Consider the following 70,283-nt stretch of genomic DNA (forward strand, 5'->3'; position numbering starts at 1 on the left):
TGTCGGAGCAAGCAGAGAGTTCCTTTTACATCCCCTCCTTCAGAAAAGACGGCACACCACCCAACTCTAGCATCGTACAGCAACCAACCATAATCTGAGAACTAAAAATCAAGACTACAAAGTTATGTATGAACAGGCGTCGTATTTAACTGTCCATTCCTTTCTAATGCGATGCAAACCAAGGGGCATTCCCATCTCAGCCTCTGTACAGATGACCCTCAGCAATAATCTGAAAGCCTTCTGCCTGAGCAAGCGTGCAGCTACCGTACAGCGGCGTGGCGTCTCACCTGACGGGGCTGGGGCTTCAGTGGCGAGCTCTGTGTGGAGACAGTGGGGGAAATCCTTCCTGGACACTCTCTGTGTGAGCGCAGGTGCAGAGCACATGGGAGCTTTTATACAACCGGCCTGCTCCTCCCACTCCCAGCCTATCCTGAGCCGGAATCCGGGAGTCCTCCGCCCACCTTCCAAGGTGTGACAGGTGACGTCACCAACTGGAGGCCAGCCAGAGCAGAGGCAGGGAAGGGGGTAGCTGATTCACTGCGGGAAGGGAAAACCGGGCTGGAAAAGACCGACTAACCAGTTAATTCCTTGCCTTGATTTTGCACTTTTTTCGAAGGATCCCAGGGTGCTCTACGTCCAGAAGGGGGCAGCTCTGGGACTGAACGTTCGAGGAGCAGGAGAGAGGGCTGACTGGCAGCCCAGCACACAGCGGTGATCACAGACCTGCAGCAGGACACTACATCCAGCACGTGCAGAGCGCTGAGAGCATCGCGCAGAGCGTAGAGTAGAAACAGCCCAACAGGTAAACTGGGGACACTGTAAAAGTGCATTGATCCAGGGACATAACAGTCCCGGGGGGAAAGCATGTTCTGACATCAGCGAACAGGAATTGCGCAATCCCAATTCTGCAACAGCGGAGCGCCTGTGGCTGGAATGTTTTGGTTGGGCTGTTGCTGGGCAACACGCTCACGGAACAGGAGGGATCAGGACTGTGCGCTGGGTCTGAGCGGCAGGCACGAGGAAACATGCTGACTGGAGGAATGCGGACCAGCCTGGGTGCCACCAGGAACCGCCGGGATCAATCCTGCTCTTCCCAGAGCCCGGAGTGGCCCGAAGCCCACTTCTCTGCGCCGCTGGTCTCAGTACAAGAGCGATGCGGCGATGTGTTTACTTAAGACCACTGACGCAGCACGAAATGAAATGGGAACACAACACTTCACAATCATAATAATGTGTAATTACACAGCAATCAGTGGGAAGCAGCAGCATCGCCTCATAATAATCTGCCTTCCCAAGGTGCTCAGTACGAGCCTGGCAAAGGCAGAATCGCGTAACGAAACAAGGTGCTCAGCCCTGAAAAAAAAGTCTTTACTGATTTCATTTTCGGCTCATCCCAGGCGCCCTGACCTGGTGAGAGGCCTAGAACTGTGCTCACCTCCTGGACGCCTGTGTGCAGTCTCACTGCTCCGTGGGGTCCCAGACACCCAGCAGGAAGTAGTGTATATCAGAGTCAGCTCTGTGCTGTAACTGTAACCCCTGTACACCCTGCTGTAAATCCTGATAGTGAGGGAGTCGCTGTACAGGGACTAAAGAGAAAATCCCTGCTCCCTGAGCTCCTGCGGAGGACTGGACAAGCGTAGTTTCAGCACCGGGACAGGGACACGGCACGGACAACAGCATGTGGAAGGGCTTGGAGGGACTCTTCCAGCGTGCAAGTCCAGCCCCAGCATCCACTTGCTCTGATTGATAATGGACAGTCGCCCGATTAGGACAGTTCTTGATGTAGGTCTGATAACTTGTTAGAGTGCGTACTTATTGTAAGGCGATTTATGTGAAAAAAATATCCCTTTATCCTATAATTTAAAGACGGTATATCTAGTATTAAGATGAATAGCAAGGCAAACCCAACTGTACAACTGGATCAATAACCTGACAGAAATCTCTCAACACGATATCAACGCTAGTCAATCATGTTCTGCATGAGAAATACCTTCAGACAGGATGTTTTAGACTCCCTCACTGCAGACATAATGAGGAATTCTCTTATCTCATTCTCAATCAAACTGGTGAAACATTGAATGAGTTCGCTGTAAAGGATTAGTGGTTTATGGGCGAGAGCTAACAAAGGTTCCCAAGTGCCTCCTGTTTGGTCTATTATTCAGTCAGGTCTGAGAGGTGTATGGTGAGCTCTGTTTCAGGACTTTACTTAGACAGGCGGGGTTCCTTCTTTTAAACTCAGCTCAATAACAACAATAACAATAACAATAATGATTCCTTACACCCATATAGCTCTTTCCTGGACACTCCACTCAAAGCGCTTTACAAGTAATGGGCATCCCCTCCACCCCTACTAGTGTGCAGCCTCCACCTGGATGATGCTCCAGCTCTCAGTGGGGAGGAGAGCAGAGTGATGAAGCCAGTTCAGAGATGGGGATTATTAGGAGGCCATGTTTGGGAAAGGCCAGGGGGTAATTTGGCCAGGACACTGGGGTAACATGACCACAGAGAGTCACAGAGCTGCCAGGACACAAGCTGCCTCCTCTGCCTGCCCCCCCTGGACTGGGCAGTGACCTCACCTGCAAACCCAGCCCAGAGCTGTGGACTTCAGCACAGGCGCTGTCCCTGCCTTGGGGGCGTCCAGATGGGTCAGGGAGAAGTGTTTCAGCCCTGAAAAATAAAAACGGGGCTTTCTCCTAACAAACCACAAACAGAGGGAATCTTCCGGGGGTCTGTTTGAAGAGCACGCACAGGCCTCACACCCAGAAACCAGTGTCCAGCACGCCTGGTCATCTAACACCCATAACAACACCAGAAGAGCTACAAACACCAGCAGCTCATTCAGGCTCGTTTGGCTGCTATTAATTGACCTGAGGATCTCCTCCAGCTGTTTAATGAAGGAACGGAGAAAGCCAGGGTTTGGGCTTCTTGATGGCTGGCCAGCTTGAAGTCTATGTACAGGACACAATACTGAGCACAAAAGGAGCAGCCTCTGCTCAACCAAATGGTTATCTTGGCTTATGCTTACTGTAGAGCTTAATGCCAAAATATGAATGTTATTAGAATAAATATGATCATTGTTTCAGCTCTTGCATGTGGTCTCCGTATTGGCAAAGTTCTTTTGTGAACAAAGCCAGTCTGTGAGAAATATCTAGACATGAAAACCACAAATAACAAAAGTTTTTCCATTTTTTTCCCCCTCAAACTCACCGCCCATGCATTCCGGGCAGGGAGGAGCCCCAGACGGTGCTCCGGCGGGTCTTCGGGAACGGGGGGGGGCGAACGAGAGGGATTCCCAGATCAGCCAGCTCCCACAGCCTCGGCTCTTCCCAGAAACGGCCGCGCTGGACTGGAGATCCGGGCGCTGGAATCCGGGATCTTCCGCTGTGAGTCAGGCCGCACTGAACTGGAGCAGAGGGGCTAGAGGCATGCATAAGACCAAAGATATCTCCAATAAAAGGGATACAATTTACAGGATGATTCATTTTCCTATTGGGAAGGGCGAATGACTTGCTCCTTTGTAAGGATGCAGCTTCCCGAATTTTCCTGACACATGTTGTTACTTGAGCCGCTGTTTCCTTTAGACTCAGAGACACAATCGAAGGCAGCAAACAATAAATCACGAACTTGAGCCCCTCGTTAAATGACATCACTGTGTCAAACAGCACGCAGAGCCTCTTAATCCCCCCCAAACCCCCACACTCCTCCTCCTCCTCCTCCTCCAGCCCGTCTCTCACATTTCAGACTGGGAGGCCAGACGTGAGGACAGGCTCTTCAGCCTTTAACAGAGAGAAGCAAACACAAACAGGGGTGGGACAGCTGCAGGGTAAGTTACAAAAACACCTCTGTACAAAATGAGGACGTCAAAAACAAAACGTCCATCCTTTTTCAATAACCTCCCAGTCCAGTAAGACAGGGCTGCCTCAGCTGGGCAGCACGAAGGAGGATGCATCTCGGGACACACTTAAGGGGTTGGAGTCACCTCCGTTTTGTGCACAGCAATGTGTGTCAACGAGCCTCACGACACTAAAAGAGTCAGCCCTCCCCCAAAAGAAACAAAAAGTAAAACCTTGCGCTTGAGGTGCTGATGAAGAAACAGGCCCGCACAGGAAGGGCAGACGCCTGATCACACTTGAGAGAGCCTGCAGCTCTGACAGGCGATAATTACAAATATGCAGAAAATCCCGTGCTATGACTTGGGAGTGTGCTGGCCCTGTCCGTCAGGCAGGGAGTTAGCACCAAGAGGCAGCGAAGACGTGCTCCTGGCCTGGAGAGGGGCTTCGGGTTCAAACGGGTGCTTTCTGGTTTTAAAAGTGGGGAGACCAGTTAGAAAGATAGGGAAAAATTGAGAACAGCCGTGAGATTGTGAGGCCGACAGTCAGGAAATAAACAAGTTCACTGAGCGAGACACGAGCAACAGGATTCCTCACACTGGGGAGTTTTTTTCAATCCATAACAAGGCAAACCCATCCGTACCACTGGAAGAATAACCTGACTAGCAGTACACAGAAAACGCGCTACACAACCTCAACCCCAGGCAAACACGTTCTACTCGAAAAATACCCACTGATGCCTTCAGGCAGACATTTTACAGAGCCTCAGTGCAGACTAAACAAAATGAGGAATTATTTTAGCCCACGCTCAAACTACTCAAGCATTACATGACTTCACAATACAGGAGTATAGGGTCGTGGACAAGTGCAATCAGTGGATTGTGTGCAAAAGTCAAGTACAGGGGTTTATTTAGGAGTGATTGTGAGGGGAGTACATTTACAGGTTCTGGTGCAGCTGTGAGGATTCCTGTTAGGAGTGGGGTGTAATGACTCAAGGGGTTGTTATCTTTTATCTGTGTTACATTTGTACACAGATTTGTTACATATGTCTTGGTATTCCTCTGTGTGTAAATAACAGGTGCTTGGGGGGCAAAACAGATTTCTGAGAAATCAGACAATAAAGTATAATCGTATCCTGAAGTGCCTCCGGACAACCCAAGCCGGAAAACCAATGGAAAAAAAATGGAACGTTCACGGATAAAGCAATCTATAATCATCCAGGTGGGGCTGCACACTGGGGGTGGTGGAGGGGATCCCCATTACCTGTAAAGCGCTTTGAGTGGAATGTCCAGAAAAGCGCTATATAAGTGTGAGCAATTATTATTATTATGATGATGATGTCCGGGTCAAGGTGCGCGTGTCGCCTCCCCTCGGCCAGGACGGCGGAGTGTGTGCCGTTACTGGAGGAATCAGCGCAATACTGGAAGGAGACAGCGGGCTGCTGCACGTCACGTCACGGGCAGCAGAGAGAAGCGGGAAGCAGGAAGGGTCGGGCTATTATTGCCTTTTATTAGACTATTATTATGGGAGGGGACTGACGTCTGGAGACTGCTCTGTGAAACGTCCGGTCTCGGCTGCTCTGACTTTCCCTGGCCGGTTCTCGATGAGTCGTCAAGCCTCTCCGACCTCTCACTGAAACCGTGACAGATCCCAGAGGCAACACCAAGCACGAAAAGGAGCACGGACAAGCCTGCCGTCGCCCGCTCGCTCTGCCACCCCTGGCTAGTCTGCAGCGGCGCTCGTTCAGCTACTGAGTGATGAAGAGGCGCAGCAGCCGTCACAAGAACAAGAGTTCAGGAGATCAGATTCCTGAGGCACCTCTGTGGAGTTGGTGCCCCAGCGTCCAGCAGCGGGTCTTTAAAAAAGGACAGCGCTCAATAAACCCTCGGCAGGAGCTGGAAATCGTCTCCGCGGAGCCACCTGGTGGCCGGGGGAATAGTTACACGCTGTGCCCGTTGCCCTGAATCTGAACTTCACAGCATCGACCTGGGCCGCAGTGTTTCTAGGGATCAGAGAGAGAGTGAGGCATTTAATGCACCAAGAAAGTTGTTGTGGCGCGCTCCTTGGCCGAAGGCATTGCACTGACATAACCGCTTTTAAAAACTGCTGGCGCCGGTTTGCGCGTATCAGGAACTGGCTCTTGGAATCGCTTCATGACAACTCGACAGAAAAGAACAGCCGTCGAGCTGCCGCGTACGCTCCTGTTGTGAGCTCACTGTTATCAGCGTTACACCTCTGACGCCAAGGGCCGAGTACATGAATAAAAATACGAAATATCTGTTTTCAGAGAGGGACACCAACTCTACCGGAACAGAACGACACCTCCTGCGCCCGCGCGCAGCGGGCATGCGAGCGGGGCAAGGTCACGTGACAAGGGCGGACTGGTCCATCCGAGCGCTGCGGGGGCCATCCTGAATATTTCTGTGATAAATAAAGGCTTACTTGACACGAAAGTCTTAAATGTTAATTCTTTGTACATTTTTAAATTAAATATAGTACTGATATTAAGATCAGATTTTACATGGACAAGATGAAATAAAATGTGTACCCCACGCTGCCTGTGCACATGGTATCGTTTGGATCGTGTCCAGCAGGGAGCGCTGGGAGAGCTGGATTGTTTGTGTTGATGTTTTTTCACCCTTCCTTTTAAAAAAAACAAACCCCGCCGTTAGGGCTTTCCTTTCCTGTTGTCTGTTTGGAAACACTCTATTAAAAGCAAAAGGATTATTGTTTTTTCTTGTTTGTAAATATTTTATCTGCCCTGGAGTGACGGAAGGTTTTGGAAAATGTCTTCGCCACCGCGAGAGAAACCTCCGACCAAAGGCGGACACCCACCTGCAGGTTTCCTGCTGCTCCTTATTGTTGTAGAGGGGAGAGAGGGATGGGGAGGAGGGAGGAGGGAGTAGAAGATGGAGAGAGAGAGTTGGGGGAGAGGAGGGAGAGGAACAGCAAAAAGAAACAGACCCTGACGAAGTACAGGCTCAGTGACCACAGCCTGGCCATAGAGACTGGACACAGGCAGACCTGGCTGCCCAGAGAGGACAGGCTGTGCTCCCACTGCCAGCGGGGAGAAATAGACACAGAGGTGCACTTCCTACTGCACTGTGACAGATACTCTGGGATTAGAGAAACATTCTTCCCCAAATTTACACATCTTATTCCAGAATTCCCACGCCTGCCAGAATCACAACGGGTCCCAATCCTACTGGGAGAGGGAGGAGGGAACTCCGTTGAACTGGCAGCCCAGTACGTGATCTCTTGTCACAGCCTGTCTCTCAGTAATGCTCTATGTGCTGTATGCAATTATACTATGATGTTTGTATTATAAGTGCATGCAGATATTGTATTGTATGATACAGTCATATTGTAGAGATATGATTGTGGTAACACTAACTTACCGGTCATGCCAGTAAAGCTGTTTGAATTGGAATTTGAGAGAGTTAGGAGAGAGGGATCGAGATGAGAATTTGAAATGGCAGGTGAGGAGTGTACATTATAGACAGAGTGACAGCTTTTTATGATCTATTTCACAGGGCCATTTGGTCTGATTGGTATTAAGGTCTCACTGTCTTATTAGTTCAGTAATGTGGTTCTTAAGATGTTATTATTCTTAGTACCTGTACAGGTAATAAGTAAGTAGGTGTCTCCTTTTGATAAAATAAAGTAATCTGATTATGATGTATAAACTAATTATTTGGGGGATTTTGGGAAATTAGTGTGCAGATGATACCCACTAGGCTGGTGGGTGACTTAAAGAAATTTTGAGCGATCTGAAGACAGAGTCTGGAAATGAGACAGTATTGAATACATAAGGCCATCTGTTGCATTCAGCATTGTGTTAAAATTAAAGATATTAATGGTCACATCTCTTCAGCAGGACTGACAAACTGTTGATATAAAACAGTAACAAGGGAAATGTAAATTGTGATTACATCTGTAGTGTATATGGGTCCAACATATATAGACTATAAAGGTACAAGTAATAGGTTTATTCCCTGCTAAAAAGAGAAGAAAGAAAACAACGTTTCGGCCGTGTAGCCTTCTTCAGGTGTATAGACTGTATTTTATTTTGCTACCCATTATTTATTTAAGTGACCTAAAAAGTAGTAAATCAATTTAAATAACTGTCTTTATAGAGCAGAACTTTGTGGGGATTTCAGAATTTCAGTAGGAGCCTTTGATCAGTGAGGCTCCGTCTCCTAGCAACAGCGCTTTGCGGTCTGTCAGAGACCATTGTGGTGACGCTGATGTGTTGGACTGAGGGCACACACGGGAAGCTTTTTAGAGTGTGACGTGCTGGTAATAAATAAACAAAACAAGCAGAACTGAAAATCATTGATTTCAAAGTGCTACGTAAGAGAACAGGAAAAAAAAAGTGACAGTAAAAAGGCAGTCATTCTTGCGTGCAGAATACACTTTTAAAATGGAAACGAGTCCCTTCTGCACCTGTTTACATACGTGTGCTGAGGCCTCCTGAGATTGGGTGATGTCAGCTGGGCCCGCATTCATGCTTTTGACTGAAGAGCCGCTGTAGGGGTCCTGTCTGTTTCACAGCTGTTCAAAGAAGGAAAACAAACTTGCACACCTTTCCACCAGAACAGAATTAAAGAATTATTCGGGCACGCTTCACGTCCTGAGCCTTGGTCCATAAAGAGAGTTTCCCTTTCGCTCAGACGGTGTGACCTGACATCAGGAATCTGAATTGTGTCACAAACTCGGGGGTCAGTGGTGTTAGTGTCCAGGACTCTGGACAGGCACTAGGAGATTGAGGGTTTAGCCCCCAGCTAAGCTATACAAGCTGAAATGTCACGATGGTTCACAAGGTTAGTATGGATACTAATATATATAGAGCGCTGTGATGGGCTGGCGTCCCGTCCAGGGTGTATCCAACCTGGCACTCGTTGCTCACCAGGATAGGCTCCGGCTTCCCCGCAGGAAATCTTGAATTGGATAAAGAGGTTGGGAAATGGATGGATGGATATATAAAGCAATACACTCCTAAAAACTGACGTCCAACCAACTTGCTGAAGGATCCTCTACCAGCGAGAGCAAAGCCTGTTGCGCTGAGCGAGGGCCTGCCGGGGTGGAGACCTGGGGCTGCTGTCCTGTCTAACACCCATCTGCCTTCTCTCTTCCTCTCCGGGCTCCAGTGAAGGCCGGGGGGATGCGCATCGTGCAGAAGCACCACGCGGCGGGAGACCACCAGGGCCAGGACAGGGACAAGGACAGTAAGGACTGGGAGAGCGGCGCCAGGTGAGAGCAGGCCGGAGCTCGGGGCTTCCTCCAGAGGCCTGGGGTCGCGGCTGGGCCTGTCGCAGGGACGGGATGTCCCACCTCCCCCGTCACACTGTTCGTTCTTCTGACTTGATCATTAATAATAATTAGGCGGTAGTAGTTCAGGTGGGCAGCTGCGTCAGCATGCGTAGGCTGCAAAGGAACAAGTAATAGGTTTATTCCATGCTGAAGAAAAGAAGAAAGAACACAACGTTTCGGCCGTGGAGCCTTCTTCAGGTGTGAGAGAGACAGGGCAGTAGGCAAAGGTAAAGTAGCGGGAGAACAAAGGCTGGGAGGGAGGAGGAGTGAGAGGCGGGAGCAGGGGACAGAAAGAGAGGCCAATCAAGAGGTGTGAAGTCAGGACAGGTGTAGAGAGGTGTGAGATGAAACTTCCAATGAATGGAGAAAATTTAAAAGAACAGTAGTCTGTCATTAGGAGAAGGGAGAATGTGTGATCCTAGCTGCAGAATAATTTTAGTTTCGGTGGTCTTTCTGATGTATGAGTTCGGAAAGCCGTCTTTGAGAACACAGACGGAGAGATTAGAGTGGTCGTGGCCGTCAGAGGTGAAATGAGAAACAGTGGGCTTGGAGAGATCTTTAATCTTCACAGCCCTGACGTGTTCTCTGAAGCGGTCTCCGAGTCTCCTTCCTGTTTCTCCAATGTAGATGGCTGGGCATTTACTGCAAGAGATCCAGTAAATAAGGTTGCTGGAGGTACAAGATGCTGTCCGGGTGATCCGGAATTGTCCTGAGGGGCCTTGAATGAGTGTGGTGGTGGATGTGTACTTGCAGGTGATACAGCGAGCTCTGTTGCAAGGGAAAGTGCCTGGTGTTGATGGTTGTTGAGGGCGGTCAAGGGAGCTGTGAACAAGGAGGTTACGCAGATTAGGTGGTCGGCGATATGAGATGATAGGACGATCAGAAAAGAGGGCTCCAATGGAGGGATCATCCTGTAGGATGGAAAAGTTGTGGTTAATGGTCCTGGGGATAGGAAGTGTGTTAGGGTGGTAAGGAAGCACCAAAGGAATGCGGTTGTTACGGCGGGAGTTCCTGATTGGGTTGATGGTCCGGGGGGTGTTTTTGGCTCGGGCAAGGGCCCCGTCAATCACACTGCTGGGGTATCCTCTGTTGATGAAAAAGGAGTACATTTCGAGGGCTTGGTTCTCGAAGTCGATGTTGTCGCTGCATAATCGTCGTAGCCTAAGGAACTGTGAAAAAGGAAGAGAGTTTTTAGTGTGGTTGGGGTGGAATGAGCTGTACAGGAGGTAGCTGTGTGAATCCGTGGGTTTGTAATAAACCGAAGTGGACAGTCGGGGGTAGTTGATAGAGAAGTTGATGTCTAGAAACGGAAGAGTAGTGGGAGATATGTTAACCGTATATTTGAGGGACGGGTGGAAGTTGGTGAAATGGTGCAGGAAGAACTCAAGCTGATCGTTGGAGCATGTGGCAGCACCGACACAGTCATCAATATATCGTTTGTAGAGGTCAGGGACATAGCCAGTGTAGGAAGCGAAGAAGCGTTCTTCTACCCAGCCGACAGAAATATTGGCATAGCTGGGTCCCATTCTGGTGCCCATGGCAACTCCACTGACCTGTTGGTAAAAAAGATTATTGGAAGAGAATGCGTTCAGTGTGAGGACCAATTCTGCAAGGCATACCAGGGTGTGGGTGGGTGGATCAAGAACTGTGCGTTTGTCCAGCGTGTGCTTGAGGGCTGTAAGGCTGTCATTATGGGGAATGACGGTGTACAGAGATGTGATGTCCATGGTAAAAATGTAGCATTCGGTACCCTGAAATTGGAAATCATTAAAAAGTTGGAGTGCGTGGTTGGTGTCTTTGATGTATGAGGGAAGATCTTCAACCAGCGGTCTCATGAGGCTCTAGAGAAAGGCTGAGATGTAAGTAGTTGGACAGTTACATGCTGATACGATGGGGCGTCCAGGGGTGTCGGGTTTGTGGATTTTGGGGAGGAGGTAAAATTGAGATACCTGCAGATGTTCCATGATGAGCCGGTTTGCCTCCTGGGGGAGCTCATTACTGCTGATAAGAAGAGAAATGGTGGATACCACTCGCTGTATCACCTGCAAGTACACATCCACCACCACACTCATTCAAGGCCCCTCAGGACAATTCCAGATCACCCGGACAGCATCTTGTACCTCCAGCAACCTTATTTACTGTATCTCTTGCAGTAAATGCCCAGCCATCTACATTGGAGAAACAGGAAGGAGACTCGGAGACCGCTTCAGAGAACACGTCAGGGCTGTGAAGATTAAAGATCTCTCCAAGCCCATTGTTTCTCATTTCACCTCTAACGGCCACGACCACTCTAATCTCTCCGTCTGTGTTCTCAAAAACGGCTTTCCGAACTCATACATCAGAAAGACCACCGAAACTAAAATTATTCTGCAGCTAGGATCACACATTCTCCCTTCTCTTAACGACAGACTACTGTTCTTTTAAATTTTCTCCATTCATTGGAAGTTTCATTTCACACCTCTCTGCACCCATTCTGACTTCACACCTCTTGATTGGCCTCTCTTTCTGTCCCCTGCTCCCACCTCTCACTCCTCCTCCCTCCCAGCCTTTGTTCTCCCGCTACTTTACCTTTGCCTACTGCCCTGTCTCTCTCACACCTGAAGAAGGCTCCACGGCCGAAACCTTGTGTTCTCTTTCTTCTTTTTCAGCATGGAATAAACCTATTACTTGTTCATTAATAATAATAATTGCTTACGCTTATATAGCGCTTTCCTGGACGCTCCACTCAAAGTGCTGTACAGGTCATGGGGATCCCCCCCACCACCCAAGTGTGCAGTCCCACCTGGATGATGCGCCAGTACTCTCCCCACACAGCAGCTCTCAGTGGGGAGGAGAGCACAGTGATGAAGCCAATTCATAGATGGGGATTAGGAGGCCATGATGGGAAAGGCCAGGGGGAAATTTGGCCGGGACACAGGGGTAACAACCCTACTTTTTTCGAGAAACGCCCTGGGATTCTTTATGACCACAGAGAGTCAGGACCTTGGTTTTACGTCTCATCTGAAGGATGTCACCTGTTTACAGTATAGTGTCCCTGTCACTATACTGGGGCATTAGGACCCACATAGACCGCAGGGTGAGCGCCCCCTGCTGGCCCCACTAACACCTCTTCCAGCAGCAGCCTTAATTTTTCCCATCCAGGTACTGACCAGGCTCACACCTGCTGAGCTCCAGTGGGCTGCCAGCTATGAGCTGCAGGGTGACATGGCTGCTGGCTATATGGAAGTTGACTTCCAGTAAGGTCTTCCATCCTCTCACTTGCTGTCCACCTTCAAGATTTCTTTCCTGTAAGGTCTCCTTGACATGTAGCCACAGTGGCAAAGGAGAGGCCAGCCAGAGGGACAGAGAACTGGGAGTGGCTCCTGACTGGGTGCTGACAGTGAAACCCAATGCATTCATCTAGTTTGTGCTGTTGAAAGTAGCATCTGAGGGGCTTTCGATCCTGAAAAATGGCACCTTTCTTTTTTCAGTGTGAAGTCACTCAGCCCCCCCTACAACAGCGACAAGGGTCACGTGACTCCCTGAAAAAAGCAGGCACTGGCTCTCGGGAACAAAAGCATCTCAGATGCTGCTTTCAACTGCACAAACCAGCACAGGCTGAGCACAAATGAAAGAGGACGAGAGACTTCACATCCCCAAAAATATAAGGCGCTATATCTCAGAATAAAAGCAGCACCAACACTGCTTTCAAAGGCACAAGCAGCGCTGACGAATGCTATGGGTTTCATTGTGATGTTTGCAGGGGTGTCAGCTTCACGGAGCTTGATCTGTCGGCTGTGGCAGAGCTTGTGAGCAGACTTGCGTTTTTCAGTCGAACGTGTGTGAGCAGGCGGCTCAGTGGCAGCGTCCTGTGGGTTAGAAGTGTGTCAGAGAGCATGCTGTGCTCTTTTGGTTCCTTGCCGCAAGTTTGCGCACACACACAAGGTGTCAGGTCCACCGTGAAATACACAGCCCAGAACACCTTCTGGTCTGAGCCAGCTCCTGAAATCTAGACACAGGAAGAGATGATTTGCAGTTTCTTTTGTGCATTGTGTGTGCGTGCACGCCTAGGGTGTAGCCTTTTCAGTACTAGATTCTTTGTACTTTTTAATCTTTTCTTACCTTATCTAAGGATGCGATCAAAGCTGCTGAGAAAAAAAGAGGTTATTGGTACCACAGGTTACCATTTTAGGGAGCATGCAGCAGACAGGATGCTGCTCTTTCGCAGTGTGCAGAGAACGGGTGGTGTCAAAATGGAAAGTGAACAGGAAGGGGTCATCCCTGGGTCAATCAAAAAAATAAGAGCAATATCCACAACTGTTTTACTGCAGCGAAGTCAAGATAACCTTCGTGATTACTGAAATTAAAAAAAAAAGCATTGCTGTACTTGGCACTTACAGAATGATTTTTAAATGAAGACAGTTAAAGACAAAACATCCCTTTCCACTGAACTTCTGCTGTGGCCTGCTGTGTGGTCTTTTTGACAAAGCCCAGCTGAAGGTCAGAAAGGAGCTCAGAGCCAGACAGATGTCTCTCTGTGGCGTGGTAGCTGCTCGAAATCCATCACCGGGGACAGGAGAGTTTCTGTGTGCCTGACGAGCATAAGAATCATTTGAAACTGTGCTTTTGGAAACTCTCTAAAAACCAACACAAACCCGAATCCTTAATAATGATGTTTAAATATTTTGTTGTTGAATGGCTGTAAATTCCTATGCTGCATTTCCTATGTGTAATTATTAATCACTGTTGTAATAGAGCTGTTATGTAACTCCCTGCCTGTGAGTGAGCCTCAGGGAACCCAGGGGGCGTTGCTCCTGTGCTTGTCACTGCTAATGCGCTCTCTCTGTCTCTCTGTCTCTTGCAGCCCCCCTAAGCCAACGTTATTCATCTCTGGAGCAATAGCCCGGGTAAGAGCTGCTTGTCACATCGCCTCAGCTGGAGTATTAAGGCAGGTTTGTGGGTGTCTGTCCTGCCCCATGTCGCATGGGCGGCTGCTTGCAAGGGGAGAGAGTGTTGTGAAATGTGAACGGGATGCAGATTATAAAGTGCTTTGCTGTCTGCAGGCCCTCTGAAGCCCCCTCCCCCTCTGATCTCCCACACAGGGCGATAAGGACTTCCCCCCTGCTGCTGCCCAGGTGGCCCACCAGAAACCCCAGGCCTGCCTGGAGAAGCTGCCCCCCCCTCACCACCTCAATCAGCACATCCACCAGCCCCGCAAGTGAGCCGGCCCGGCGCCCGCGCTGCCTTGTCCCCACACCAGGGGGCGCCGCCGTGGCCCGGAGGATCTCCTACACTACAGTGGATGGAGGACGGTCCTCTGGAGCCGCGGTTCCCCAGGAACATCTCTGTCTGTCTGTCTCTGTTCTCTAAAGAAGTTCCGCTCGACGCCTTGTGTACAGTGCTAAGGGGTGGAGGGGTGTGTGCATGGGGGGTGTCAAGTAAGCTGCTATCTTTGTGAGGTCTCTCGGTGGCAACAGGGCGGGGGGGGACACTGTTTGACGGCAGAGGTGTCTCTGTGCTCTGACTGTACAGGGCGATGCCCATTTCACCCCAGGGAATACCTTCTTCCTGCGCCATGCGTCATCGGCAGGCATTCCTGTCCCATCTCGTATCCCCAGTGAGCGCGCCGTCTGCCAGGGCTAGCCAGCCCAGTACCAGACCGCTGGGAGGAGTGAACTGAACCAGACAGATCAAGAAGTGATGTGCAAGCCCTGCAAAATGATTTCCCCCAATCCAAATACCACTCAGAGAGCTGTGTCATGCAATCTGGAGCAACACAGCCAACATATACAGTACCAAGAGCTATTCCAAGTTGGCAGGAGTAACAAAGCATTGTTTTTAAGGCACTGACAAAGACGTGATTGCCTTCCCAGCTTTCGTAGCCAATATAAAACTCCAGATTATCTAGGATAAATTTAAACTAAAACAAGCTTAGCTCTAAGGAAAATGAGAGCCGAAGGAAAAAAAAACTCAGGACAGACATTTTGTGTTTCTCAGAAAGCTACAGCGTTTTGCAGGCAGCGCTGTGGGTTTTAAAACCCATTTTCTGCACGATGCCTTCAAAAGCCTTTGCGCAGAGATTTCATTTGTTTCGGAGATGGCTATGAAGTTACATTGTATTTTAAAATATTACTTTTATCTAGTATTTCTTGTACAAATCAGGAGATTGGGAAATTCAGGAAAGTATAAGACCCTTTACCAGTGATATTGACTGCTGTTGTTATTGAAAGATGTCTGATATTAGTGATGTTAGTAACGTTAATAGCTGTATTTCAGACAGGAGGCAAGGAATCCACATTCGCTCCGCTTGAACCACAGGACACAGCAGGGTTCCTGTTCACCAGGTAGAGCTGTTCAGTCCTTTTATATCCCTGTTAGGGAAATTGAAACACAAACATCTGTACAGCCAAAGAAGTAAGTCTTTAGAGTATGACGCGATTCTTCATTACAGATTTTGGCCTTTAACTTGGTTGGTCTTGGTATCTTTTCAGAAGAGATCAAAGCATCAACATTCTTTTCCTTTTTCCTGACTTGAATGTCCGATTGATTTTGCTTTATTGATCCAAGGATTGAGCTCACATCATGTAGCCGCACGCTTCTGTTCCTGAATAACACTGAAGTTTTTTAGATCTTTTTTAATATTTTCTGACCAAAAGGAAACCAGTATTTGCACTTTGGGCGAGTGTATATTTAATCATTCTTTTAACCTGAGAGAATGGTCCAAGCCATAACTTTTATCTGCTTCAAAATAAAAATGAATAACTTAATTGCTTTTGAACACAAAGGGGAATCACGTTGTCAAAGGGCATAACTGTAACAAGCACTATTAACCCAAGGAAAAAGAGTCTCTTCGGTACTCCTGGAGCTGGCTGTGTCTCACCTGCAAATTGAGCGATTAAATAAAAAGATTGTTTCCACCCATCTGAAACACACACTGCATGGGTTTGTCCTCATGTGGACAGGGAGCAGACAGGGTTTGCTAACAGAAGAAACTTGCAAAAGCCACACTTGTCCTCGGATGTTCTTGCAACGTTTTGGCAACAAAGGATCAAAGGCAAAACGAACACAATTCTGCAACCCTGACTCTCCCCTTCATTCTCAGCACTGGGGGTTTAGTGATCAGGGTTCTGGGTTTGTAACTGCAAGACGGGGGGTTCAAATCACAGGTGAGACACAGCTGTTGAGCAGGGTACTTCACTTGAAAGGGTTCCAGAAAAGTGCTCAGCTGTATAAATGGCGCATGTGTCAGTCGCCTTGGATAAAACATCAGCCAAAGCAATTAGCAGCAGTAGTAAATGGTTATCATGGGACAGCAACGTGTTCCTGGGCTTCAGTCCCAGCGAGACTGAGTGCTGCTGTTGTTTCATTGTAAAATACCCTGCTGCTGACGTGGGTGTTCTCCAGGTTGGCAGTGTAACTGACCCATTTGATTAAATAATCATTTCTATGGAAAAAAAAGAGAAATGTGTTTTATCCTTGGAAGCTTGACAGATCTCTGAATCCCCTGAGTGTGATCCACTCGGTCCTAGCTGGAGGCCCAGTCCCGGTTCTGAAAGAACAGGAGCTTCGCCCTCTTGAGAGTTATTGTTATTAGAGTTATTCATCATTGTTGTTGTTGTTGTTGTTGATGAGGTACTTATTGTTATTAAAAATCTTGTTAAAATACCTTCTCGACTGCTCTGACGTTCTTGTCTTCTCGTGTCTGCGAATCTCTTCTGTTCTCAGACACTGTTTCCCTGCACTGTGTTTTGAAAACATCGTTTCCAACCCTCTGAAACACACAAGGTAAAAACAAAACTCCCCCCACCGCAAAAACAAAAAACCCCAAACCCGAGCATACTAACCTGTGGGAGAGTCACACGTTCCCCTGTGAAGTCCAGCAGCCAGGCAGTGTGCACTCACAGTTTGTTCCCATGAGCCCTTGCACACAGACGTCCATGGCCTCGCAAACCTTTTGATTAAGTTCCATGACATTTTCCACTGGACATTAAAGAAAACTGAGGTATAACATTGCTACTAGAAATGTATTTTTCATACCTCAGTTGATAACACTCCCTACAGCAATCACAAATGTTTATTTCCATATGTCAGCATGAGCTTGTTAAATTGATCCTCTAATTTATGGCCACACGTCACTGAGAAAATCATCTGCTTTAAGAAAGAGGGGAAATAAATGTAATTCAATACATTCTTGCTGGTAGACTTAAGACGGAACTGTTACGATTTTGAACACTCATGTGTTCGAGATTTTTGTAACTCATTTATTAGAATAAAATAGAAAATATCCAACAGCTTACAATCGTAAAGCAATACCGAACATTAGTTTATGCTTATTTTAGTATTTGTGTTGGCTGTTGTACACAGCCAAAACTACAGAATACTGCATAACATTCAAGGACTTAAGTTTCTGGACGTTGTGCTATTGTATTTGTTACAACATTGTGCAATGATGAAAATCGATTACAATTTGAAATATATATCTTTACCTGAGGCAGAATTACAATATAAAAATTAATTACGACTTTTGTCCAGTAGGTGGCAGCCTCTGATCTGTCTAATAGAGTCGCATGCTAAATCTAAAACTGCCAGTAACTGAACCTGAGGCTGCAATTTCATTCAACTTCAGCTGCCTATTCTGTTAAAAGTCCACGTTTATTCCTGTGTAGCTATTTTATCAGATAGTGGCATGCAATTCATTCCATTTACAATCTGAAGGAACTAGTATTTTTTAATATTTGGAACATTTTTTCAAACCTGTAAAAAAATAATACAATCTCTCTTCGGACAAAGTATCTAATCCTCCTATAGAGCACTGAAACACACGAACTCCGTCACTGTTCTGGAACTCAACATCTTTTGATGCTTTTAGGAGCGCAACTTCATTTTGACAAAAACAGATACAAGTAAAGACGACAAAGATGTCCTTAAGTCTACAAGTCACACGAACTCCTGAAGGATTTCAAGCGAGGCCATTCTATTCCATTTAGCTGATTAGAGTCACGAAGTCAGGTGCTCCCTGAACTTAAAGAGAACCATTGTTGTGCTTGACGTCTGCATCACAGAAAAACGTGTTCCTCATTAGGCACTGAACAGGGCTGGAACATAAGCCCTTATGGTGAAAGGAGAGTAAAAACGGACAATACCTGTCTTCAAACAAAACTCCCCCCACAGTTTTTTCAACCTCCCTCCCCGAAAGATATACGAACCCTGGGTTCAGCTGGGGGTAACTGCAGGGGGATTCACTTTGCAGAAAAAGAGCTTGTGTCCTGTCCCAGTATGTCTGATGGTGAAATGTGTGTAGGAAGCAGGCTGTACCAGGAAGAGGATCCTGTGCACGTGGTGGTCTGGGCCCCAGCGCCCTGCCCCGACAGCGGAGCGGTCCGCGGGACAGTGTCGCTCACGGAGCAGCACCGACGCGCCCCTGCAGCTGCCGAACAGATAGCTAAACCCTTCCGAAGACTCAGAGTCCGGTCGGGCCCTGGCGGCCCCCCCGGCTAGGGGGAGTAGGTGGTGGTGGTCTCGGTGTCCATGGCGATGGAGGATCTCTTCTGCTTGCAGGTGGTGTAGCGGAAGAAGCGCTCGTGGCTCACGCAGCCCAGCTCCTTCAGCAGCTTGAGCAGGTCGTTGCGGAACTTGACCCCGATGAAGGCGTAGAGGAAGGGGTTGAGGCAGCAGCGCATGAAAGCCAGGCTCTGCGTGACGTCGATGGCGAAGACGATGCGCTTCTCGAAGGGGCAGTCGGAGTTGCCCATGGTGACGGTGCGCAGGAGCGTGGCCACGTTGTAGGGCAGCTGGAAGGCCAGGAAGACCAGCACCACGGCGAAGATCACCTTGATGGCCTTGTTCTTCTCGAAGTTGCGCGCCTGCAGCAGGGTGCGGATGATCATGAAGTAGCAGAAGAACATGACCAGCAGGGGCAGCAGGAAGCCGCCCACCATCTGCCCCACCTGGATGCCGATCCGGAGCCGCAGGGAGTCGTTGGCGAAGGGCGTGCACATCTTGAGGTCCGTCACGCGGGCGTAGACCATCTCGGGCACGGAGAAGAGCAGCGCCAGGGCCCACAGCACCACGGAGGAGACCTTGCTGAAGTGGACGGCCTGCGAGCGGTGCCGGTGGGCGGAGGCCGCCCGCGCGATGGCGAAGTAGCGGTCGATGCTGATGCACATGAGCAGGAGCATGCCGCTGAAGAAGCTGACCTTGTAGATGCCGTAGATGGCCTTGCACGTGCCCAGCCCGAAGGCCCAGTCCCTGGCGTAGCTCATGGCCCAGAAGGGCAGCGTCAGCAGGAACAGGGTGTCGGCAGCGGCCAGGTTGAGCAGGTAGACGTCCGTCATGGTCTTCAGCCTCTTGAAGTAGATGTAGGTGAGCATTACCAGCAGGTTCCCCACCAGCCCCACGAAGCAGATGGTGGAGTAGATGGCCGGGAAGAACCAGGTGCGGAAGGCCCTCACATCGTTCATGGGGCACTGCTGCTGAAACTGGCTGTAGTCCGGCGTGAAGCTGCTGTCGTCATAATCGTAGTTGGCCGACATGGTCTCATTCTCCTCCAAAGCACGGGCCTGCGACAGGAGCGGATTTTAGTTTTAGAAGCCAGTTTGGTTTCTTTCTGCACCCCACCTGAGAGACGTTCAGCCCTCCGCAGTACGGGGGCCCGCCGGTGCGAGTGGCAGGACCAGGCCACCAGGGGGAGCCCTCCGCAAGGAGCGTGCAGCCACACGCACTGCAGCTAAGGGGGTCTGTCCGGATCAGCTACTGACAGACTGTCCGTCACACAAATTCGAATGCGATATCTCTGGAATACGGGGTTCAGCTCAATGGGCAGGTTTCTTGCTTAACATACAAGTAAAGTGAGCACTGGTTAAGGCAACCAGGCTCCAGTGTGGAGAGTCCTGTTCTCATAACTGGAAGGTTGTGGGTTCAAATCCCAGGTGAGACACTGCTGTCACACCCTTGAGCAAGTTACTTAACCTGAACGGTTCTAGTGAAATACCCAGCTGTATAAATGGGTGCAAATTTAAGTCACCTTGGATAAAAGTGTCATGCAAGTAAATTGATTATGTGAGAAGGCAAGTGTGTATTGTTTTTTTTCCCCAGACGTTACTGTTGGCATTTTTTAAATCTAGTTTCTCTCCAAAGGAAATCTATCCAATGGCTTTCTCCCATTTCAGGCAAACTGTGAAGCCTGTGTCTTTGCACGTGCCTCTCGCCTGGGTGGCTCTGGGTGTGCTGTCTGGTAGGTGGCCACTGAAAACAGAAATCCTAACGTTCTTATTCTGAAGGGTCTTGCGGCCTTTATGTCCCCCAGAAGGAGGCTTTCTGGTTGCCACCCTGCCGTCTGCTGCCTCCTCAAACCCCTCCCCCAGCCCCCCTCTGCACCTGCCCCACGTGGTGAGTTCTGCACTGAACATCTCACTCACACATCAAAGAGTTTCAAACAAAACCCGGAAAGGAAAGTGTGCAGGTTTACAAGAAACGGATGAAAGCCCCTTCTGTTGTTCTGCTATCGGTTTGAGCAGAGCTCAATTCCCCAGATAAACAGCATCTCCTTAAATAATTCATCTTCACCACTTCCTGAGTACTCTGTCTTTTTTAGCTCTTCGATTTGAAAAGAAAAATAATGCAGAGATGCAGGCAGCTGGCAAGTCTTATGACACACTGACAAGAATCGCCACAGACCTGGACATGGCAACATTACTCTGCCCACCGTGGCCTCTAGCATTGGTGAAAATACCTTCAGCCAAGACACCTCACTTTCCAAAAGTCTCCCTTCGCTCCAGTGCCCTTTCTGCTACCAGACGAAGAGACTGACAGACTGTTCACAGCTTTCAGACCACTTCTCCTGTCACGTGCTCCTGACTTGATTTGTCTAACAATTCTCTGCAGCATCGAGAGGTTCAATGCGCTTGGTTTAACACCTCTTGAACATGCAGAAAAACAATCGAAATTAATTTCTCTCTCTTCTCATGCAAGGAAAAGGATGTAGACTCGACTGCAATGGCATCAGAACAAAACCATGAGCTAGAACAATTTTGGAAGACGCATATCCATGAAGTTGTACGTCAAAATGGAGCAAAAAGCGGAGGTTTTGCTGGTGTTCTGGGGACTTCTTGTGAATTTCATGCCAAACGGGCTGACTGTAGGACTGTGACCAGATTAATGTGGGGTTTGTGTGTCCCAACTGGTTGTGCCTCACTGGTGATGCTGGAGAACGCCAATCTGCTGGGCTTTCAGAGACGAAGCTCTGCTCAGTGTGGGGCCTCATCTCCTCCTGTGAGTTACTTCTCCAACCTCCCACCCCTCCCCACTCTCTGTGAATCAGTCTTACCTTTATGAAGAACCAGAACAGCAGAGTGTTGCTCAGCAGGTGGACTCCTGAGGGGGGACATAAAATTCATGTTGATCAATATTCAGTGATTCATTGATTAAACTTATTTAGCAATATTTCATGATGCCCATTGCCAATATTATGTTATAATGGATGATATTGAGCTCTTTCTTATATTGGAAGATACTAAAGAGACATTCTTTTTCCCAGTGATTATACCAATGTGCTTTTCCTTGAAGGTGGTGAGAGAAGACTTCATTTACACAGGGTTAAGAGTGAACACAGGCCGGAGAGCAGAAGAGTGAAGAGAGACTGAGCACTGGAGGCACTCCTGTACACGAACAGTGGTGGGAGAGTGGGACAAGAAGTCAAACACGTTCGCCAGGTCTTTTCTTGCGCTGTTGGTTCAAAGGAGCGCGACGTCGGAGTTTGTTCCAGTTCGCCTCCAAGAGACCGCGAAACCCCGGATCAGTCACTGACATGGAAACATCAGCTCAGTCTGGCAACTTCTCTGAGCGCCACACGGCCGCAGCCGGGGGAGAGGAAGAGCCGAGTGGAAGAAGGACAGTACAGCAGCGCAGAGTGGGAATGAGCGCTCGGGGTTCGGATACCGGGACACGAGGTGGCCTGGAAACTGAACTATACTAACGCGAAAATCAAGCGCAAAATCTTGATTCAACATACTGCCGATTCATGTACTCATTTACAGTCTTTTTGCTCATTGAGCCTTTTTTTAGCTTTGTTTTCTCCTCGCCCGCAATACACTACGCATTCAAGAAAGCTGTTAAGATTTTATCCTTATCCCTTAAAACAAAGTATTTTTAAACACGCCTAGATCGTTTTAAATTTCCACTCAGATAAGCCGCAAAATCAGTTTAGTGAAGGGCTCAATTCACACTTTTTTGAAGTCCCGTCGCGTCACGCAGGTGCCCGGGTGAGGATTCCAGGCGGCGGCTCTGGGACACTGCGTGGTCGGCTGGGTCTCCTCCAAGCCTGAAGCTGCTGTTCGCTGGTCTCAACCTTAAACATTGTTTCCAGGTAGGAGGTAGGAAAGAAGTAGTTTTAAAGGGGCCCTACACTCGCACTAACCGCCCGTCAGGCTGATCGCCGCTGAGGCTACTGCTGGAGTCGGGGACTAATGCAGAAAAAAAAGAGACCTCCGTTGACTTTTGATCTTTGTCAGATGCATCGTGTCCGGACGGATGCTCCTTCACCGATGAGCAATCGAGTGAAAGCCTAATGAAACCGCGTTGCGGTCTGATTTCTGCGAATCGGGCGCTGGCTGCCGGAGTAGCGGTCTCCACACCGGCTTTCACTGTCCCGGGACTCTCACCGCCGGAGAGAGAGAGAGAGACTCGTCTCCTGCTTTCAGCCGCAACTCTCGGGAGTTTCACCGAGAGTCACTGACCCGGGAGATGCTCAAATGGGCAAGCACGCCCCCTCCCCCCAGATGGCACAGCTGAACCGCAGTCACCCTCATTACCCTCGTCGCCGGTCTCCCGCCCTCTCTCACAGCCGCTGCCGAGCTCCTCGGTCTGGAGGAGACAGAGATCCCCGCTCACGTTTCCAGAGAGCCGGCGACACTCAATCCGTAACTCGCACGAAAAACAGCTACCAGGCTTCCTGGAAACCGCACGGGTCTCTTCTGCTCTTGAACAAAACACGTTTCGTCTGAAAGCCCAGTGTGGGTGGATGATGTTGGAGGGGTTGTCCCGACTGATGGGTGAAAAACAGTCTTGACGTCTGAGATGAAATATTTCAGTAGCATTTTTGTTTTTACACTATTGATTTGTTTTAAACTTAAGAGGAGCTGTAGTTTCTCACTGCCGCCCTGAACCTCCGACGCCTGTGGGGCGTTAATTAACAGTTGCAACTGTTCTGGCAGTGATGTCTGGGAGTAGGGCTGTTAATGTCTCTCAGCTCAGCATCACAGCAAGAATGCTCAACGTGCTGCCCAGTCACCTTCCACTCCAGCGTTTACCTCCAGCCAGCTATTTAGAGCAGAGCCGTCCAGTCCTGGTCCTGGAGTGTAGGACAGCTCCAGGTTTTCATTCCAACTCCGCTCTTAACAGGCTACACCAGCTGGCTACTATCTGACCTGGTCATTTTAACTTCTCCGGGCTTTAAAAAGGCCCTGATATCTTGTGGACACAGGGGCCCTCCAGCCTCAGGACTGCACACCCCTGATTTGCAGGAGCAGCTTTACTGTGAAGTTACTCTACAGTGGAATGAGTGGATGAAGTTGCTTCCGTTTCTCTTCAGGGCTGTGGAACTCTGCCAGGCGGACAGCAGGAGTGACAGAACGGGACACGTAGTGTGGACTGGATTCTTCTCTCTCAGGGCTCAAAAGACAGCACTGCCACAGTCCCTCCCAGATGCCAATTCTATCACTTGCCGCCACTTATAAGGAAACGTGTTGAAATTGTGGGATTCCTGATTTTCTGCAGTCATGAGAAACGCAATATCGATGTTCTCTCAATTAGTCTAGATACACAATAGCTAGGGCACAGTACTTGTGGTTTGTTCCAAAGTGCAACCATCCCTGCCTTGAATGCATTAGCTCTCAGTGCTCTGCTTTGTGCAACAGTATTAAACTCTGCACCAAGAGACATTGCGTCTCCCGCTAAAACAACTCTTTGAAAAGAGCTACAGAAAACACAGCAGACGATCAAAATCTTGCACCATTTAACTGTTAGCCTGCATGGATCATTGATTGTGTGCCTTCTGCCTTGGTGTTCACATAAATCTCACACCTCACAGGGAGTCCTGATCGCAGCCGAGCAACACAAATCACAACTCAGCGGTGAACAGGACTTTCACATGCTGAGAGGTCTGGAGAGGAAGAGGTCTCAGTCTTCCCAGCCGGGCTGCGAAGAGAAGCCACACTAACCTCCGAGAAGCTCAAGAAGTCGCGCAGTGACCATGCGGGACCTCGCCGAGGTGGGGCACCAGATGGTCACCCACAAAATGTGGCTTATATGAAAGCGACAGAACCCGTGACGATTACAACGGTAACATACAGGGAAGCGGAGGGGGGGAGCTCTTTTGAATGAAGCATCTCAAATCCGTCTCAGACAGAGTGGCACACCTCTTGTTCTTTCTGGCCACGAACAACTCAGCCAAAATCAGCAGACCGTGCCGATAAACATTTCAAGTTGGCTTAACTTTTCGAGTTGGCTCAAAAAGAGTCGGGGTGTAACCCCGGCGTCCTGGCCAAATTTCCCATTGGCCCTTATCAATCATGGCCTCCTAATAATCCCCATCTCTGAACTGGCTTCATTACTCTGCTCTCCTCCCCACTGAGAGCTGGTGTGTGGGGAGCGTTCTGGCGCACTATGGCTGCCGTCACATCATCCAGGTGGGGCTGCACACTAGTAGGGGTGGAGGGGATCCCCATTACCTGTAAAGCGCTTTGAGTGGAGTGTCCAGAAAAGTGCTATATAAGTGTAAGCAATTATTATTATTATTAAACCCTCCAGGCAGCAGCGAAGACAATGAAATAAAAAACATGCGTGTGTGCAACTGAATCTAATATGGGTAACAATGAGCAAAACTAGAGAAACAAGGGCAAGAAACGCAGAAAACAGAAGAGAGACCAGTACAGGCTCTTCCACGTGCGGCACCGCATCAGTAGACTCACGTGTGGCTCCAGCCATGTCTGCGTGACAGGTCCTGCTCCTCAGCGATGGGCTCTCTCCTCACTCGTCAGCCTGGTGCAGAGAGACAGATGGGGCTCTCGAGTCACTGCGATCTTCCCCCTGCTGCCTGACAGATCAATCTGAAAGCTGCTCTCTGTTCCATCGTAAGTCTTAACCACAGTTTCTTCTCTCTTAAAGGAACAGTGACAGCTATCTTCAGCCCTGCCTCTTAGCTACACCTCCTGAGGAGGCTGCTGTCTCGGCAGAGGTCGAATGTGTCAAGCCCTTCCTCACCCCTTGACTCATTACAATTACATTTGGACAACCTGGCTCGTTTGGGTTTTAGTACTTAATTAATCCAGCCAGTTTTTGAAAGAAGCCAGGGCACAACATAACTGATGGCTTGTTCCACACCTCCACAATCCTTTGTGTAAAGAGGTGCCTACGGTTACATAGAGTCACTTTTCTGTAATTGCGACCTGCTTCATCTTTCAGAATTGATTCTGAAGAGGCCCACTGGGTTGACTATATTGCCACTTGCAGTTTAACAGTTATTCTTTTCTTGGGCACAGTATCTAAAGCCTTTTGGAAATGTAAATATACAGGCTGTTCTATTTGTACTTTTGCTACTGGTGCTTGCCTAAAAACCCTAACAAATTAGCTAAGCAAGACCTAACTTAACTGTTCATGTAACTGAATCTATGATACAACTGAATCCTCAAGCTCAGTTCGAGATTTTTGTCTGTTATTGATGCTCAAATCTGCAACGCTGTTCGAGTTGATCATAGTTCTCACTGTCCAAAAATGTATTTGGTCAAATTCAATGCAGTTGTTGTATTTTTTCAGTTAAAGAAATCTGGATTTTTAAAAACATTTCCCACTAGATATTTCTAGCCTGTTCTTTCATTTAAAATCTGTCTTCTCTGTTCATACTTTAAGGCAGTCTTATTAACATAATGTTACCCCAGAACAGGACAGGACACCTCCCCAAAGTAACACCCCTGCTCATCAAGTTTGCTTGATGGTTACAGGCAGCTCTCAGTGTTCAGCTTGAACTGTGTATCTCTTGTGGGTGAGAGCCATTCTCTCCTCCTGGTCTTTCTCAGCAGTAGGGTTTTATTTTGAGTGTGCTGCGGTCACACGAGCTGTGTGGGAGATAGAAGCAGGCTCTCCATCTTGAAGGAGAGCTCATCAATGAACAGAGGGCAGGGCTCACGAGTAACACCTTTGTCTTGTGCTAGTAGTAGCTGTAGTAGTAGTTGTAGCTATGGAAAGTTTAGGTGTGATGGTGGTCTGTGGTTATTTGTGAATCACCAGAACTCCTCAGGACGTGGGTGCAAAATGTTCAAAACCTGCCTATCTGTCGTGTCAGGAAGTGTTCATGAAAAACACAGCAACATGTCAGACTCCCATGTGCAATTGGTGCCCAGGCAGAGACGCAGAACAACAGTGCAGTACGAACAACAACAAAAACACTGGGAAAACCTACCCAAACCGGCCCAGTCGCCCTTCACAGAATCCCCACTTATGACAGAGGCCTGTTGTCAAATGCAAGTGCCTGGTGCCAGGAGTTGGGATCTTGTTTTTGTGCAGGTGGGTCACGTTTCTTATTAAATTGAGCCTGAGCCCTGCAGGTGTGCATCAACCTGTCCACCTCTCAGCCTCCTCCTGGCCCTCTAGCTGCAGGGCAGCGATTAGCAGAGCAGACCCACACAGACCACAGGGTGAGCGCCCCTGCTGGCCCCACTAACACCTCTTCCAGCAGCAGCCTTAGTTTTCCCTAGGAGTCTCCCATCCAGGTACTGGCCAGGCTCACACCTGCTGAGCTCCAGTGGGCTGCCCGTTCTGAGTTACAGGGTGATACGGCTGCGACAGGAAATCAATTTGCCCATGTTTAAACACGGGGGTCTGAATCTCATCCAGCACAGAGTCACCTACTGCTGTCCTGCCTGCTGGTTTCAGATCCGCATTCTCTACCTCAGGAGAAAAGATGGTTTCTTTTTTTTGCGACTGAGCATCTGCCTCATTTCCTGTTATTATCCAGCACAGGTGGGTTGTGGTCGGGGGCCATATGCTGAGGCCAAAGGCAAGACGCAGGTTTTACCCAACAGTCCTGTCCAGGCAGTTTCACCAGGCTGCTTAGGTCCAGAGAAGAACCTTCTCCCCCTGTTCAGAAAGCAGCTGTAAAGGCTTCGAGCTGAAAAGAAGACGATGGGTTCATGAGGTGGACACACTCAATGTTCATTTTCCTTTGCTGAAATGTAAAGGGTCTGTTTCTTTTTCCTCTCGCAGTAAAGCAGCGTGGATGGGTGTGAGGGCAAGGAGGTCCTGTTCGGCACTCAGCTGGTGGACTCTTCGCTGAACGGCAGTGCATCTTCTGGCAGGCGGCCGCTGCGAGAATTGCCACGTTACACCAGCAGCCACCAGCTACTCCCAGCGATCCGGCTCCTGGTGGACCTTCAAACCTGGGTCCTCATTCCAGCCGACAGGTCAGCTACTTAAGTGAATGCATACCATGCTCAGCAGGAATGTTAAAAAATAAAGCAACTATGGTTTCATAACCATTAAGATTATGAATTTTACCGAGAAAGAAAACTGCTCTTCTTCATCAAAAATACTGGTTCATACGGGGATCTGAATCCATATTGAAGAAATCCAGCAGCCCTGTCTTCTGTGCCACACGCAGCTCACTGCCTTGAACATGCTGGAACCATGACAACAAGACAAAAAAAAGTTTCCAAATCAGATCTAAAAAGTTGCTGAACGCAGTGCTGGACGCGAGCAAACTTTCCCACAGCGTCAGAGAGAAGTGGGATTGCATCATCAGACTGCTCATTTGCCGACAGGAGCTGTCACAACTGCGCTCGGCCTGCTCCTCTGCTCTGTCACCCTAGCAGGGCAGTTGGCTCTTATTGTTAATAAAAGCAGATGTGCTCCTGCTGATGCAGGGGCCCCAGACTCAGTTCCTTCTTCGGTGTTCTGCTCTGCTAATTGCCGCCCTGCAGCTAGAGGGCCAAGAGGAGGCTGGGAGGTGGACAGGTTGATGCACACCTGCAGGGCTCAGGCTCAGGCTCAATTTAATAAGAAACATGACCCACCTGCACAAAAACAAGATCCCAACTCCTGGCACCAGGCACTTGTATTTGACAACAGGCCTCTGTCACAAGTGGGGATTCTGTGAAGGGCGACTGGGCCGGTTTGGGTAGGTTTTCCCAGTGTTTTTGTTGTTGTTCGTACTGCACTGTTGTTCTGCGTCTCTGCCTGGGCACCAATTGCACATGGGAGTCTGACATGTTGCTGTGTTTTTCATGAACACTTCCTGACACGACAGATAGGCAGGTACAAGTGAACATTTTGCACCCACATCCTGAGGAGTTCTGGTGATTCACAAATAACCACAGACCACCATCACACCTAAACTTTCCATAGCTACAACTACTACTACAGCTACTACTAGCACAAGACGAAGGTGTTACTCGTGAGCCCTGCCCTCTGCTCATTGATGAGCTCTCCACAGCAGCCTTCGAGATGGAGAGCCTGCTTCTATCTCCCACACAGCTCGTGTGACCACAGCACACTCAAAATAAAACCCTACTGCTGAGAAAGACCAGGAGGAGAGAATGGCTCTCACCCACAAGAGATACACAGTTCTAGCTGAACACTGAGAGCTGCCTGTAACCATCAAGCAAACTTGATGAGCAGGGGTGTTACTTTGGGGAGGTGTCCTGTCCTGTTCTGGGGGTAACATTATGTTAATAAGACTGCCTTAAAGTATGAACAGAGAAGACAGATTTTAAATGAAAGAACAGGCTAGAAATATCTAGTGGGAAATGTTTTTAAAAATCCAGATTTCTTTTACTGAAAAAATACAACAACTGCATTGAATTTGACCAAATACATTTTTGGCCAGTGAGAACTATGATCAACTCGAACAGCGTTGCAGATTTGAGCATCAATAACAGGCAAAAATCTTGATGCGATTCTTCCTGTTTCTCTCCATTATTTGGTCTGAATCAAATTTGCTACACAAACAAGATGTGAGTGGAAGAAAAGTCAAGGAACTTCATTTTTGATGAAGCAAAAGGTCAGATTTCATTTTGGCATTTTGAGCTTCCAGCTACACCTCCTCCCCCGCTTACTTTACGAAAAACATCTTTCTGTCCTTTTTATTACAAAAGGATTCCAGGCTGTCAAAGACAGTCACCTTTAACAGTGCACAGCAGAGCAAACACGCACAGCACTGTGTAAAAGCTAAGCAGACAAGTGTTTATCAATGCAGATCATTTCTTTTTAAGCATATCAACAAGAAAATCTTGTTTTCCTTAGGTATGAATAGGGTCTCGCCCAGACATTTCAAGAACAATAAGACCTAATTAAGGAGTTCTTGTTCTGAAAAAAAAAAATTCCATCCTTCAACGCAGTCAGACTTGTACTGAGATGCCAACAGGAGTCAGGATTCCGAAAGAGAGCCGACGGTTGCTTCCGTTCCTTCTTATTTCCAGAATCCGTGGGGAGCCCCATTCCAAACAGCAGTTTCCCACTGCCGGCCTGCAGAGATCCGTGGATTGGTGGAGAAAGGACTAGTCAAACAGGAAGAATTGCATCAAGATTTTTGCCTGTTACCGATGCTCAAATCTGCAACGCTGCTTGAGGTGATCATAGTTCCCACTGTCCAAAAATGTACTTGGTCAAATCCATTAAACACACACCACCAATCTCTCTTTTTTAAGCTGAGAGTCTTTCTTGCAGAAACATAAAAATAAAATAAAAAAACAGAAAATACATGAAAAAAGGATGTAACTAATGTAGTTCTGCATCTTTCCCCAGTTTCTGTATTTCTTCATTCTGTGACTCATGACTGACTGATCTGGACGGCCGTCGAGCTGCAGAATTCCCCTGGGACTCTCGCTGGAGCTGTGGGACTCCCCAGCAGGCAGTCCCCCCCCCCCCCGAGGCTGTCCTCTTGCCCACTGCTGGAATTTCAGGGGAACCTGTGGCCCAGTCACAGGACTCTCAGGTGGCCTGACATCAGCAGCAGCCTGTGACTCAGACAGTCCCCGCTAAGAGCAGGACAGCAGAGAGTCTGCAGACGAGAGGATCATTCAGTCTGGAGTTTATTAGTGGGCTGATCGGAGGATCTCAGCCAGGTGTTTCCTGAAAGAAGGGCAGCTTGTTACAGACCCCTGCACCCCTGTGTGTAATGCAATGCTTCCTGTTTTCAATTTCAAAAGCACTTTTCCAGTTTCTGTTTGGATATAGGATATGTGTGAAAGTAGCCTGTTCTATTGCCTGTTTGAGATGCAGAAAATAGTCTTCCTGTTGTTGGTTGATGCAGATGTTGACTTGGATGATAGAGAGCAATGTGTTGCCAGACTGGGCTACACTAATCAACGCTTTAACATCTCTTGACCGTATGTGAGGAAAAGAACCGAAATATACTGATATTTATATGCTGCCATACTGAAAGTAGTGTAATATTAAGGAGGGGAAGAATATAGAAAGGTTCACAATTAGTCAATCACGATAGTCTCGACACGCCTGCTATATTGGAAATAACTCATCTGTACATCCTGATGGAACAGATAAAGAGACATTTCGGCTTGGTTACTTTGAAGCACAGCTAATCAGCTAATCTGTAGATTAATTAAACCCAAGATTAAACATACTTTCCTCATCAGATTTTAAGAATTGTTTTCAGTTTTACAAATGTAAGAGATTTTACATTTAGCTATAGATATTATTATGTAGTTTCAAAACAGCAACTTTTTAGGAGCAATACAACAAAAAAAGTGTAATCAATCACTATCAATTCAGCTAAGGGGGAGGTTCTAATCAATCACTATTCGTTCAGTTAAAGGTTAGGGTCTAATCAATCACTATTAATTCAGCTAATGGCTCAGTCCATCAGCCAAAACTAAATTCACCTGGACAGCAGTGTGTCCAGGCACAACTTAGAGGAACGGAGCTACTGTATAAACGTTTATAATTTTTGAAAAAAAAATATAATGTCCAATCTTAAGTAAATATTAATTGAACACAATTGTGTTGTCTAGAAAGGAAATACTTGAACAGTTCAAATATGAGACGGAGCATGTCATTTGAATGCATGCAACATATTTAATTCCGAGCTAAATGGTTGAAGTACAGATAATTACACAGATATGCAGCGGTAACCAGGCACAAGTATTATCGCAGATCCTGGTCTGGTTAGGTCCTGTCCTTCCCATCAGCCCTCCTGCCATCAACAGCAATTAAGTTTGCAAAGCAAACCTGAAGTCAGCTCTCCTCTTCCTGTACTTGAACAGCCTGAGTCACAAGGACTGAAACGAAGAAAAACTTAGGGTTTTATTTTTCTGAAAAACTTTCAAGACAATGTGTCCGTTACAAAAGCAGACGCATAATTACAGATTCAGGATAGGACATCATGGAAACTGTAAGCGCACCCAAGTGAGAGCAGCACCTCTTTACACAGTAAGTGGTGTGCGTCTGGAAAAATCTACACAGCAACTCCGTCGAAGAAACACCGGGAAGAGATTCTCAGATCAACACGAGTCACACGGCCGCCTCTCGTCTCTGAACTTTCCTGATCTTCTCCAGTTCACAAGTAGAAGTGCTTCTCGCACATCACACCTATGACACAACCTGTCAAGAGGTGCACGGCGTGAATGGCGCGTCTGCAGGCCCGGTACTCACCTGTTACTGCAGCCAGTTACAAACAAAAGTCCGACGCGACCAGGGCTTCCTAAAACCCGAATCGCAGACACTGAACCACACATACAGCTGGTAAAACAGATCATTTGGTCCTGAAGATCAGGATGTGGCTTCATTAACACGCCACACAGCAGAGGAAACGCGACAGATACAGTTCACGCACTGCTGGTGCGAAACAACCGGGGCCCCAGGCACGTCCAGTGGACCCGCGAAGCCCGACAGAGGCCCAGAACGAGCTGGCACTGCGGTCGGCTGGCTCTGCTGGGCTCACGAATTCAATGGTTTATACCGGTGGGGCCCAGCCTGGCCCTGCAGAGCCACTGTTCAGAGACCCTTAACCAATCTGGCGCATGTGCGGCCATCAGTTCAGTAAGTTAATAACCTCAAGTGGGTGATGAACCCCAGCCGAGACCTTAGAGAGCTACAGGATGTTTCTGGTTGATTTCAGATCCTTTATCAACAGCTCAACTGCCTCAGAGGCTAACACACATTAAAGGCTCGGCCTGTCCTGGTTTGCTTGTGTTACACTGCCTGCAACACCGTTCTGACTGCACCAGTTCAGCCAGCAGCCTCGACTGAAGCCACTACAGGTAACCTTGCTGGAGATAACCCCAGCTGTACAATAATCCCATTCTTAACTTCACACATTTTAAACCCAGATTCAGACGGTACCACACCCCATCCTCATCAGTTTGTTCTATTGAAAATTACCCAAGTGTAATATTGCACTAAAGCCAAATATGGCTGCGGCGCCACATTTTGTTACCAAGTGAGTTAGATAAAAGAGCACAGCTGAGGGAGTTGGCTTCTGCTCTTTATGAAAACCCCTTGAAGTTTTAAAGGTGATGCAGTACCTGCCACTTCTTGCACACCTTCCTCTCTGAGACGTCCATGTGGTTTCTGCATCACACCTCTGGCTTTCGCTTTGAGAGACATCTGCTAGAAACTGATATAACAGAACCAAACCACAACACAGATATTCTTCTAGAACTGCTCAACATGAAAACTGGCTACATTTCAAATTCTTGCCTCACCCCCTTTCATTAAGACCCTGATAGAAACAGATCATGATCACTCATCCTTTTCACTCACAGCTTATCGGCAGGGCTGGAGAAAGCTTCCTTTCAGATGTGATCCATTCCAGTTGCATGTTACTTGTGTAAGGGGTTGATTTTTAAATCAGCACGTAGCAGGGGTGGGGGGGGGGAATTCATTTTAAAAACTGATCGGTTACAGTGACGCAGTGTGTGCAGTTACTCACATCTCACACCTCTAAAAGCAATTTCTCCCTCTTTTATTAATGTTTTAATTTACACAGGGAACTGTAATGGGTTATTTAAAAAAAAAAATGTAGAAATTATTTTTCTCTATTCCACCAGCTATCGGGTATCTTAAATCTGAGGGGATTTAAAATAGTGAAGGTGCCTGATGAGACGAGTAACCACGCTCTCTCTTACCAGACAGTATCGCTGCTCTGCTCAGTCTTGTTTTGGCAACTTGCAGATGTTTCGAAACTGCCCTGGCAGCCGTTAGGCACAATCGCACAGCCCATCAGGCTTCACGAGCACCTGACCTTGCAGAAACCATCTTCTCCGGGGCTCTGAAGTCAGATAGGGTGACACGGTGTGTGGCACTGTCACACTGCGGTCACCACCCTGTGGACCCCCGAGAGTCAAAGATCTGCCAGGCACAAGTCACAGGCAACTGGGGCCCAGCACAGCACAGCACCCAAAACCAAAAACCTGAACAGCTCTATTTACAGATGGCCTCCCCTTTCAAAATGCTCTGCTATAATCAATAGAGGTAGGGGCATGAAATATAGGTGTGGTGAAAGATAATCTCTCATGATTTAACACTCCTTCGCTCGGTTCGTCATCCTGTGAAGATTTCTGTTTCAGACACAGAGCTGATCTGCTTTTGTTTTATCCACATTACACTGTCCTGCTGTGAACAACACTAGGACGCTGCTAGTAGTCTTAAACCAGGGAGCAAGAAGAGTTTCCTATTGAGAAACCGTGCTTGCAAATCATAAGACAGCACTCTGATTGCTACTGTGTGACTGTCCCTGCTATCAGCATCTAAGAGTTAAGACAGCAGGGAACATATCAAATCATATCACATATTGCAATGTGCACAATCAGGTTTCCTAACAGAAAAAGAGAGCAACCTTTCTCACACATGCGAGATCCCACTCAGTTTGGGCTGCCAGACCAAGACAAGTGCAGCAGGCAGATTGAGACACAACACTCCCCACTGTGCAAACCTGAGCAAGAAACATTCTTCCCAGGGAACAGGACTGAAGAGTGCATCGCAATACGTAGCATATCACAAAAATAAAACACATACAGTGCTGTGAAAAAGTATGTACACCCCATGAAAAGGTTTGTTGCTTTTTACATTTTTGGACAAAAAGATATTGGATCGTCATTTCAACAATACTGATAAAGGTGATCTAATTTGAAAAAATCACATTTTGCACTCATTTGTACTATTTAAATAAACAGAAATGCAAGTGCCTTGTGTGGAAAAAGTTAGTACACCCCTATCTTTATCATTGCATGAAACGCTTAAAATTAGACTCAGGTGCACCAAAACAGGTGCAAATGATTAGAACATCATTAGAGAGTAACTTGGAGGGCACTGCCTGATACAAACATCAGAAAGCTGTGGTCTGGTTTGGTCTTAGCAGCTGAGGTGTGTGGCTACATCATGTCAAGCTCAAAAGAGCTCTCTCAGGCCCTCGGAACGATTGTTGATGCCTAGGAGCCTGGGAAGGGTTTTCAAGCCATTTCCAAGCAATTTGTAGTCAATCACTCCACTGTCTGAAAGATCATCTACAAATGGAGAAAATTCCAAATCGTTGCCAATCTGTCCAGGCTAGGTCATCCCACCAAATTCAGCCCAAGAGCTGACCGAAAGATGCTGCAGGACGTCTCCAAGAACCCCAGGATAACATCAAGGGATTTACAGGCAAGTCTTGCCTCAGTCAATGTCAAGGTGCACGAGTCAACCATCCGAAACAGACTGCACAACTTTGCCCTACATGCGAGGTCAGGAAGGAAGAAGCCTCTGCTCTCAAAAAAGAATATAGACGCACGACTGAAGTTTGCCAGACAACACCTAGGTGAAGATCGGGACTATTGGAAACAATGTGCTCTGGATGGATGAGACAAAGGTAGAGCTCTTTGGCCACAATGCCAGATGTCATGTTTGGCAAAAACAAAAAAACTGCCTTTCACCAGAAGAACCTCATACCTCATATTTGGGGCTGCTATTCTGTTTCAGGGCCTGGCCAGCTTGCCATCATAAAGACAATTACAAGAAAACACCTACAAGTGATTTCTGCCAAAGGGGGCAACACCAGCTGTTGAAGTTAGGGAGTGTACTTATTTTTTCCACAGCAGACAATTGCATTTCTGACTTTTGTTGTTGAATAAATGATTGCAAAGAATAATTTTCATTTTTGTTAAATTAGATCACGTTTATCTATCAATATTGTTGAAATGAAGATCAAATATCCATACAAATACGTTGGAAAAACACACCTTTTCATGGGGTGCACTTACTTTTTTACAGCACTGTATGCAGCCTAACCTTTACAAGCCTGAGTCCGTGGGCAGCATTCAAAGAGTTTACAAATGTGATGTCAACTGCCATTCTACCCAGGTTACATTGAAGAGTGATCAGGCCTGATCCAATAAAGACAGGACTACACACACAGCAATGTAGCTCTGAACAAGGTAGCTACCGCTTCTGAACAGTTTATTTCAATGTTCGGAAGCATTAGTGCATCTAGAAGTAATTCATTTTTAGACATCAAAAGGTATAGTTTGTGCTTAATGCCCCATCGCCAAAACAGACGTTAAAATTTTTCAACAATGGAAGGGCAGTCTTCTTTAATTTATATGCTCAGTGCACAAGGTGTCCTGTATAGGTCATACATTCATTCTGCAAAGCTGGTCTGCAAGTTCTGTTCCTTATCCCCGTGACATGATCAGAATAAGGAAAGGGGACACTTTTTCAGACAGGCTGGGAGCAAATTAATCAAGGATTCCATTTTCCCCACAATTTCAGCATCCTACCTGACCAAAATGTGGGAAGTGAATGGCTCATACAGACCCCAGAACAGGGTGATCAATCAGGAGCAAATTGGAAGGACAAAACTGTAACAGAGATTATAGGTCATTTAAGAACAAGCACATTTTGTCAGCTTCCCCAAAACACCTAACACAATGTGAGCAACCAGCAGCTGCCTTTGCCCACAGCCCGTTCGGAGAATCAACACATTTTCCACTGATTGTGGCCACTTCTTCATTCGCAGACTCCAGGAATCCGGGTCTGGGCACGGACCGTTTGGCGGAAACTCTGGTTCGGGAGACAGAAAATTTGCTGCAGGGATTCTCTCTCCCAGGCTTTGGAACAGTAATGTGGGGGAATTTTAGACTTGGTTCAGCTGGCACAGAAAAGCTTCACAGGTCTTCCACAAGAGAACTGGATCGATTAGTTCAACAACTGCGGCTCCTGCTGCAGAAAGGTTTTAAGGTGCCTGTTTTTCTCTGGTTACACTGGGGGCGGAGGGGATCGAGACGAGAGATGTTAAAAACAGGAAACCCAGCTCTAGTCATCTCTCAGTATTCACAGGTACCAGCAAAGCCAAAATAATATTCCCTTTTATCTCTCACCACATCCTTTGCTTCAGATTCATTCGCCGCAGCTCAGTATTTATGATAAAAACAGCCCGCTTCATCGCGAGAGGCCAAGGGCCTGAGCAGGAGCACGTCTCCACTGTGAAAGAGCCTTAACAACAAAAGGGCTGACGAGCACAGCTGTTGCTACGGTCCAAAAAGCTGCAGAAAGCTCCCCTGCACCTTCTTGCCCTCACATTGACAACAACTGCGGTATTTTTCATTTGACCTAGAAAATCAACGTTATGCGTTTCACCAACTGGGAAATAAAAAAAATGAAAGTGTCAGACCCCAACGCATTTCTGAGACTCGCCCCCACCACAAATAGTTTTTCAAAGCTGGAGAAGGCACCAGCTTTCCCAGTCCAGCAGTAACCAGCATAAACTTTCTGGATCCACACACACTCAAAGCCCACAGACCAGCACGTTGAAGTTCATGGTTTTATTGGGGGGTACAAAATGGTAATTAAAAAAAGATTTAAAATTAATGTTTTTTTCTGTGCTATATAGCCTGATACCTAAAACACTTTACTAACCCTACAGGTTCACAGACTCCACTGGACCATTTTGAAGTAGCCAGACATTCATTGGCCTTCTGATAACATCGAATACATGCGAAGGAGAAAAAACATCCCTTCTCACTAAAACGTCACTTTTGGGTGGTTAAGGCTGTTGGTTTGTCATACCAAAAACTGGCAATGTAGTTCATATTTCCCTGAAAGATAAAAATCTACAACATTTTCAACACCACAGCCTCAATCGCCCAAATTAAAACTACAAATGGACCAGATTTCCCCCATCACAGGTTTTGACAGATCTAGAAAAACACGAAAGCGCAGGCGCTCATCACTGCGCTCGTCCGCAGACGCTCTCCACATCCCACAGAGGAAACGGACAGGAAGGGGGATGAAAGGAACGAAAGACCTTGCGGGGGGCCGCGACCCCGCCGCCCTCACTCGCGCTTCTCTCCGGGACCCTCGTCCGGGGCCGGCTCGGCGGGCGGCTCCTCCGGGGGGGCGCTGTTGCTCTCCGAGCCGGTGTTGCTGTCGCTGGTCCCCTCCTCCATGACGCTGTCCCCCCCCTCCGGCACGCTCTCCTTGTCCTCCGTGGTGGACGCCCCCTCCTCGCTGGCCTGCTGGCCCTCGGAGGCCTCCTCCGCCCGCGGCTCCTCTGCGGACGGACAGAGACAGACAGACAGACGCGGGGGCGTTACTCGGGCAGCCCCCGCCTCCCGCACAGGAGTGAGGGTGAGCACGCGCCACAGGCGACACGCCACACGCTTCACCGACCCCATCAAGCGCGACGTGCAAGATTCACGTATGATCCCAGCTACATGGCACCCAGATGTGTCTGGAGCACAGAGGAAAGCAGACCAGCACCTCAGCGATTTACTATAAACCCCCTGTGAAACCTTCGCTTTTCCAGAGGCTCAAGCACAGCAGTAACCGTGGTAAGCAGTGCTAACACAAGGGCAGAAGAAAGGCTCCTGTGAAGTAAACGCGTGCACCGCTAGGGAGAGCCTTGTGCTGGTTTGACCGGCCTTGGAGAGAAAGCAGCACAACAGAAGTTCCTTTGCAGAACAACACAATACCATAATTATGACACTAATGATCTCAAGAGCCTGGTGAGACAGGAATATTTCACAGCAATGCAAAAAAGCTACCACCAAGGGGTGCTGTAACACAAGATTTTCTTCACTTTCGCACGAGGAAGTTGCTTTTCAAATGCTCCTGCTTGAGATGTAATTTATTTTTTACTTTGCCATTTCAGACTGAGCTGATCGCCTTTCATTTCTTGTGTTAGAAAACAGCGAAGACATGGGTTCACCACGTCAGACATGCAAGAAGACCCATTTAACATCCGACAGCTTTTCCATAAATGTTAAAAGATCCCATTTCATCAAGAAAGTCCTGCATCATGCATAACTTTACCGGACTGAACTACACCAGGGTTCGTAGGCCATAACAGATAACAGTCAGTGGGGTCTCAACAAGTCAGCACTGTCTTATATGGATGGTTAACATGTCTGTGCAATATAAAGAAAACCAATATTTTAACAAAAGAATGATTATATTAGGACAAGTGCATCTGTGTGTCTGTGTGTCTCATGGAGAGCAAGCTGGGGTATGAGAAAGACAAATTCCTAATGCAAGAAATTGTATTGGGTTAATAAAGTGATGTTATTATTATTATTATATTCTCAGTTTATGGACAGGTTTATAAGACCAGCAGTGTGAAGGAACATCAGGGCTCTGGACTGCTGTTGTGCCCTTGTGCAAGGCTCTGTGCTCCAACAAAAGCCCAGCTGTACAACTGGACAACTGAAGAAAAGTGTCAGATAAATTAATGATCACCTGCTGAAAACAACAAACTGTTTTGTACAGTTTTGTAACAACCAAAGACCTGTTTTTCTTATTGCACCATGTAATTTCACTGCTCACAGGAGCTGGGCAGCTTTGCTTGCAAAAAACAATGCTTTGCGATAGGATTTCAAGTTTAAATGGGGGGGGGCTTGTACTTGTACCAAGAGGGGTTTCTTGAAGAGGGGTACCCCTCAAAAAAGAAAAGGCTGAGAAGCCCAGCAGTGGGTAAACTGTGTTGGATATCTGTGAGAGCTGAGGAAAGGACGAATGCTGTCCAGTCAGACCCACACCTACTTCTTCGCCTGCCTGTGTGAACAGGGGGAGGGAAAAGGAGACCCTGGGAAAATCAATTTAATGGCTTGGCAGCAAATTCTGCTTCCATCAGCAAAATCTAGTTTTCACAACGAGCTTTATTAACAACAACAATCCAGGCTACACCTTGAAATCCCTAAAGCCAGTGAAACTGCCTGCGGATCTTATTGTGAGGTATAATCCTGCATTGTTTCAGGGATAGGGATTGTCACCGTGTTGAAAGGCAAGATTAAGCCGGAACCCAACAGGAAAAAAAACTGACAGAATTTTTCCCCGTATCTGATCTCATCTATTTTCAGTTGACCTTTATGAGAAAATAAAAAAAAAATGACTCATCGTCACACAAAAACATACCAACTGCAAGAGCAGAAACCATGCGCAGTGAGGCTTCAAAATAATTCCAGCAAGGTTTTAACTCGTAATTATTTTAAATGTTCCTCCGTTGGCCAGATTAAGCTGCCTCCCCTTGGCAAGCTGTCTTTCATGGGCACTGTGGGCCAGGCTGGCCCTGGGGTAACCCGTGGGTGGCACTTTTTCGAGAGGATGCTCTTGAAAAGCGAAGCGCTTCGGCATCTCCAGTGCGGCAGAGCAGAGCGTGAAGCCGTTCCGCCCAGGTGTCGGGGGATGAAATTATTCAGCGTGCATTTTTATGTGCCTTAGGAAGTCTCACGTGTGTAAGTTCAGTCATTTTAAAGAAAAAGGGAGCCGGAGGCAGTGAGTTGTATACAAACATCCCCAGAGAATCAAACAGTAATTAGTGACTTGAATATGAACACGGAAACAGTGTGCATGCATGCAGTTAGATGGCACACTGACAGCACTGCCAATTCAAGAGAATGATCTTCCACAGAGGGAAGCAGGTGAACTTTTAACTGGGCTACACACACAGGGGACCTGGGAACAGTGGGGCTCCTGCCATAAAAGAAAGATAAGATAAGATCACTTTATTGTATATACAATTATTGTATATATTGTATATTCCAATATACAATTTCTTGTATTAGGAATTTGTTTTTTCGCATACCCCAGCTTGCTCTCCATGAGACATACTGCCACAGATGGGGAGAGAGAAGCTTGGGGTCAGAGCGCCGAGTCAGCCATTGTACAGCGCCCCTGGAGCAGTTGGGGTTAAGGGCCTTGCTCAGGGGCCCAACAGAGAAGGATTCCTCTGCCAGCCGTGGGATTTGAACCAGCAACCTTCCAGCCACAAGTGCAGATCCTGAGCCACAGAGCCAGCGCTGCTGCCGCTACAGCGAAGAGCAACGGCATAAAGGGATGGAGAGTCGCGCACCCTTGCAGGAGAACTGCAGTCATGTGTCTCTGCAAAAAATGGCTCGGCTGAACATACTGTTCATGCCGTCTATGAAGCTGTCTCATGTGCCAGCCCCGACTCCAGTGCTGCAGTGATCAAAGAGCACCGCCGCTGGCCAGGCAGGTGTGACTGGGGCGTGGTGCTCACCTGTCTCCATGGATACGGCCTCAGTCTCCTCCTCGTCCTCCTTCTTGCCTCCCTCCTCGGGCTCGTCCTCGGGTGGCTTGGCGGCGGCGGTGGCAGCGGCGGACACGCGCAGCTGCTCCTCCTCCAGCGCGGCGGCGGCGGCCGCCCTCTCCGCCTGCTCGGCCGCCTCCCTCTCGCGCTCCTCCGCCCGCCGCCGCGCGGCCTCCTCCGCTGCCGCGATCTCCGCCGCGATCTTCTCCATGTCCACCTCCACCTTCAGACCGCATAGCTGGGGAGCACCAGGCCAGAGCACACACGGGTCAGCACCGCTGCCCGCAACACTGGGCTCATCAGCACACGGGTCAGCACCGCTGCCCGCAACACGGGGCTCATCAGCACACGGGTCAGCACCGCTGCCCGCAACACGGGGCTCATCAGCACACGGGTCAGCACCGCTGCCCGCAACACGGGGCTCATCAGCACATGGGTCAGCACCGCTGCCCACAACACTGGCCACCCAGGGCTCATCTGGAAAACAGCAGTTAACTGTTCCATCCAACATCTCCTTAGGAAGATCCCAATGATCAGCAAGTGGGCCAGACAGTTAAAACCTCCAGTTTGCACATTACCTCACTCTTGCAGGTCTTTGTGCTGTTGTGGGAGATTGGCCTCGTAAAAGCAAAGCTGGTTCGCTCTACAGAAACTGTTGATAACCTCAGACCAATTTGACCCATCAGTCTGTCAAAACCATGTGCACTAGCTGGAAACTTTTATGCTCTACTGATGTTCCAATAAACATCAAAAAGTGTTTATGGTTCCAGTAAGAGATTTAAAATCTTGTGAACAAAAATTAAAAGACTACAGAAAAAACTAGGTGAGGTTTCTTTGATTTCTTGTGTTTCTTTGATGCTCAGTATGCATTCAGACTTTTCCACAGCAAGGAAATCAAAAATATTCTTTAAAACTGGAAGATCCAAGAAGTATCTGTATCTGGAGTGGAGCCCTCCCTGCAGTCCTAATCCTCACTTAAACACTCAGCCTTAACCAAGCGCTTAACCCAGAGCAGGCAGGCTGGCTGGGGGAATCAGGCTGGTCCTGCAGCACAAGTGCATGTGAGTGTTGTACCCCCCACAGGCCAGAAACCACTCGCCCCCGAGCCCGGGCACCCGCAGGTCACCCTGGGGACACCAGCTGGGCCTGCTCACCCGCTTCAGCTCGCTGTTAAAGGACTCCGTCGTCTCCAGAAACTTCCTCTTTTTGTCCTGGTGGCGGTCCTCAATCTGGAGCAACTCGGCTTCCAGCTTCCTCTGGGAGAGAACAAGACAGATAAGTGCTGGGGGCTCAGGAACTCGATCGGAGGGACAGCGAGGCTGTGGCAGAGCCGAACCTGACACCAGGAACCTCCTGGGCACGTGGTGACAAGCCCTCGCCCTGCGCCTCCTACCTGGTGCACCATGAGAGACTGGACCTGGCGCTTCAGGACCTGCATCCTGGCCGTGGTGACCACGGACCGCACGTCCGGCACCACGCTCTCGCTCAGGATCTCGCTGATCAGCCGGTGGTTCCTCTGGAATCGGGCTGCGGCCGAGTGCTTCATGGAAAACCCATCGTCGTAATCTGCCCCCGCCCCAACAACAGGAAAAACAACCACAAACATCATTCGTTTACGCTTCGCGAAAAGCAAAAGGGGAAAAGCACGATGCCCTTTGTAATGAAAGGTTAAAAAAAACACCTCGGCAAACAGAGGCTGGACGCTTCTTTTTAAGATGAAATTTTGATTCAAACAGACTCGTTGCAGAGGAAAATCCGAGTCTCAGAGTCCAAGAACGAAGGAGCATAATTTCACATTTTTTTGTGCTGCAGACAGATCAGGAACCTGTTGGCACCAGTTTTATTTTTATAAAACACACCCGAAGAAGGCTCCACAGCTGAAATGTTGCGTTTCCTTTCTTCTCTTTTCAGCGTGGAATAAACCTTTAACTTGTTCCTTTGCAGCCTACGCACGCTGATGCAGCTGCCTACTTGAACCGTCTTATTTTTCCAGTTTGAGAATTTGGAATTGACATCACAGGGAACGCATTGCGGTAAATTAAAACGCATCAAAATAAGGGGAGAAATGCAAAAAGACAGAAACAGAAACCCGCCGATGGCGCCCTGCCGGGATGAGTTGAGGAGAGGGCTTGGTACGGTACATGCCATGCATCCTTCACTTTACCGGAGCTCAGCTGGTGCCTCAGGGCAAGGTGGAGAACACCACCACAAAACCTGTCAGACATGCATTGCAAACCAGCGTGCGAGACCACCCCAGATCGCTACAAGTCACTTTGACCGTCTGGGAGCTCTGAGAAAACCGGCCCCGTGCGCAGAGCTCGGCACACCCAGCTTGCCCTGACAGACGGCTCTTCCAGCCTGCCAGCTGAGAACAGCAGCGGAGGGCAGATTCTCACACGGCTGTAACCGAGAGCTGTGTGCGGAACGGAGCGCCGGTGGAAGATTAATTCTACTGGGCCGTGGCTGAAGACCAGAGGAGCAGAAAGACAGCAGGTACTCTGTCCCCGAGAAAGCAGCTCCAAGCTGCGCAGCCAAAAGACACAACAGCATCGCCTGCAATGGGAAGCTGACCACACCGCCCTCTGAAGTCTGCACTTCACTGACAGCGAGAACAGGAATAGTGCTGCATTCCATCTCAACAGTGTATTAAACATGGTAAATGTGATTTTTTACTATAACCCTACATCCTTAAACATCACCTTTCATACCACTTCCAATGGAACAACATGAGAATGAGACCTTCAACAGCTGGGCCTCATTAGCCACAGTCTAGTAACATGACCTTGATCCCACACTATTTCATCTGAACTTCAAGGGCAGGTAGCCACTTCATAAGCATTTAGCTTTAGCTATTTCAAAACCCAACTAAGGTAAGCAGCAATTCCAAGGATTCATTTAAACCTGAGTTCCAGGACCTGGGGGCCCAGAGCCCAGTTGCACACTCAGGCACAGACATCAAGGCCACAGCTGACTGGGGTCCTTTAACATCCTCCTACACCAATTTCAATTTGTACTGCATGTCAAAAACATGAAGGGCAGGACCTGCATGTGCACCTATACCCTTGAGCAGAAAATGTAATTACATAAGAAAATAAATTAACTTCAGACAGCAAAGAGGAGCAGCACTTTCGGGCAGACAGGCTTCATGAAGCACAGCCAGCGGAAAGTAAAATGGACCCACTCCCTTCGGTTTCTGTTCTGCCGACAGCAGCAAATGGCATCTGCCCCACTTAAGATTAAGCAAGCTCTCACTGAGCTTGCAGAATAGGGACTCTGGCTTTAAATGAGCCAAACACGCCTCCTAACTTCACAGTAAAATCCTGCCAGACTCTGCTCTCATCACATTCCAAACATCTGAAGACATTTTAATAATCTGGCAAATGATAAAAAGAAGACTCTGGTTGTAGTTCACCGACTAAAAGATGTGTCACCATTCAGACAGGGTGTTATGGTTTTCTTGCATCAGAATTATTTAAATCTCTGGAAAAAGAAAATAATTGATGAATGTGGTTGAAAAGAAACATTATATGGCCTCACAATATCCACAGAGGACATTTGTACACGGGGAGAGCCAAAGTGCATAGAAACTACAAGGAAAGGTAACATGTAGAACAGGTGTGCAGTCAGACAGGTGAGCAGCTCATTGAGGCAGCAGTAGGACAGGAAAGCTTTAGAGCAGCAAGCCAGAGCAGAGCAGAGCAGAGCAGGAGGAGAGAGCAGCAGGCGGGGCAGGGCAGAGCAGGAGCACAGGCAGCAGGCAGGCCAGGGCAGAGCAGGAGGACAGGTCAGCAGGCAGGGCAGGGTAGAGCAGGAGGACAGGTCAGCAGGCAGGGCAGAGAAGGAGGGGCAGAACAGGGAAAGAGGGTAGAACAGGGTAGAGCAAGAGGACAGAGCAGCAGGCAGAGCAGAGCAGCGGGCCAGAGCAGGAGGGCAGGGCAGAGCAGGTGGGCAGAGCAGGTGGGCAGAGCAGGGAAGGAGGGCAGAGCAGGGTAGAGCAAGAGGACAGAGCAGCAGGCAGAGCAGAGCAGCGGGCCAGAGCAGGGAAGGAGGGAAGAGCAGGGAAGGAGGGAAGAGCAGGAGGCCAAGGCAGGGCAGAGCAGCAACAACAGGCAGTTGTAGCAGTGAATTTCTCACCGTCAGGGTCCTCGGCGGGCTGGATGCTCATGTAGGGCTCGCCCTTCTCCATGCGGGACTGCCTCTGCCGGCTCTCCTCCTCCAGAGCTGCCTCCGCTCGGCTCTTTGCGTTGATGTAGGCCAGGTAGGCCGGGGAATTGTGGTAGGCTTTCATTGATTCATTATACTCAATCTGGACAGGTGGGGGAGCAAGCAAGAGGCAGAGCCGTGGGTTAGATATATTCATCTACTGGGTTTTCGGATGAGACGCATACACGAAACGAACAAATAATGTTAATTCTTTATGACAAGGCATGTATCCCATGTAGGACAGAAGTGAATTCTGGGATCCATGTCAAGGAATTATAGAGGTTGTAAAAGAGAAGCCTTAATAATGGGGGGCATGCTGTCAAACAAGAGTGCATAACTGAGCTAAGCCACCCAACTCCTAGCTTTCAGAGTCTATTCTCCTCTTTTATAATCAACAGGAATCACCTTGGCGTGACTCTTACAAATAAGCCAATTATTATTATAAATTATAATTGCTTACACTTATACAGTGCTTTTCTGGAAACTCCACTCAAAACGCTTTACAGGTAATTGGAACTCCCCTCCACCACCACCAATGTGCAGCCCCACCTGGATGATTATAGAATATACCAAATCTGAGTGACCTATTCCACCAGAACTTCTTTGAGGTTGGGTTGTTTGTCACCAGACAAGTGATACACTGATCAAATAACTGCTGTGGATTAAATCTCAGCCACAGACAGCTTTTGACTTGAGTTCCAGAACAGCTGAGGCAGATTGGAGGTGCACAGTCTGCGGGCAGGACCCTCCGCCCACTCAACACACCTTCTCAGCCTCGTATTCGTTCAAGTACTCCTGCTTCTCCTCATCAGTGAGGTCCCGCCACATCCCACCAATTATCTTCCCAATTTCCCATAGCTTCAGGTCCGGGTTGGAGGCTTTCACTTGGTCCCAAACCTGCAGACAATAAAAATCAGAGTCAGAAAGATGACAAATACACACCACATTTTAGCCATGTGTTGATTGTCCCTCATCCCAAATTCCTTGAGATTGATTCTCAACATCATGGCATTTATCTTTGTGTGTTTATTGCTCTGCACTATCTACATGTTGTTGTGCATGATAGTCTGCTGTGACTTTATTTTACATTATGATGTAATGTACTGTGCACATTGCGTGGTGTTGTCTATTATACCTGTGCACGTCACGAGAGAATGGCACAAATAAGAATCAAAGTATAAATGTACATATGGCAAATTAACTCCTCTCCCAGACAGACAGATGGGAATTAAAATACACAGTTGTTCTTTTCACACTGTTACAAATTGATTCAGCACAAATGAACAACTATTCAAGTCTCCTTCTGTGCCCTGAACACAACTGCTGTCCCTGATAGACAACTTATATCCCTGTTGTGCCACAAGTGCAGTTAAAACCTCCAACAAAAAGAATTGAGCCTTATTTTTCAAATTATATTTATTCTCTTAAACAGGAAGACATAATGTCAGCGACTCCTCTAGACCCTGCATCTGGCCAGTATGAAACAATGCTTCAGATAAAACGAAAGTTTCATAGATTTATTAAGGAATGGTTTACTAAAGACAGGAGTGGCTACCAGTCGCTTAGAGCCACTGGTCAGCAGGTTTTTGGAGTTGTTCTCAACTGATTTCCAAACAACTGGAACAATTTCCTATTGGTAGGCTACTTGGTTAATTAACCTAGTTCAGAGATACATTTTAAAACACTCCAACAGCCCTATATTGCTCGAGCTGGCCATTCCTGAAATGACTAAACCAGTTAACTTACTTTCATCCACTTAACATTGATGAAACCTCACATTTCAGGACCTTACAAATCAGTGGTGGCCCTACAGGACCAAGGATGTCCACCCTGAGCTTTAAACTGAGGTTTTGTTAACGTTTAATAAAGCATCCATAGACACACAGTAGTGATTTTCCTAATCCTAACCTTGCCCAATCACTGCCAACTGCTTACATACGCTTCATTGAATCAACCTAAAGCAGGACTGCCGTTTGCTTTAAAAACGTTTGAGAACCACGAAAAAACCCACCCTGTCAGACCTCTTACCTTTCTACTGTATCGCATATAGGGCATCAAAGGCTTGTCTGGGGGCTTTGGAGGTTTGGGGATCGTAATTCCTGATGAATTCTAAATGGAAGCAAACAGAGCAGAAACGAATCTGCGGTCAATCAGATGTGATTCTTTAACGTTAAACAAGACATAAACACGGAAAAATATAAAAATATACTATGGAAAAAAATATCAACAGGAAAAAATGAAAATGGCTTAAGCTGCTTGGAAGCAACGCAACATATACTGTATACTCAACGATTGAGGAACAGATTCAAGCTGTTCAGAATATGCTTGTTTTTAGGATACTGCTGTTTAGGTTTTGCACATAGACTTCATGGGAACACACGTGAACAGTTTTCTATAGCCACTTAGTTTAAGCAGAGAGGCCTACATGTTTTTAGACCTTAAAACGACTGAACTGCTGAGTCTCGGGTAACAAAAGGCTCAGAATATTTTCATGGCCTTAGGGTTTGCATGTTTGCTGCTAGCAAAACTCTAGGCATCATCATATCTCGAACGCTGGCACCGCGACCATGGAATTGTAACACAGATTCCCAGTCATCAACCTTTCACTCCACTGTAGCCACGCGTGTGCTGCACCCGGGTTACAACCTCGCCTTTGCTGCATTCAATCATGCCAAGCAATGCAGTCCGATGCCATTCACGGGTTCGGTTCACCCACTCCGAAAGTCCGCTGCCACATGCATGGAGCAAAGGCGTCTGCCTGGCACGGCGGACTGAGGGAGCTACAGGGGGGCAGCAGCAGGCGCAGGACAGCCAGGGTGGCACGCTCATACAGACACAAATACACACGTAGAGCCACCATAGAGACACTGGAGAAGTGGGGATATTCGTCAACAGAGGGAGGTGGGTGGTGAGGAGGTACTGGAGCAGGAGGGCATAGGAGGTGTGGGACTGGAGCAGGCGAGACAGCTCTTGGACTCTGGCTGTTAACAAGCTCCAACCAGCTGGAGCCCGAGGAGTTCTTTTCTGAAATTCACCTCCAGCAACAAACAGCGGTTGGCACAGATGGGCCAGATACCCCAGCCCCCTTCTGTGAGAGCACGTGGGTCATTTCACCCCAGAACTTTACTGCTCCTGCAGGCAGGCAACAGGACCCTGGGAAGTCCATGTAAAAACACTCACATGGGGAAAGACCGCAAACCAAGTCTGTGAAAGCAGCAGCCAGTGGTGTGTGAATAGTCACTTCAGTTCTGGGGGTGTGCAGCTAATCCAATAACTAACATGGCTAAGACAAAGTACCCCTCTTGACAATGGGGTTTTAACTCGCCCTAAATTGCAAGTTATTTCTCCTACCGTGACCCGGCTGTTGCTGCCTGGGTTCCCTCCCAGCCTGTAGTTGTTGTAGGCCAGATGGCTGTATGGGTTGTATCCCACAAACCCTGGGGTGTTGGGCATTTGCTGATGGAAACAAATGAGACAAAAACACGAATGAGAAATGAGAGAAACAAAGAGGGGAGGAAAAAAGAATGAAAAGGAGAAAAACGAACCAAAAAACAAAAAGAATATGGTCTGCATACGGAGTCATGCAAAAGCAACTAACCATTTTTTTTTTTCAAAGCAGCAATGGTAGTGATCTACATTGGCATTATTGACACTCCTTGAGTCAGGACGAACCTTCGCTAACAACCAAACAGGAAACATACCCACAGCTAAGGCATTACTTCAGAGTTACAGTCACACATTACTGGTGTCTGTCGAGGACCAATGGCGTTTGAAAGCTGAACGCTTCACCCATAGTACAGTAACTGCAGAGGACAGTTCACTGGCCCTGCAGCGCCAGCACATGAAGTGTGGACAATACGAGCCCTGCAGGGACCTCCTCCTGTTAGCGGTTTATGGAGGAATGAGGGAGAAGACTGCATCTCTTGGAGATGTTCGAACACATTTCTTACGGACTCAAAGGCCGAGTCCCAGCCTGTTATAAGGTTCAGAGGCCCTTGCACAGTGAAGGAGCCCCCTCGTCTGTCTCTGTGCTGCATCTGCAATACTTACTGTGGTGGGGGCTGGGGCAGGGGGAGGGGCATAGGATGGCCTTTCTGCATGAAAGAAAAGGGGAAAGAAATTAATGACACACGGAGCTGCACGGAGCCATTACTGCACTGCTCACAACGCACCTGTGGGGATGGGGCAAACCCCAGGGGCGATTTAGCTCCCCCCCACACTGCGGCCGGCTGCAGAGTTGCTTGAATTAGCACCGATCGCCCTGCAGGGCCACAAGCAGCCCACCGAAACTCTCCGAAGAGGCACCATGCCCGTCGAACTGGGGAGCAGTTATCAGTACTACGATGCAAAGGACTAGGTCCAGATCTCAATAAATGGAAAGACTGTCCGATTTTGAAGCCGGATGAGTCAAACCGAGCAGTCCTATATATATTCTCTGGCTGGGATCCCCGCTGGGCACTTCTGTCCTTCCACGTCTATCAGTATTCATTCAAGCAGCTGCTTTCTCCTAGAAATCACCCCGGTCTGCAACCTTTAACCCCTCCCATGTGTTTCAGCAATTAGCACATGCAGCCCTAACAAAAAGACCTCATTTACTACCCCTACTCACACCTTAAAAATAAGACATATTCCCCAAAGAGCTGACCTGCATCCTGGTTGTGTGTACATGCATAACACACAAAACATACAGGGAAAAGTCTTCATAGGATTATCAATGAAACTCTTCACCCATTTAGTGGAAAGATTAATTCCTGAAGAAAACTATCAAGGTCACTATTTAGCTTTTTTTAACGCAAAGCAACCTTCAGAAAAAGTTTAGAAAAAACCTTCAAGTGGAATCAGTCTCTGGTCAGCCCAATGCCAAGTAAATGTCTGCTTATTGCTGAGAACACACATGAGCTTTAACGCTCCTTTCTGCTCACTGAAATCAGCCACTTAAAACTTTTTAAATAAATGTGCAGCCCATTTAAACTAAAGGTTAAGCATGAAGACAGGATTAGTTTCTCAATGTCAGTATCTTTTATAAACCGATTACACCCCTCTTGAACTCTTCCTGGTCTCTGTTTGTCCGCAAAACAACGGACAACGAAGCACAGAACAAAATCAATTAAAAGGCATTTTCAAATTTAAAATCAGGTTTTTACAAACAAGCTCTAAGAGACCTGTGGGGCTTTTGTAAACACGCGGCTACTCTTTGAATGCTGAACTTGGAACACGGCAAAAATAATTTCTGTGGATTTTATTTCTACCATTTTGTGTTCTGGCAAACAGCACATCCTACTGCTTAGACCGAAACAAAGCAAAACGTTTTCCTGCGGGCCAAGAGTAACGCCTGCTCTGTGAAAATGCTGAGTTTCTGAACTGGACTGGAGCTCTGGACAAGCCTGGAAAGGCCAGCAGGGAGGGGAGCCTGGAGACGACAGGGAGACCTGTACTCTTCCAGTACTACAATCAAACCACATGAACTGAAATTTAATTTTCCTTACTTGACATCTTGGATGATGGATGGAGGATATCAGGCTATTCCGGTCATTGGTTCTGTAATAAATAAATCTTTTTAGAACAAAAAAAGGAAAAGAAAATAATACAGCATGTTGAACTGTTTGGTATGGTATGGATACGGAGATATTGAGCTACTCGTGATAACCAATCCTGCCAGTCTGATTAGAGACGCCAATGATGCCAAGTCACGGTTTTGTGCAGTGGCAGCTGTTTCGTTGCAAAGTATTACAACATTTCAAAGCTTCAAAGCAGCCCAGCTACATATATAATAAATAAAGGCGGTTTTCTCTCACTGGCAAAGAAAATATGATAAAGCAGACTTTACAACACAAACACGAGAGAGACATGCAGTTCTGTCAGTAACACCTAAATTATTATTATTACTACACCAGAGAACGACACGTTCATCACAGCAGAGTACAACACACTGTGCCGATCTTACTCTGAACAGCTCATTCCTCGCTAAGAGAACATCACCGCTCAAGAGACTTGTGCTTGTGTGTATATGAACACCGTTCCATCAAAGGGCGATGTATACATCTGCTCACTGACCCGTCTCGTTGTCTGTACACACAAGGCCTCACAATAACAAAACCTCGCGTTCTACCGGCACATTCTCTACTAGGACTAATCTTCCTGACCCCTACAAATAATATCTTGGATGAACGCCGGATCTAAAGCGCTCTGGATACTAACACGTAAACAAAAATCAAACTTAAAGCAAATTAAACAACAGGCCACAAGATGACAGATGTTGTTCTGCAGCAACACCAAATGAATGGCGCACAGACATTCCGGCGGCTCAGGGATGGAAATAGACCAATACGCCAAACTATGTCGATGGTCACGCACAGCAGCACAACGTCTGGGATGTGGTTACTTTTGGGTCACTTGCTGGCCAGTTTTCACTTGGAAATTTTGTAGAAAACGGTGAAATTAAACCTAAAACACACTCACCCCCACACAGCCTTTGTTCGCTCGCACCACTTCCTCTGCCTCCCCCACGCTAACTTTCGATTTAACTCGGGAGATTCGCTATTTCAAACCGGCCCGAAGAGATAGGTAGGAGGTCGACGAGGGGCGAGAGAGGGGAATTAAATAAAATAAATCTTAATTAAAAGTCTAAGAAAAATAATTTGTATTTTATATTTCATCATATATATATATATATGTTTTTGACATAAATACTAACTCAGCTTTGATTTAACTTTCTTTTGTTTTTCGAAAGTGCCGCTCATGACGCTCAGATAGAATTTGCGTGAAGTCCATGTTATAGATTGTGTGAGAAATACAGATTGGAGAGTTTTTGTTTATTTAAATCGATAATGAAGAATTTTTCAAATGCTTTGCCGTTAATACTTAAAAATAGTTAATGGCTGTACTGCAGGGTTTCTCATTCTAACGGGTCGCAGGGCGCTGTTCACATGGAAGGGGTCTCACGTCACCCCGCACTGTCCTGCCTCACCTGGGTGACACTGCAGGTCCGTACACAGGGGAGATTGAAAAAATAAAAATAAAAAAGAGAGGGGAGATTGAAGAAGGAGCTTCACGGCGGAGGCCACGGCGTGCTGGATTTCAGAGGGGACTGAGCGTGTCAACACTACAACATTTAAATCATTTTCTGTCTTTACCTTTAGAAATCAGTTGTTTAAATGTGATCTTAAAAATGGTCCTGTCTTAATTCCTATTTTGATTTCTTTAAACATGAAAGGATGTATATATATAGAGCAATTCTGTTAAGTTCCTAATGTTTATTATTATAATTCAGGTGCTGTTGTGTTTTCCTTTCATTTGCTAAGCACTACCCAGCGAAAGCCACCATCTCTGTCAGTATATATGATAAATATATCAAACTTCTGAAGGGAATTAGGAGCCATCATGAACAATAATCTGTCCTTCGGATGAGACGTAAAACCGAGCTCCCAACTTTCTGTGGTCATTAAAAATCCCAGGGCGTTTCTCAAAAAGAGTAGGGGTGTTACCCTGGTGTCCTGGCCAAATTTCCCCCTGGCCTTTACCAATCATGGCCTCCTAATAATCCCCCTCTCTGAACTGGCTTCATCACTCTGCTCTCCTCCCCACTGAAAGCTGCTGTGTGGTGAGCGGACTGGCGCACTATGGCTGCTGTCGCATCATCCAGGTGGGGCTGCACACTGGTGGTGGTGGAGGGGATCCCGATTACCTGTAAAGCGCTTTGAGTGGAGTGTCCAGAAAAGCGCTATATAAGTGTAAGCGATTATTATTATGAATAATAAAGTCTCTTGTCCCTCAAAAGAACCTTTACATTAGATAAGAGGGTCAGAGAAAAGACCTGAAACAAGTTTTTTTTTAAATAAACTTTATTACAACACTGTATACAGTTCTTATAAGCAATTAAATTCTAACATGCTTCAAAATTTAAAATTTCTTAAACTGGTGATTGGCCATTATCCATCCTTTGCTTGGCTAGTGGTCATTAAGGCTGGATTCGCACGACAGAGTCTCCAAGCCTGCCAGATGTTACTACGTGCTATAGTCTGTTCACTGCCTCCTGTTTGAGGATCTCCCCTGATGAGTCATCGCTGAAGCCTGTTCTGGCTCTGACACTGATTGTCCGGTTATCCCTGGGAGCACTAAGGAACAGGTTTTTCCCGTTTTTCTTCCCTTTTCTTTCCAGAAAGGACAGGTTGTCTCCATCCTGTTTCAGAGAGACTGTGCACCTGCAGCTCAGTGGGAGTGCCAAGATCCTGAACGGTGGCCTGGGTTGTACTGGTGCTGATCAATAAGAACATTGCACCCCCGCACCACACACTGCACAAGCACACTGAGTTTCAGTGAACATTCGACTGGATTTGCCCTTAACCACCTGCCCGCACCCCCAAGCTGCCTGCCTCCCTACAGTCCTGAACAGCAGTGTAATTACTGGTAATGTCCATTCCTCCAGCTTAGAAGTTCATCAGGCCAGAACTCTTCCCACTTTCAGCAGCACTAAGCTGATGGAAAGCATATGCCATCAACGGTCATGACATCATTATTGAGCATTAAATCATCATTGGTCATTACATCATTATTGAACATTATAAGAACATTGCACCCCCGCACCACACACTGCACAAGCACACTGAGTTTCAGTGAACATTCGACTGGATTTGCCCTTAACCACCTGCCCGCACCCCCAAGCTGCCCCCGCAGCTTTCTGAGGGCCCACAGGTTCTGAGGGCCTGTGCTGATCAGCTGAGCGGAGTGCTCCAGCGACTGTTCAACCTGAGCCTGTGCTTGGAAAGAGTCCCGGTGCTCTGGAAGACATCATGCCTGGTCCCGGTACCAAAGAAAGGGTGCCCCTCTGTCCTCAACGACTACAGACCAGTTGCACTGACTTCTCACATCATGAAGACACTGGAGAGGCTGGTCTTATCCCACCTGAGACCCCTGGTCAGCTCATCACTGGACACCCTACAGTTTGCCTACCAGCCCAGTGTTGGTGTGGAGGATGCGATCATCTACATGCTGCAAAGGGCCTACTCACACCTGGACAGGGCTGGCAACACTGTAAGGATCATGTTTTTCGACTTCTCCAGTGCCTTCAATACCATCCAGCCCTTACTTCTAAGGAGGAAGCTGGAGGAGATGCAAGTCGATGCCTCCACGACCTCGTGGATCACTGACTACCTGACAGGCAGACCACAGTCTGTGAGACTTCAGAACTGTGTGTCTGAACAGGTAGTGAGTAACACAGGGGCACCTCAAGGGACAGTTCTTTCTCCATTCCTCTTCACCCTCTATACTTCAGACTTTAAGTACAACTCAAAGTCATGCCACCTGCAGAAGTTCTCAGATGACTCTGCAATTGTGGGATGTATCAAGGGTGAACAGGAGGAGGAGTACAGAGGACTGGTCAGCAGCTTTGTGGAGTGGTGTGGGGTGAACCACTTGGAACTGAATGTTACAAAGACAAAGGAACTGGTGGTAGATTTCAGGAGGAAAAAGGTCAAACCTACTCCTGTCTACATCCATGGGAGTGGCGTGGAGATGGTGGACTCGTACAAGTACCTGGGTGTGCACATCGACAATAGACTGGAATGGTCTAAGAACATCGAGGCCATCTATAAGAAGGGACAGAGCCGACTCTACTTCTTGAGGAGGCTCAGGTCCTTCAATGTGTGTAGTAAGATGCTACACATGTTCTATCGGTGGTAGCGAGTGCCATTTTCTACGCAGTGGTGTGCTGGGGCTCTGGGATTAGAGCAGTAGATTCCAAAAGGCTGAACAAGCTCATCAGGAGAGCAAGCTCTGTCATTGGGTTTGACCTGGACTCCTTGGAGGTAGTGGCTGAGAGGAGAATGATGTCCAAACTAGAGGCCATCATGGACAACTTCTCCCATCCCCTCTATGACAGGCTTGCAGGAATGAAGAGCACGTTCAGCAATAGACTGATTCATCCACGGTGCGACAGGGAGCGCTACAGGAGGTCATTCTTGCCGTCTGCCATAAGACTGTACAACGCATCCACCTTGCGTCTTGGCAGAGGCAACATCGACAGTGACCTGTTTCTGGACTAAACGCATCTACACATCTACTGCTACATCTGTTCTCTTTCTTTTTCTTTTTCCCGTTTACAACCACTTTTTGTGCAATATATGCCAGGGACCTGTGCAATACATTTATATTTATATTTATATTTATATCTATAGTTACTCTGTGTTCTGTGTACTGTTCTGTTCTAGTTTGTTCTTGTGCATCCGGACTGTGAGTAACCTTGTATTGTATTGTATTGTATGTATTGTACCATTATTATATAATTCGTTACACTGTGGCTGTGTTGTGTGTGTTAAGCTGCTGTTGCACTGCAATTTCCCTCACGGGATCAATAAAGTATCTATCTATCTATTGATCATTACATCACCATTGGTTGTTACACCATTATTTACATTACACGTTACATCATTACACAGCCGGGTGGTCTGCAGGCACAGGTATAAGGAGCCGTGCACAAGGGCCCAAGAAGAACATCTGCATCAGGGGCTCAGCCCCACTGCATTCCAGTTACAAATCCACTGCCGTAACCCCTGTTCTGTGCCACAGCCCTCAACACTGTTCATTCAAGTCTGGAACAGAGAAGACTACAGGGGAACCTGATACGAGCTTTCAAAATAACAGAGGCCTTCCACCCTGTGGGCCTGCCTGGAAACAGCAGTGGAACACAATCCTAAGGAGCTGAACTGCAGTGAAGTGCTTGTGGGGGAGAGTGGAACAGGCTACTCAGCCATGCTGTCAAAACCCAGATGCTGGCTTGTCTCTAGAGACTGAACAACGTATATCCCTCTAAGGAACTTCTGAGAAAAAGGTTTCACTTTGACTGTAACACCTGTACATTTTGTGAATTTCATATTGAAACAACTAATCACGTTTTTTTCTCATGTCAGCATTCAACAGCTTTCTGGTACTCTGTATGTTCTTGGTTAAATAATAGTAATATTTGTGTAAATCTAACTTTTAAGGACATTGTTCTTAGTGTTTTGAATTCAAACAAAGAAGTTTGTAAAATTTTGGCAAAATATTACATACATACGCGTAGACTAAAAAAAAGGGGGTTTAAAGAATTTTCTAATTCTTTTAAGCTATACTCAGATTCCTTCAAAATATCAAAAATAAACTCGATTAATTGGTTTACAGAAATCTTTCAGCATATAAACTTAGTATTTAATGTGACCCCTAACACCACACAACCTCGTACTGTTGATAAGGTTCTAACTCATTTGTTTGTATATTAAGAACAAATTAAAAACCAAACCAAAAAAACAAGCCAGCCTCTCGTCTGCGGGCTGCACTGTCCACCCAGTGCTGGACAGTCCTGAGCTCCGCCCGGCTGCTCCGCCTGAGCTCATGCCAGCTGCAGCAGAGAGCGCGTGTGACCCCCAGTGGGGAGCACCCAGGGTCCCCGGGGCAGAGGGAACAGGGCTGCTTGCTCAATCGGGTGTCTGTTTACGGACGGCTGCGCTCTGATCACACCCTCGATACTGGCTGCATGCTGATGTCTAGGCTACATTGTTTGGCACTGCTCAGTGGAAATAATTGCCACAGGTACAGTCTTGGGTTTCTCCTACACATTTTTTAAAATCATTTTTCCCTCTGGAGCCATGCCAGCTAACCTCTGTGGTTTCGGTATTACCTACAACGCACACAAGCACACACACGCACGCAGGATTGAGTAAGGCCAACCGAGGGACACAAAAAGCACAAGACATAGAATTAACCACCACATGTGACAGCATTCTCTCTCTGCAGCAACATGAGATCAGATCAGATCACTTTATTGGCCCTATACAATTTCTTGCATTAGGAATTTGTCTTTTCACATACCCCAGCTTGCTCTCCATGAGACACACAGACAGGGAGAGAAGCTGGGGGTCAGAGCGCAGGGTCAGCCATTTATACAGCACCCCTGGAGCAGTTGCTCAGGGGCTCACTGCTCAGGGCCTTGCTCAGGGGCTCACTGGAGTAGGATTCCCCTGCCGGCCACAGGATTTGAACCAGCAACCTTCCAGCCACGGGCTCAGTTCCTTAGCCACAGGGTTACCACTCCCTGCCTAAGGTAGATAAAGAATAAATGTTAAATGTAGAGCCTTATAACCCCTTAAACAGATCCACACTACCAGTTCTCAAACTGCAGTTCAGGCTGTATTGACTGTGTGCCCTTACTGCGGACTGTCCTTGCCTTTGATAAGACCTGGGCTGTCCCTGGAGAGCTGCTGCGCCTGTACGTCTTCAACCTAGCTGAGAGGGGGCGCCAGAGGGCCACTGATCTCTGAAATGAGGTGCAGGCTTCAGTAACCCTTGCTAAGGTAACTACAGTTTACTCTATGAGCTATACTTTCGAGATGCTGGTTCAACTACTTTGTTGAAAACACTTTGTTCCACAGAGGGAGTCACATTCCCACTGCTCCTCGGAGGATCTGAAGTGATTTATCTTCTTAATCGCGTGAAATTAGTATCTATAAATTGTCTATCTTAAAGCCGATTTAACAAAACCTGCAGGTGTTGGCCCAAGTTGGGTAAGAGGCAATAAATTAAGAAGCCGTGTGTCCTCAGGAAATATCATCGACAGCTCACAGCAAAGTTAAATCCACATCTTTAATTTGAAGTTTTTTATTGCAGCTTGTTACCTAGCTCCGGTGTTCGTCACAGATGTTGGCTGCCTTGGCAACTGCGAGGAACAAGAGCGGAGCCGCTGGAGGACTGGGACGGCCCACTCCCTGAAAATTGCAATGAGTTATTAAAGAAATTAAGTTTGTTGGCCTTGGCAGCTTACTCCCATATTAACAAAGCTCTCATTATTAAACAGCCTTGTATTTTTTTCTGACTTCATAACATCCTTCAGATCCTTAGCCACAGAGGCACCGCTCTGCCTCCAACTTCCCATATAGTGGAATCCTGAGGCCCAGGGAAAAGAGATTTGGACAGTGGGGTGCAGTCTGCCTTTTTTCCGCCCACACCCCATTTCAGCTGAGCACAGGTCCGACTGGGAGAGGAGAGTCTGAGAGCAAGGGGGGACACCCGTGCCTGAGTGGGGAGGGGTGTTGACACACACACACACACACACACACACACCGAGGCAGTGTCAGGTAAGTCAGACAGCTTGCTGTCAGCTGATGGTATAATGAATGGATACCAGTCCCATCTAGAACCCTTTCTGGGAACAGGAGAGAAGGATTCTTTTAGGCTTGGCTTGGTGTATGAAGAATTGGGCTGTAAAGATCTGCTATTGGATCCGACAGATTACAGGGTGATATGAAGAGCCCTGTTTGGACACGGATAGATCTGTATCGGCTCTATGGAGAAACAGACATGGGTGTTTGAGTGCACTGGGTGTAACACTGACTCTGTTCTGACATGTGATCCCTGGGCCCCAGTGCACGCAGCCTGTCCCTGACCAGGGAAGAAGAGTTGTGCCCTTAGAGGAGTGCATGTTAGATCAAACCCCTTCACAGCCTGTCTTGAAGTTTGCAGTACCAAATGGACCTCCCTGCTGTACGCTCTCCCCGAGGGAATGCAGCTACAGCACTACAGGTGACAGCCGGGAGGAAACGGGAGTTAGGAACAATCCAGGAGTAAAGGGGAAAAATGGCTTTTAACCTCTTCCTCTTCCCTGGGTCTTTGAACCCACAGCCCCGCAGCAATCATTTTAAATCTCCAACCACACCTCAATAATACTGCCCCTCCCCCCAAAAGAAATAGCTGATACAACTCCACCTTTACCAGGTCTATGCAGCCTGTGTTTACGACACAGATAACCTCATTGTACTCTGACGTGTGTCTGGCAGCAGCTCTGCTGTGCAAAGGGCAGCAGTAAAACACAGGAGCAGGGAGAGACTAGCTGGTCCTGAGGCTCACTGACACTAACCAGCCTCAGGACAGCACTGCTAGAGCACCACAACTCAGACTCAACCACATCACAGCACAGATCAAACAGCAATACTGTATCGCACACACTGGGACACACACACACAAACACAACATAAACTGGAATGCTACAGAACCCTAAACAGACAATACACACTAGCCGAATATTTGCCCAAGATAAGAAACAACAAAAAGAAACAGACCCTGACGAAGTACAGGCTCAGTGGCCACAGCCTGGCCGTAGAGACTGGGCGACACAGGCAGACCTGGCTGCCCAGAGAGGACAGGCTGTGCTCCCACTGCCAGCGGGGAGAAATAGAGACAGAGATGCACTTCCTACTGCACTGTGACAGATACTCTGGGATTAGAGACACATTCTTCCCTAAATTCAGAAATCTAGTCCCAGAGTTCCCACACCTGCCAGAATCACAACGGGTCCCAATCCTACTGGGAGAGGGAGGAGGGAACTCAGTTGAACTGGCAGCCCAGTATGTGATCTCCTGTCACAGCCTGAGGAACAGTGAGTCTATCTCCCAATAATGCTCAATATGTTTACAGTATATGTAAATATTTTATGACATGTCTCTGTTGTAAATGTCTGTAATATGTCTGTAGATTTTATTTTATGTTTTGTTCCATGTTGATTTTATTATTTTTATCTGCTTTGGCAACACTGATTGTACCCATTGGTCATACTAATAAAGCACCGTGAATTGAATTGACTAACTGGCTGGGACAGCCCTCTCCAGAGGGTGTCTGCCTCTCCGCTCATGGGAGAGCGCTTCACACCCATGCCTGCTGTGTGTGCTACAGTATATACTCCAGGTGGGCTGACAGCGCCTGCACCTCTGGTGTGTCACAGTGATTCCCTTCCTGCTACTAGTCCAGGAGCCATATTCCAGAGCGAGCTGGTGCCCTGGGCTGTCACAGCTCTCCCGTGCTGGGCCAGCGGGAAACAGCAGGACCTCTCTTCTGCAAGAGGACACCTGCCTGGTCTCCTGCCCCAGTGGTCGCCCTGTCTACAGCCTAGAAAGCCCAGAGACGCCCATTACGCTGTCTTGGCCATCACTTCCTAGGATCTCAAATGCACCCCTGCCAAAACATGGTGTGAAAAATATTTTAAAAACTATCGTACGGTTTATGGTGCATAAAACATGCCCAGGTCCAAAATGTTCAAACTTCTTGGGTTCTCTAATGCAGCTAAGGATTAACTGGAGCCGTGTGGATCAGTGGGGTGTTTTCAGAGGAGACCCCAATGCTATACTCTGAAACCCCAGTATTCAGTTCACTCTGCTCAGTATCCCGATATCCCTTCCCTCCCTCTTCACAGAGCTGCTCCTGCAGCTGCCTGGTGCTGTGTCTGTGCAGCGGCTCCAGGCCACAGCCGGGCGTGGCTCTGCTTCCCGTAACCCGGCTCACCTCCGCTTCCGGGAGCTCTACTGGAAAGTGGCAGTCGAGCCACGGGATCCGTCCTGATGAATTCTTTACGTTCTTTAATTGGCAAAGTCAGTTAATTGAATTAATCTGATTAAACCGTGGTGTCATCGGAATTAAAAGCATCGCATGTCGTTGGGTCAGCATCGGTGTGGATGGGCTTCATGTGCTGAGATCTGAACGCAGGACCTCAATCCCTACAGCCTACAGCGGTCGTTGGCCTGAGCCTGGGTCTGTTTCCTAATGCTTGCCCTGGCTGGGTCTGTCTCCTAATGCTCGCCCTGACTGGGTCTGTCCTGGGTCTGTCTCCTAATGCTCGCCCTGGCTGGGTCTGTCCTGGGTCTGTCTCCTAATGATCTCCCTGGCCGCTAGGTCTGTCCTGGGCCTGTCTCCTAATGCTCGCCCTGGCCGCTGGGTCTGTCTCCTAATGCTCGCCCTGGCTGGGTCTGTCCTGGGTCTGTCTCCTAATGCTCGCCCTGGCTGGGTCTGTCCTGGGTCTGTCTCCTAATGATCTCCCTGGCCGCTGGGTCTGTCCTGGGCCTGTCTCCTAATGCTCGCCCTGGTCGCTGGGTCTGTCCTAGGCCTGTCTCCTAATGCTCGCCCTGCCCGCTGGGTCTGTCTCCTAATGCTCACCCTGGCCACTGGGTCTGTCTCCTAATGCTCGCCCTGGCCGCTGGGTCTGTCCTGGATCTGTCTCCTAATGCTCGCCCTGGCCACTGGGTCTGTCCTGGGCCTGTCTCCTAATGCTCGCCCTGGCCGGTGGGTCTGTCTCCTAATGCTCGCCCTGGCCGCTGGGTCTGTCCTGGGTCTGTCACCTAATGCTCTCCCTTGCCGGTGGGTCTGTCCTGGGTCTGTCTCTTAATGCTCGCCCTGGCCGGTGGGTCTGTCTCCTAATGCTCGCTCTGGCCGCTGGGTCTGTCCTGGGCCTGTCTCCTAATGCTTGCCCTGGCCGCTGGGCCTGTCTCCTAATACTCGCCCTGGCCAGTGGGTCTGTCCTGGGTCTGTCTCCTAATGCTCGCCCTGGGTGGTGGGATCAACCTGCTGATTGATTAAAGACCAATCGTCCCCATTTTTGAAGGGGTGCCTGTGTCCTGACAGAACCCCAGAACCACACAGAATGCCCTGCCTGTTTGGATCCTTACCAGTACAGCCATAGGAAACAAACCACTCTGGAGACAGCTGCCTGAGTCTTTTAAACCATTTTATTGAAATAACTTTGCCTTTGGATAAAAAGCGGGACATCTTTGTCCTTCTTAAAATACAATTGGTTAGAGTTCAAAATCGGAAATAGTCTAATTCAAGTATTCCACTAGTAGCGCAGATGAAGCACACTGAGAAATGCATAGGTAATAGGTAATGGACTGGAACACCGCAGCCGCCCCCTGCTCTGCCTGGCCACGGGCTGTTCCAGGGCAGGTTTCCCTCCCTCCGTCCCTGGGGCTGGACTCTGCATTGTTTTGGTGCCAACAAACAGGAGCTTAACAGTGCAATGGTATCTTTTAAATACAATCAATTTACAATAGCATGATATAGATTATACTGCGTAAGACCCCGCAGTCCCAGAGAAATACATATTCTGTGTGATGCAGCTATATACAACCACAAGAGAAATTCTAGGCTTTGCTCAGACATGCCAGGGTAAATGCCGGTTGTACTGGATAAAGGTAAAGGGCAGCAGGTACAGGAATGGCATGGATTTCTTAATTTCCCGGCCCACAGCCACCGTCTGCTCCTCCCTGCCGGGCTGGCTGAGTCTCGGGCTGGTGTGCACGCAGGAACGCAGAGCAATGCGACACACGAGCTGTCACTCATCCAGCACACAGCGCCTCTCTACTCCATTACTGCAAACTGCCTGGCTCGCAGGCCCACTCTGCCTTGGAAACACAGGGCTTCAGTCCACACAAAGAAGCGTGCGATTTGTTGATCTGCACTGTTAATATGCACAGAACCTCCCTGTTTGTGATGTCAGAAACAGGATGTAAGTCATGGCGTGATGTCAGACGGGGGTTAGGATGTCACTGTGATGTCACACATGGGGGCGGGTTGTGTGTGACGTGACAGGGTGTGATGTCACTGGGCGATAGTGGGGATGCTCCGAGACCTCTTCATGATGAGCCGCACCTCCACGTCGGGGAGGCTGTCCTGGCGGGTCTGAGCGCAGCCATCGTCCGCCGCCGCCAGGTGCAGGTCGAAGCGCAGCGACACCGACTTCTTCCGCAGCCGCGGGTTCCCCTTGAAGAACGACCCCTCCCACTCCTTGATCACCTCGTCGATCTTCTCCGTCCTGCAGGGGGCGACAGCAGGACCGGTCAGCCCCTGGGAGGAGACTGGCCGAGCAGAGCCCCAGCGCCTGGAAATCAGGGCTGCAGGTGCGAGCAGCCCAAGCTCCCCTGTCAGAGCCGGACTGGGGAGGGGAGGCTGCGGGATCCCCTGGCAGTGGATTGTGAGAGCCAGGACGTTCAGCCAGCAGGAATGGGCCCTGATTTTTCTGCAACACTGGACATTATTCCACCAAGTCGATGTCGGCTGCCACCCTGTCTCAAGACAATCCAACTTCTAAACTCTCAGTTTTCAGACTCTGACCTGTCAATGCTATATGTGGAGAAGGTCAAGTCGATCTCTCCCCTGGCTTTTCCAGGCCCATTGTCATCTTTCTGTGAACCTCTGCTCAGTCAGCAGCCCTCAACACCTACAAATCATGGCATGAGACTGCCGGCTCTCCCACGTGAGGACAGGCTTAGCAGCTCTGGTTAGGACAGAGGTGGCGAATGCACCGCGCACCTTAATTGCCCATGTGATTGACAATATGATTTGGTGAATTTCCGTGATGTTTCCAGTGAGCAGGCTTTTCTCTCTGCCTCTCTCCATTTTCCACGCTTTTCCAGTGATTACTTCTTCCCAGCTCTCCCAGTTTTAAGGGATACGAGAGGAAGGCTTCCCGGTTCGCTGCCCGCGCTGTGCCGCCCTGGGCTCTCTGTGGCCTCAAGGCCGTCAGCAGGTGGCGTGAGAGCGCAGCGCCAGCAGGCGTCTCCCTGGTGATTCACCTGAGCAGGTCGGCCACGGACACCTGCTCGCTTGATGTCACAGACGGCAGAAATTGTGTCAGAGACACATTCTCCAGCGTGCTGGGGCTAGCCCTTATTACATTTCGCCGAACAGAACGAAAAATGAAAGAGGCGAACAATGAATCACTTATGCTACAAAGTATCTGACGTTACAACCATAAAACACGGGGCAGTCTGCCAGCGCGTTTGAGCAGTTTTTGTTTTGTTTTCCCTCCTGCAAACATGTTCCGAAGTGAGTTATGGCTGACTAAAGGTGTTCTCACACATCTGCAGCTCTCACGGCCACCACCCCCACCACTCTTAAGACACTGCGCTATCACTCGCAGAGAGAGACGCTCCAGAAGTCCACTTTCGCTGCCACGAAACTCAGAACTGAACTCCTTTTCACGGGCGATCGGTTGGTCAATCGGAGCAAAATCTACGGATGTCAAGGTGCTTCTCCCTCTCGAAGCTGCAGGCCGGGGCGCAGTGCAGGGTGGTGTACACAGAGTGAAACATGGGCACCCCAATTCCATGGACAGCCCCATTGTTGTCTCTGCAGACGTGACGGTGTGTGATGTCACTGCTGACGTGACGGTGTGTGATGTCACTGTGATGTCACTGGGGTGATAGGGGGAACATGTTACCCCAAGGGTGCACTTCAATGGCTGTCCCATGGCGTTGCCCCACAGTGCCCACATTTTGAGATCCGTGTGTTCGAACGAGCCAGCAGGCTTTTCAAGCTCCCTAGAGCCAGCGAGATTCTCCCTGCATCAAGCTCGTTCTGCGTCTTACCTGTCTAGTTTGGTCTCTGGTGCAGAAACCAGTGCCCAGTTCACTCAGATCACTCAGTTTGCCCAGCCTGCCTGGTGTCCCCGGACCCCCGCCTCTCCCCGTGCACCCCCCTGCGCCCCACTTACTCCACCGTGCCGCGGGCCTCCGCGCTCTCGCGCATCACGTTGCCCTGCAGGATCTCCTGTGTCGTCACCGTCTCCATCCTCTTCTCCGGGCTGTGCTGCGTCTCCGGCGCTGTGACGGGAGGAAGGGGGGGAGAGTCATTCAGAAGCAGCCCCGCTTGTGAAAACCGGAAGGGTGTTAATCGAATGGGCTAACACGCGCGGCTGTGGGAGTGACGTCACTGAGGGCCTCCAGCCTGTGCGCCCAGGCCTTTCACTCCCTCCGAGAAGCAGGCTAGTGCACAAATCAAAGTGCGGAATTTCACAATAATAATAATTGCTTACACTTATATAGCGCTTTTCTGGACACTCCACTCAAAGCACTTTCCAGGTAATGGGGACTCCCCTCCACCCCCACCAGTGTGCAGCCCCACCTGGATGATGCGACAGCAGCCATAGTGCGCCAGAATGCTCCCCACACACCAGCTCTCAGTGGGGAGGAGAGCAGAGTAATGAAGCCAGTTCAGAGATGGGGATTATTAGGAGGCCATGAGTGGTAAGGGCCAATGGGAAATTTGGCCAGGACACCGGGGTTACACTCCTACTCTTTTCGAGAAACACCCTGGGATTTTTAATGACCACAGAGAGTCAGGACCTCGGTTTTACGTCTCATCCAAAAGACGGCACTTGTTTACAGTATAGTGTCCCCGTCACTATACTGGGGCATTAGAACCCACATGGACCGCAGGGTGAGCGCCCCCTGCTGGCCCCACTAACACCTCTTCCAGCAGCAACCTTAGTTTTTCCCAGGAGGTCTCCCATCCAGGTACTGACCAGGCTCACACCTGCTGAGCTCCAGTAGGCTGCCAGTTGTATGTTGCAGGGTGATATGGCTGCTGACAAACTTCAAAGGTGACCAGCATGAAAGGCCCGTCTGGCATGAGCTCGTGCACCCGTAACACCTGGCATGGCTCAGAGAGCTCCGCAGCGGGAGTCTGAGCTCGGCGGGGGACTGGTGTGGCCACGCCGAGGGGGTCTCACCTGACAGGCTCCCCTGTCTCTGCAGCTGTGGGGCCTTCTTGGTGCCGTGCTCGGGGGCGGGGGCCCCCCCGGCTGTCCGGGCAGGGTTGGCGTCGATCTCGCGCCCCGCCTCGGCCACGGCCTTCCTGGGGCTCCCGGCCACGACAGGTCTCGCCTCCTTCCTGGGGGGGTTCGGCCCGTGGAGCCTGGCGCCCAACGACAGAGGAGAGGCGTCTGAGCACAGGACTCTGCTGGGGGGGCACTGGGCAGTGTGGCACGGGGGTCACCGCCCTGCACCCCCGCTTGTACATGTGTGGGTACAAAAGGCAGGAGGGAACCGGGCTGCTGGACCCCACAAACTGCTCCAACAATCCTCCACTGGTGCCTCATTTTGCAAGGAAGAATGTAGGTGACTACAATCTCATTGGATAAAAGACACTGATTGTTCTTAGCATGAATAAAAATTGGTAAGTGCTGCATGCACAGGTGTGTATGTTCAGAAAAAGAACTTCTCTGAAAAACATAACCCAACATTCACCATAACCTTGTCCCCTAACCCCACTTCTCCCAACCCTAACCCCACTTTCTCTATCTTTCAGCCCGTTTGCCATAACCCTAAACCTTCGTACACGGGCAGTGTCTACGCCCTCAAGGCCCAGAGATTGTGTAATTCCTGTCTGTGACCCCTGCTGTTCCCAGACTGCGGGAAGCTGCAGGGGATAGAGCCAGTGGACCAATCGCCCACATTCCGAGTCGAGAGCCCTTTTCCACACTCTTCCTGTACATTCCTCTCCACCCCGGACTTCGGTCCTCAGATTCCAGACAGACACACCCTGGCAACACAGTTCGCCAGGGGCTGTTTCTTGCGCAGCTTTGCAGTTATCATGCTGGGCTGCCCTGAAAGCCATTCCAGATGACAGAGCTCATCAATCATCGTTACGCTCGTCACACCTGTGAGGGACATTATCGATTAAACACCTCCTGTCTGTCACTGCCTGGGAGTCGGCTTTTGCGGTGTTTTTTCAGCCCTGTCTGCATTCTTTTCCCCTCTGTTAACTTTCTTTGAAACCTTCAGCAGGGTTCTCACGTTCACTAATGAATTACTTCCTCCTGATGCTACTGATGGAGGCATTCCTCTGTGAGACCTGCCCTGACCGCACGCCTGAGTCGGAATTCCTGAGACACATCAGGAAGGCAACAGACCAGACTCCCATTGAGCAGTACTTTGATCCATTTCAGATCTTAGCAGCTGTCGGACAAGTTGTACAGGCAAAGCCGCAGTTAAGGCATATTTAAAATCATTTTATTCCACAAGTAGGCCGCGGCAAATCCACTCAAAAACAAAGCAACAGATTCATCGTGCTCAGCGCGTGTGTGAGAGCGTGCAGCTGGCCGAAGGCGGAATGGATCAGACTGCTGAGCTCCACTCCTGATCTATACTCTGGTCTTCATCTGGTGCCTCCTGCTCCAACACCTTGCTTCTGGATGGCTCACATCCGTCACACACTTCCTCTGAAGATAAATTATGTGACTCTGCACCTTTTATCTGGCAGAAGAATCCTGTTGCTCCTGAAAAGTTGGATTTCCGCTCCTGGCCTGCTCAGTAATTCCACCGTTCTGACAGAAGCTGACCAGTCTCTGCCAGCGAGCAGAAACGTTTGCCCTGCGTGACCCTCCTGGTACTGCTGCCAGTCTCACTGTCTGGGGGATCGGTTACACCCCAGTGTCTGCTGCCCCTGCCCCCCTCGGGTCACTACACTAACCAGAGAGACCCCTCTGCACAGACCTCTCTCCTTCACTGGCCCTGGTGCTGCTGGGCACCACAGCTTTGTCCAGAGGCACGCTGGCCAGAGGGTGAAATGCAAATTGTGTGTTTAGAACTGTGTTTGTCAGAAGGATTGATGTTTAAGTGGTAGCACTGACTGAACTGACATTTTCTTTCAGAGGTGAAGCACGGTATTGTTACAACTTTAGGTGACCGAGAAGTGTCTCTTGGATTTTAGATAAAGTCTGTGACACTTGGAAGAGTAAAGACTTCTAGCTTCAAAGCAGAGAGGATGTTGGCTGAGATCTGGGGGGGTCCCTTCAGCAAACATAATTGTAAAGTTTATGTTAGTATACCTAGGTAAGTTGTGGGTTAATGATTGTCAAGGAACAGTACAGACACACACAAAATAAGATCACATTCAAAGCACAGAGAAGAAAAAGCAGCAGAGAAGAGAGGAATCGGGACTTGAAGCTTGCACCAGGCGAGAGCCCCTACTTAATGATCATCCAAACCAAACCTGACTGGAGCTCAGTATTTGAACCTTGTTAGAGAGAGCTTGTTATTCTTTGTTTTTAGGGAATGTGGGTTTCCTGGGTAAAAGATACCTCAGTTAGAAACATCTTTATAGGCTCCCATTTATATTGTGGCATCCAGGGTGCAGAGAGAGAGAGATTTAACTGCAGGTTGCTTTGTATTTAGTTAGGCTTTGCTTTGCAGGTTGCTTTGTATTCTCTGTAGGCATTAAGAATGTAATGATTAGTAGCAGTCCGGGTTTTTTTGGGTGACCAGAATGTTAGGCCTCTGAAACGCCTTGTCTGTAAATACTGTACACAGAGTAACTTGTGTGTTGTATGCTTCATGGTGTGCAGTGTAGTTTTGTGTCTGGTCATTGTAAGAAATATTTGTTTAACCAAGTGTGCCTGGATTATTACTCTTTTCAACAAAGCTGTGCCAGAGAAGAAAGAATTCATGTGCCTCTAATTATACCGGCTGCTTAGGTATATTCTATCACTTACAAATTGGGGGTTTTGAACATTTATTTAACTTATTGACTTAACTGCTCGGTCAAATCCTTTTCACCATTTTCATAACCCCCCCATTTGTAGCAGTATCTTATTATGATGTTGCTCCTGACAATATTTGGGATCCATCCCCACTTGCATTGTGAGTAGAGCCTTCATACAGTTACCACCCCCGGGAAACAGAATGTGCATCTGTGCAGCCTCCTACCTGTTCTCCTCCTTGTCCAGCAGGTGGCGGTAGGTGGCGATCTCCCTCTCCAGCCGCACCTTGGTGTTGAGGAGCTCCTCGTGCCTCTGCCGCTGGCTGTCGAGGCCCTGCCGCACGTGGCTCAGCTCGGCCTCCAGCCTGCGGATGACGGCGGCCAGGTCCCGGAGCTCGGAGCGGTACTGCAGCTCTGTCTCCTGCAGGGAGTTTGCCAGGCCCTTCTCCTGCGGCCCAGGGAGCGAGGCAGACAGTCACGCGCCCGTGCGGTACCCCAGGTGAACACCTTTCTGCACATCTGCGCAGATCTGGTGTAGATATCAGCCTCCCTGACGGCACCAGGCCGAGCTGTTACGTGCCGGGTTTCTGCGTGCTCCGTTTTGAGCTTGGCATTGTGCTTGGCACACGTCACCCTTGCATCGAAGTGGCTCACTGTAACCTGGCGCGGCGGTGTAAGCCACGTGGGGCGCTGTGCTTACCAGGGCGTGCAGCGACTCGATCTCCACCTGCAGGCTCTGCCACTGGCGCCGCGCCTCAGTCAGCTCCGCCCGGGCCGCCTTCATGGCCTCCTCCTCCTCGGTCATCCTCTCCCGGGCGGCTTCCTCCTCCAGCTGCAGGAACCACCCTCGTCACACACGGGGGGGGACACAGACAGACACAGGCCGGGACACAGGCTGTACGTCACACCCTCTCGGCTGGAGGGCCGACGTTGTCAATATACACTGTGCTAAACCTTAGGGGGGCAATTTCGGTGGAAACAGATTCCGGGAGGCAAAGGACAAGCAGCCGAATGAAACAGTATGTCATCAGGCCCTGCGTGCTGCACGAGGCCTGGCTCTGAGCTGCTGCAGAGTTTCCGTGTTGTGCCTGGTGTTGTGTCAGCAGGTCACGGCTGCTCATTTTAATCTGGCAGGGCTCTCCGCAGATTCTCGCCCCAGCAGAGAGTCGCACCTGTCACGATTGTAGTCCCTCCCCCTTAAGGGCGCTCCTTGTTTTGCCTCATTCCCCGCACCTGTTCCTTATTCCAGCCCCTTTACAGTTCCCCCTTAAAAGCCAGAAGCTGACACTAATCAGGGCTCTGCATTGGTCCCCGTATCATGCGAGCCCGGGTCCTGATGCATCTGGCTGCGTTATGTTTTTAACTTTCTGTTCCTGTTCCCGTTCCCCCTGCCGGTCCCGACCCGGTTCCTGTTTTTAATGTCCTGTTTTGGATGGAACGCCTGGCCATGGACTTATGCCTGTTTTTGGATATCTCTCTGGACTCGTTTGCCTCGCTACACCTCCCCCGACCACCAGCACTCCTTCGACACTCCTTCCCCCTGTTTTTATTCCCGAATCCTGCACGACTTTTTCCTAGTGTTTCCTCACTCTACCCCGGATTGTGTCGTCTGCATAGGGCCCGGAAAGAACTCCTTCGTGACGGCACCGAGCTACAGAACGTGGCCGGAGGCGAGGGCCGGCCTGGACGGGGAATGCCGAAGCCGTTCGGAGCAGCAGCTCAGCTCCAGAGAAGCCGCCAGCCGCTCACTCGGACCACAGCTCCAGCTCCAGCAGGTAGAAACCCCTGACACAGCAGCTGGCTGGCGACAGGCCTGTGTGCCAGGCCTGCGTCTGTCCTGCACGCCTGTCCTGCACTCCCTGTTGCACCTCCGTGGAAGGAGTCCTCTGAGGGGACGCTGTAGGACAGCGCTTTCAATTTCCGCTGACGAGCTCATCAAACAATACCGCAGCACCGGATCCTTAAAGACCTCCTCTCTCGCGCGATGTGGACGGAAGGCTCTTTCTGTGATTTATGAGAGATTTAGGAACGGATTCTGCACTGCATGCACGAACACCAGCGAAACCCAGGAGAGGGGGGAGGGGGGAGGCAGGGAGGTGACCATCACCGATCACAGGAGAACCTCTGCAGTGGCGGGAGGGGGCCTGGGACAGGGCAGGGCGCTCTGCTTACCTGGGTGAGGGGGCCCCCTGACATGTCCGCCGCTGCGCCGTGGCCCGCGCCCGCGCCGCCGAGGGCGATGAGACGGTCGTAGTGCGTCCTGATCTCATCGAGGAGCTGGGAGAGCTCCATCCCGCTGCCATCCTCCCTCTCCGCACCTAGCAGCACAGCATCGCACACCGGCCTCGCAGACTGCTGCAGAGCCAGCGCTGCCTGCAGTGAGCGAGGAG

General features: G+C 48.8%; 5 protein-coding genes across 8 annotated transcripts in view; 1 reads left to right on the forward strand and 4 right to left on the reverse strand.

Annotated features, from left to right (window-relative positions):
- Positions 1-363, reverse strand: part of LOC148814839 (tensin-4-like) — a 14,223-nt gene extending 13,860 nt beyond the window's left edge. Inside the window, exon 1 of the mRNA XM_088906408.1 lies at positions 288-363. The gene's annotated coding sequence lies outside the window, so the exon portion shown is untranslated. The remainder of the gene's footprint in view (positions 1-287) is intronic.
- A 6,045-nt stretch (positions 364-6,408) lies between these two features.
- On the forward strand, positions 6,409-16,788 carry LOC148814840 (death-associated protein 1-like). Its single transcript, XM_088906497.1, has 4 exons — positions 6,409-6,671; positions 8,981-9,083; positions 13,987-14,029; positions 14,225-16,788. The coding sequence occupies exons 1-4, from the start codon at positions 6,617-6,619 to the stop codon at positions 14,342-14,344; spliced, it is 321 nt and encodes a 106-aa protein (XP_088762623.1). The 5' UTR covers positions 6,409-6,616; the 3' UTR covers positions 14,345-16,788.
- A 581-nt stretch (positions 16,789-17,369) lies between these two features.
- ccr7 (C-C motif chemokine receptor 7) lies at positions 17,370-25,965 on the reverse strand. The gene is made up of 3 exons (XM_088906231.1): positions 25,088-25,965; positions 21,448-21,494; positions 17,370-19,681 (listed from the first exon to the last, which is right to left on the reverse strand). Exons 1-3 carry the CDS (start codon positions 25,101-25,103, stop codon positions 18,617-18,619), a joined length of 1,128 nt encoding a protein of 375 aa, XP_088762357.1. The 5' UTR covers positions 25,104-25,965; the 3' UTR covers positions 17,370-18,616.
- A 10,942-nt stretch (positions 25,966-36,907) lies between these two features.
- Positions 36,908-51,374, reverse strand: smarce1 (SWI/SNF related BAF chromatin remodeling complex subunit E1). The gene is made up of 11 exons (XM_088906268.1): positions 51,307-51,374; positions 50,334-50,385; positions 48,898-48,941; positions 48,199-48,303; positions 46,876-46,956; positions 45,613-45,744; positions 44,779-44,950; positions 42,038-42,210; positions 41,799-41,900; positions 40,615-40,882; positions 36,908-37,650 (listed from the first exon to the last, which is right to left on the reverse strand). Exons 2-11 carry the CDS (start codon positions 50,338-50,340, stop codon positions 37,433-37,435), a joined length of 1,302 nt encoding a protein of 433 aa, XP_088762394.1. The 5' UTR covers positions 50,341-50,385; positions 51,307-51,374; the 3' UTR covers positions 36,908-37,432.
- Positions 51,375-61,346: 9,972 nt separating this feature from the next.
- Positions 61,347-70,283, reverse strand: part of krt222 (keratin 222) — a 23,851-nt gene continuing 14,914 nt past the window's right edge. For 3 of the 4 annotated variants that reach the window (XM_088906269.1, XM_088906271.1, XM_088906270.1), the window contains exons 5-10: positions 70,066-70,266; positions 68,594-68,725; positions 68,121-68,341; positions 65,144-65,328; positions 64,127-64,235; positions 61,347-62,446 (exon numbers count right to left, since the gene is read on the reverse strand). In XM_088906269.1, coding sequence (XP_088762395.1) covers positions 62,233-62,446; positions 64,127-64,235; positions 65,144-65,328; positions 68,121-68,341; positions 68,594-68,725; positions 70,066-70,266 — 1,062 coding nt within the window. In that variant the 3' untranslated portion in view covers positions 61,347-62,232. The remainder of the gene's footprint in view (positions 62,447-64,126; positions 64,236-65,143; positions 65,329-68,120; positions 68,342-68,593; positions 68,726-70,065; positions 70,267-70,283) is intronic. The other variant, XM_088906272.1, reaches the window with a different exon arrangement.

Source organism: Atractosteus spatula, chromosome 26 (genome assembly GCF_055471065.1).
Source record: "Atractosteus spatula isolate fAtrSpa1 chromosome 26, fAtrSpa1.hap1, whole genome shotgun sequence".
NCBI lineage: Eukaryota > Metazoa > Chordata > Actinopteri > Semionotiformes > Lepisosteidae > Atractosteus > Atractosteus spatula.

What these genes read in the sequence shown, in the direction of transcription:
- LOC148814840 (XM_088906497.1), top strand. Translation starts at nt 6,617, where the DNA reads ATGTCTTCGCCACCGCGAGAGAAACCTCCGACCAAAGGCGGACACCCA. An exon ending in AGGCGGACACCCACCTGCAG is followed by an intron (nt 6,672 to 8,980) that starts GTTTCCTGCTGC and finishes TCCGGGCTCCAG; the next exon opens with TGAAGGCCGGGGGGATGCGC. An exon ending in GACTGGGAGAGCGGCGCCAG is followed by an intron (nt 9,084 to 13,986) that starts GTGAGAGCAGGC and finishes TGTCTCTTGCAG; the next exon opens with CCCCCCTAAGCCAACGTTAT.
- ccr7 (XM_088906231.1), bottom strand. An exon ending in TGTTCTGGTTCTTCATAAAG is followed by an intron (nt 19,682 to 21,447) that starts GTAAGACTGATT and finishes CTCCTGTCGCAG; the next exon opens with GCCCGTGCTTTGGAGGAGAA.
- smarce1 (XM_088906268.1), bottom strand. An exon ending in ACGAATACGAGGCTGAGAAG is followed by an intron (nt 44,951 to 45,612) that starts GTGTGTTGAGTG and finishes CCACCTGTCCAG; the next exon opens with ATTGAGTATAATGAATCAAT. An exon ending in GCCCGCCGAGGACCCTGACG is followed by an intron (nt 42,211 to 44,778) that starts GTGAGAAATTCA and finishes GGGCGGGGGCAG; the next exon opens with ATTACGACGATGGGTTTTCC.